This window comes from Saccopteryx leptura, chromosome 6 (assembly GCF_036850995.1).
Source record: "Saccopteryx leptura isolate mSacLep1 chromosome 6, mSacLep1_pri_phased_curated, whole genome shotgun sequence".
In the NCBI taxonomy this organism is placed as follows: Eukaryota; Metazoa; Chordata; class Mammalia; order Chiroptera; family Emballonuridae; genus Saccopteryx; species Saccopteryx leptura.
The window spans coordinates 32,480,119-32,550,880 of NC_089508.1; the positions used below are offsets into that span (position 1 = coordinate 32,480,119).

At 50.0% G+C, this 70,762-nt stretch overlaps 2 protein-coding genes across 2 annotated transcripts; one reads left to right on the forward strand and one right to left on the reverse strand.

Moving 5' to 3' along the window:
- The first annotated feature begins 23,699 nt into the window (after window positions 1–23,699).
- Window positions 23,700–29,135, forward strand: ZFP36L1 (ZFP36 ring finger protein like 1). The gene is made up of 2 exons (XM_066344581.1): window positions 23,700–23,907; window positions 26,353–29,135. The coding sequence occupies exons 1-2, from the start codon at window positions 23,851–23,853 to the stop codon at window positions 27,310–27,312; spliced, it is 1,017 nt and encodes a 338-aa protein (XP_066200678.1). The 5' UTR covers window positions 23,700–23,850; the 3' UTR covers window positions 27,313–29,135.
- Window positions 29,136–41,604: 12,469 nt separating this feature from the next.
- LOC136377030 (uncharacterized) lies at window positions 41,605–42,625 on the reverse strand. Its single transcript, XM_066343611.1, has 2 exons — window positions 42,611–42,625; window positions 41,605–42,264 (listed from the first exon to the last, which is right to left on the reverse strand). The coding sequence occupies exons 1-2, from the start codon at window positions 42,623–42,625 to the stop codon at window positions 41,605–41,607; spliced, it is 675 nt and encodes a 224-aa protein (XP_066199708.1).
- Between the last annotated feature and the right edge of the window lie 28,137 nt (window positions 42,626–70,762).

The window sequence follows — 70,762 nt, forward strand, 5'->3', positions numbered from 1 at the left end:
TAACAGTGGGTACCACAGGATGCCTGGCATAGAGTGGGTGCTGAATACACCCCTGTCCACTGACACGTCCATCTGCTGGATGGGCCTGGCAGATCTGCCCTGGGGAGCAGACTGAGGTCAGTGCACATGACCTGGCCTGCCCACCAGGTTGGTTCAGGGTGGAGGCACCTCCCAACCCCATGACCCAGCTGAGAGGGAGGGTTTGAACCCTGAGAACCCCGGCTTCTGGCTGGCTGGGAGCTGGGATTGCCCCTCAGGCCGCCGCCTCTTCAGCCATGATGGCCTTGCCTGGGGCAGAGTGACGGAGGCCACCTTGCTCACACTGTGAGTCTGTGCTGAGAAGTCTGGGCCTCAAGTGGAGGAACGAGCATCCACCTGCAGGGGCAGCGCCGGGCGAGCCATCTGGAGAGCAGGGTCATGCGGCCACGTTTCAAGAGTGAACTCAGGCTCCAATCAAACCCCTCTGCTCTGCCTTGGACTGGCTGGCTGTGACCTTTGTGTGTTGCTTATTTGCTGAGTGTTTCCTCATCTGAAAAATGGAGGTGCTTACATACAATAGAACATTATTCAGCCATAACAAGAAATATTACAGTGAAGACCACTGCCAGGCAATGTGTGAAGGACCTCCTAGTTCTTGTACTTACCGTCTGTCTTCCCACAGAATGCAAAAGAGGAAATATTTGACTGTTTTGTAATAGTATTCCCAGCACCCAGTGCCTGGCACACAGTAGGTGTTCAATAAATGTCTGTTGAATGAACAAACGCATGCGTCATCATTGCTTACCAAGTGGGTGCCCCGTCCTGCCCGTACTAAGCGCCATCATCTAATAGCTGTGAGCTCAGACCTATCATTATCCCCACTTTGCAGATACGGAAGCTGAGGCTCTGGCACACGGATGACCACTCCGGAGCTGGGATCTTGGCCTGGCAGCCCAGCATCAGGGCCCACACTCTGACCCGCCCCAACCGAGGCTGTGTCCTGGCCTGGGAGCTTCTGGTCTGGAAGGCAGCCTGGGGCCTGGAACATTCTGCCCCCTCAGCCACCTGACTCCTCCCACTCCCAGGACCTGGGCAGCCCCACCCCCACCACCCTGTAGCCTTTTTCTCAGGCTCACAGCCACCGGCCTGGCTCCCTTCCCTGAGAACCTCTGTCATAAAGAAGGCGAGGCCCTGATCTGGCCTGTGTTTCCACCCCCAGGCCCTCCTCACCCAAAGGAACCTTGGTTATAAATATGGGGGTCACGCCTTGCATCTGTATTAAGCAGCTTTCATCTGGGGAGCTCCTGGCTGCGAGGAGGCTAATTAGCTACTCTCTGGGAAGAGTGAGTAAGAACTGAGGTCCCAGCCAGGACACTGGCTGACCAAACTAAGGGCTGGCCCTCCTGGGACGAGGTGAGGAAGCCATCGCCTTGGGCCACCTACCCCTCCCCAGTCCTCTTTGCTGAAGGACCTCTTCACGAGAGACCCTTCATTCGGGTTACTAATGAAAGCCATCGTTTGTGCAATGCCTTGCTAAGCTCCTTCTGTCTACTGAATGTACCTACGTGTGCAAACAACGTGGGGGCTGGGCTGCTGTGAAACGGTATCAACCACGGTCCCCATTATGGAGCCGTCCTCGTCGCCGGCGTGGGACCAGCACGGCCTCTTGCAACTGATGAGAAGCCCTTAGCTCAGTGTCTGACAAGGAATAAGTACTTGATAAGTGGTAGCTATTATTATTAATTTCCAGAACAACCCTCTAAGGGCGGTACTATGTTATCTCCTTTTCTCAGATGAGGAAGTTGAAGCTCAGAGAGGTTAAGCCACTTGCTGGGGATCACACAGGGAGTCAGGAGCAGAACCAGTGGTTTGACTCTAACGCTGCACCTAATTTTTCAGGTGCTTTTCCCTCCATCCCATGACCTGAAAAGGCTATTAACCCCAGGGACTTACTCTGCATAGTGGTAGGGTCACCAGGCAGGGCGCGTTCTTCTCATCCATCTCTCCAACAGTGCGCTGGTTGGCTAGGCATAGACCGACAAATCTTGGGGAATCATCTAATACAATGCATTCCCACCCACCCTGCCACCCCCATTTTTTCAGATGAGAAGACTGGGGAAGGAGGTGACTTGTGCTAGATGACAGGCCCAGTGGGAGGATGCCTCCTCATCAAACACAAGGACTGAAGGATCGGTGGAGAGCAGCAAGTGCTCCCCACCTACCCCCCTCAGGCTGGCATAGTTATTAAGTAACAGGCATCCTCACAGAATAGTCTGCCACATTTTCCAAAATCTTGCCAAGCGCCACTTCACTTAAAGGACCTACATTAGTACCTGTTTTGCTAACTGAAAGAAATTCGAAGAGGATTTTCGTTTTTAAGAAAGCTGAAAACTAAACGTAGCATTTAGCCTGTTCTGCAGCCAGCATTAGAGGCAATGCACACCCTGAACAGCGCCAGTGGCGCCACCAAGCTCCTGCCCTGGGAACTACACTTAGCATCAAGTCACCATAGCTTTTACCTGTGAGCATCGGTGCTTTACCTTGATTTTGTGCATCCCTGCTTTACTATATGTTAGCGATTTTAGGTTTTAGGTCTTATATAGTAAGATTTGATAAGTTTTGGGATCTGGGAACACTCAACATTTTTTCCATATAAATTGATGGTAATTGTTTTGCTTTACACCATTTTGGCTTGTGAAAAGTTTCACGGGAATGTTCTACTTTAGAATAATGGGGGGGGGGGGGGGGAGGCTGCACCTGGCGTTCACCTGCCAGCCTGGTCCACTCCTAAAGGGCTGCCATAGGCGCTCTGGGTGGCGCAGACAGCAGGCTGGGCACAGAGACTGGGGGCGGGGAGGGTACGCTCCACCTACCTGCCCGGCAAGGTCCTTGGAGCAGCAGAGTACAGGACAGGCCTCACCCTCTGTGGCCTGTCACACAGGAGGCACTTAGAAACGGTCACTAGAGAAATGGCTATATCCCGGCCTCGCAGTAAGGAGATGAAATGTTGAATGAGTGGATGGGTAGATGATACACCACGTCTTCTCCTCATGGCTTAGCAAACCTGAACCCATCCAACGTGACTCTCCGTCAGGCCTTGGGGAAGGGGCTAACCACACCAGGTTCAGGCAGCGAGAAGTTCATGAGCCACAGGCCGAGGCTCCGGAGGTGGGACACTGCTCGTGGGCCCTGAAGGAGGCGGCTAAGGGCTCAGGACCCGAGGCCCTGGCCAGGTCGCTCAGCTGGTCAGTGTTATCCAGATACGCCAAGGCTACGGGTTTGACCCCAGGTCAGTGCACATGCAAGAACCAACCAATGTATGCATAAGTAAGTGGGATAACAAACTGATGTCTCTCTCAAATCAATCAGTAAATTTAAAAGATTAAAAAAGAAAAAGAGCTTCCATTTAGCTTCTCTGCTCCTCTGAATGCTGTTCCCCTTGAAGAGGCTGGTCTCCGGGTAGCGGACACTTAGTCCTAGGTGCTCTGACCTTCTGATCCCCTGCACTCCCCCCTTTTCAAATGGAATCTTTTTTAAAAAGTATTTTATTTCTTGATTTTATGGGGGGGGGGGAAGAGGAAGAGAGAGAGAGAGAAACAGAAACATCAAGCTGTTCCTGTGTGCCCTGACCGGTGATTGAACTGGCAACCTCTGTGCTTCAGGGCGATGCTCTAACCAACCGAGCTGCCCAGCCAGGGCTGGACACATAAACAGAACGGTGTATTTGTTTATGAGATTCTTTGTTTAAACAAGTCTGTCTCCTCTGTTAGCCTAAGCCCCAACTTAGTGGGGTAGGAACTTGGTCACGGGCACTTCCTGTCCTTCATGCCCACAGAGCGCATTCTGTGACCCACTGAGTGAATGCCAGAAGCCCAGGGAAGGACGAGAGGACTAAGCCAGTGGTTCTGCACACGTGATCTCAGGACCACTGGACCAGCAGCAACAGCAGAACTGCCACCACCACCTGGGAACTTATCAGAGAGGTAAACTCTGACTTTGGGTGCCGGACCCAGCACCCTGGGTTTGAACCAACTCCCCAGGGGATTCAGGCATGTGCTAAAGTTTGAGAATGACTGGAGGAAGCAAATCCTCTGCCATTCTGCCAATGTCTGCTGTGGTGACGAGCTGCCTATGAGAGGAGCTGGGGACGGGCACAGCCACATCTTCAAAGGTGGCAAAGGGCTGTCCATGTAGCCGCTGACTTAACATGTGGCCCACGAGTGCTATTTGGTGGGTTGGCCACTGGAGGGCAGTGCGACCACGTCCATGGAGCCCCCCGCAAGGGCTTCAAGCAGGAACAGCATTCATGGCTTGACTGGGAAGACCAGCTCCGGGGATCTCAGCCAAGAACCAAGGAACAGAAAGGGAGGTGGTCCCAGGTAGCAGCCTCGGCCCTGGCCCACCAGCCTCAGATGTCCTTAGAAGCCAGAGGGGCTGTGCTGGTGCATACCTTGGCCCCTGAGCCTGGGCTGGGGCTGGAGTTTGGCCAGCCTTAGGCCTGGAAGGTTCCGAGGCTTAGGGCTCCGGGGGGCATCCAGGGGAGGAGATACCAGCAGGCAGCCTGGGGCAAAGTTCCAGAGAGGGCAGCAGGACCTTGACTGCCTCCCTGGAGGCAAAGGGCAGCCTCCCTCGTGACCCCCTCCAAAGTGCAAAACAAGTCAGCCATCTTGCAGCTTAACCCTCTCCTCACCGGCCAAAGGCAGACTTAGGGTTTGGAGGCTAAAACGCCATGGGAAGGAGGACTTTTTAACACCTTCAAGAAAACCCTGGACCACGGCAACTTCCTCGTGGTGTTTGGAAATCACATGCCATTAGCTATTAGGAGCCGGAGCTTTTATAAGTGAATTGGATTTGTCAGTCCCCTTTGTTTTTATTGCCCCATATTCAATGATCATAAAGCCAGAGGCAGTAAAATCGCTTCTACCGCTCCTGCTGGTCATCAGGTGTTTGTTGGGCGGCTGAGTGTCAGGCCAGTGGCGCCCTTATCCAAGTGTAGTATCTTGTTGCTCACAGCATAAAGTGCAACTCCACACAGGCCATGCCTCTCGCCAAGCCAAGGGTCAGGGACTGGCAGCCTGGCACGGAATCTAACTGGTTGATTCCATATTCGGCCCCTCCTACCACGAGGACTTTAAATTCCACTCTGAATGCTATTTGAGGAGCTGCAGGCCTCACAGGCCACATCATCCTGTTGTCATCAATCTGACCTGGTTCACAGGTTGATAATTTCTCTCTCTCTCTCATTTGGGTACTTTTCAGTTTCTGGAATATTCTTGTTTCTTAATATTGTCAGTCCTTTAAGGTCCAGTGTAGATATCAGCCCCTCCAGAAAGCCTTCCTCAGTTCCCCTTTCTGTTTACAGCAGAACCCGTCTCCTCCTCCGTCCGCCTTGAGAACCACCAGCCTCCGCGGCAGGACTCGCCCCTCTCCCTTGCTGCACTGCGGGCACCGGGAGGGCAGGGACCCTGTGACAGTGGTCTTCGTGTTCCCATGGCGCCTCACACGTGTGGATCATTGAGGAAAAAGGTTGTTGCTAGAGAATCGTGAAATGATTGAATGGGTTTTGGTGTTGGAAACAAAAGTTCCCAAATGTTTTGAACATTGGGCAAAGGAACATGTAATGGTGTTTTCTTAAGGCCTGTTGTGGAATCCTTTGTGTTTAATTGTTTATCTTTAGTGTAAATTGTCAGGGCTCCATAGGAACAAAAACCATGGGTCCCAGCTTGACCAAGAGGAGTAACTGCTGAGTCCTGTGTGGGTTACTTCCCCTCTGTAGCCTTGAGCTGGAGCTTGTGACATGGGATGGCAGTCAGGCCGCAGGACCCAGCCAAGGAAGGTCTACGCTGGGCCCGAGGTCATGATCTTAGCCTGAGATCTTGGGAGGAGGCAGAAAAGCAAGTGCCTGAGAGCCTTGGAGAAGGCTGGAGCTAAAGGAAGAATCCTTCTCCTTTTAGAAGAAGCCAGAAGTGCCCCACGGAGGACTCCAGGAAACCCCTTTCATGCCTCAGCCACAGATGATTTGCTGAATGCTCATTAAGGGGAAAACAAAGAGGTGGTTTTGTTTATTTATTTAAGAGGAAAAATAAATGAGCTGTGACAAAACAATTTGAAACCAGGTCCCTCTGAGACCTGGGCTTTCACTTCCTTGATGGGAAGTAAAACAGAGAATCGAATCCCCCTCCAAATAAAAGTGAAGTTAATAATCAGACAGCTCGAGCCCTGGCCACATCCTGTGTCAGCTCCCTCCCTCCCTTGGCTCACTGTTTATAGCAGCAGAGACCTCCTCCAGAGCCCAGAGTGAGCTTAACTCTTTCCTCCCCATCTCAGCCAAGCCCAACCCTGCCGAGGCCTGCAGGCTCCTCACATCCCCAAGTGGGGGCCTGGCCTCTGCGAGGCCCGCTCTCCCCTGGCCTGGCCGGCTCTCCCCTGGCCTGGCCGGCTCTCCCCTGGCCTGGCCCGCTCTCCCCTGGCCTGGCCGGCTCTCCCCTGGCCTGGCCGGCTCTCCCCTGGCCTGGCCGGCTCTCCCCTGGCCTGGCCTGCTCGTGAGGGCCTGTCCCGCCCAGGGCAGCCAGCCTGCCTTTCAGCCTCTCACCCATGAGATGTGTTTCCTAAACCCAGCTTAGATTGGAGTGCTGCTTCTGCTTGTCCTGCACAGAACCCGAAGCGGCACAGAGGGCCGCAGCCCTCTCGGTCTCCCTCAGTACCCTCCAAGGAGAACACTGTGTGAGCCCATGCCTGCTCCAGACTCAGGGCCTCTGCTCCGTGCAGCCTCCAGAGCCTGCTGGTTTACAGGAGCTGCTTCATTTTGATGGAAAGCAGCACAAATTTGGGGGCTTTTGGTCTTTGTTGAGAGCAGGATTCTATGCATGTCTCTGAACTACTCTCTATGACAACTTTACACCTCCTTTAGTGCAGTTCCTTCTCCCAGGACCTGTGGGGCCATTAGCAGCACATCCCCGGCCGAGCTGAGGAGGAAGCTTTGCTAATATTTATTGAGGGCTTTCAACCTGTCAGCCACTGTCGTCAGCAACAGCTCTGCTTCCACTGTCCTCCTGATTATACAGAGGAGGAAACTGAGGCACAGGGAACAGTACCTTGCCTACTGTTACAGGGCTGGCAAACAGCAGAGCTAAGATTTGAACCCAGGCATTGTGGCTCCAAAGGCTATATGCCCCTTGCCCCTGCACTCAAGGGCTCACAACAGAGACTGCTCTCTTCTCTGGAGCCAGGGGTTTGGGGAGTTTAGAATAATGCCATGAATGCATTTCGAAGACCCCAAGGCTCAAGGACCTTCTGAGAACACTGGGACCTGGTTGCTCCTCTCTCCCTTCTGTTTCTTCCTAGGGAAGAAGGCACAGAGAGTGTGCAGGGGTTTGGAGGGCAGTGGAGTCAAGGAGAGGCCGGCATGCAGCAGGCTGGGATGCGATAGCCCCCCCCCCCCCCGTTTGGCAGGAGGCTGTAGAACAAGAGCCCAAAGACTTGGGGTGGCAGCTCTCAGCAACTGCACTACCTTCTGCTTATGTCCCCTCTTCCGGCCCCTTCTTCATAGCCTGTGGATTTCTTACCTGATGTCACAAACACCCTGTTCTGGCTGAAACTGTCCCACAGGAAGCCACTAACCAGTTACCTGGAAACAAGTGGCAGTGACTTAGGAACTAGCTTGGGATACCTGCCTGTCCTGGGATCCCTCCCTCTGCATGCCATGGCTTCTTAGATTTGTTCTTGAAAAGGTGTCTGTGGCCAGGTCACCTTGCCAAGCCATTTAGCAGGTCCCTGTGACTGGGGAGGGTGTGTTGTGCTGCCCCCTGCTGTCTGGAAGCCTTCATGACCGCTTGCCCAAGGCTCAGCTGTGAAGGGTGCTCCTGAGCACAGGGCCTACTGGTGGTCTGTGCAGCCCGAACCCCTCACTCCACCTTTGGAAATGAGTTGATCTGCTGAAGTTTTGTTTTCTCGAAATGCATTTCACCATTCAATGCCATGGCCCAGAGTAAGCAGTGTTCTATTTCTCCTTTTCCAAGTCAGTCTTCAAGCACAGAGAAAGCAGTGGGGACTTCATCCCAAGGGGCCTGTTCTTCAGAGCAGGGGTGGCTCCTCTGGGGAGGGAGGAAGACAGCAGTGACTTCTCTGTGACACCTGAAGGGGCTGACATCCAGTAAGACATCTGGATCAAAGAGATCTCCAAGTACGCTTGTGTTGACTTTTGTTTAATTTAGGTGTTTAAGCGGAGCATCCACAATTTCGACAGAGTGTCCAAGATGGGTGGCTCTGCTGTGGTCCTCAGAGGCTAAAGGCCAACATTTGCCAAGACCCCTCCAATCAGATCCACTGGGTGTCAGTGCTAACCAGCACTGGGGCACTTTACGCATGTTTACTTACTGTTATCCTAGGAAATGGGGTCCTGGGGGTTAACTCCCACCTTCCAGCTGAGGAAAGTGAACTTAGAAAAGCTGAGTAGCTTGCCCATTCTGTGAGGGAGAAGAAAAACAGTTCATCATGGTTTAAAATATATTGAAACCAATTTAAAAATCACTTCCATGGAGTTTAAAAGCAGTGCCCAGTGGACACCAGGCCCTGAGTGTTTGTTCCCAGCCTGAGACCCTGAGGGGCAGGGAACCACTCTTGGTCCTTAGCATGTGTGGGGAAGGGAGTTCGAGGTACCCCCTGACCCTGGGGTGGTCTTCCTGCCTGCTCTGCAGCCCTGACTGGCTCCTGGAAGACCTTCCCAAACTACCTCCTCTCTTGTCCAAGGGCACATGTCCTCAGGAAGTGTTACAGGAACCAGTAAGACAAGAGTCCCTGAGTTAAAATTTTCAGCTCTTACGACTTTAAAATACTTTGATAAGGAAAATTCCAAATACACATAGAAAGCGGCAGAGTTGTGTGAGAAAGCTCCATCTACCCATCGCCAACATCACCAAACCCTAGCCACACGTGCCCATTTTTTATCACCATCTGCCTCCTTACCTCCCATACAATTTTGAAGTAAATACTTCCTATTAGATCATATCATTATCAGCATTTCAGTGTGTATCTCTTAAAAAACACTCATAAACAGTCCTTATTGCATCTAAAATTTAATAATGCCCCCTAAAGATCTACCATGATTCAGTTGTTCATATTTTAAAAATTCTTTCCCTTTCTACTCAAGGATAAAAAGCCCAGCCCTGAAATAATAATTTCTCAGCATTTGGTCATGTCCTTACAATCCAGCTCCTAGAAGGGCAGAGTTCTGAATTTGGGCAGAAACGCCCGGTTATTAAGTCTCCGAGGCCAGTAAGCACTTCGCCAGCTCACTCCGTTACTGCTCTCCGCTTGCTCGGTCCGAGCCTGCGCGCTGTGGGTGCTGGGTCAGCGCGCGCCGTTTCACGGCAGGATGAACACATGCAAGGGTGGGGCCGCAGCCTGTTGAGCTAATGCGGGAGGACTGCAGGGCAGCCCCCTGCGTCCTCCCACCCACACGGACGGCCCGGCTGTGAGTGGCTGTCCTTGGCTTTCTGCGCAGCACTCCACCCGCCAGCTGCCTGGGCCTCCTCAGGGACCCTCTTCTCGCTCCCGCGCAGGATACTTGACTGTGTTCCAGTGACTCCGTGGAACCCCACTTTGTGGGGCTTCCAACCTTCTTGGACTTGCCAGTTCGCTGTTTAACACACAGCAACAGTTGACTAGGGGTGCTTCTAGGGAGGGGGTGCTCACACCTGCTAAATGCTTTGCTCATCTGCCCTTCCAGCAGCCCCAGGAGACGGGTACTACTGTCACTGCCATTTCACAGTGGAGACTTAGGGAGGGCAGGTAAGTCCCTCGCTCACCTAGGCGGTGGCCATGCCAGGGTTTGAATGTGGTCAGCCAGAACACTGGGTGCTCTCCACCGCAACATATTGGTTCCCAAATGTTGAGACTTGCTTAGCAAACTGCTAGGCAACTTGGCCGAGGACCAGACACTTTCCATTTTGAGGACAAACCTCGACAAGTTGGGATCTGCAGTAACCATGCACTTTTCCCTGCAATGTTCACATCTTCAGAGCAGATATAGTGTGACTTATTATTATACACACCCTTATTAGGAGATTAGCTCAGTTGAATGGAATAAATTTTAGGTCATTCAGCCTCTAATTTCCTGGTTTATCTTTTTTTCATGGTTAAATAATAGTTTGAGTCATAGATTACATGCCTGAGACAGGTTTACAGGTTAGGAGGGATGGGAAGAAACTGGGTTGAGTATCCAAGGCTACAACCTAGACATTATCCTGTCCCTTCTCTGTATTTTGTCACATCAATTTTTGATAGAAGAAAAAAAATGTGACTTACAGAATGTACAGAACCAGGGTCAAGTACTTAAGAATTCTTAGAGGGAGAAAGGCTGGCACGGGCACCATTTTCTCTGTCCCAGTCGATCAGAGTTCAGCCTGAGTGGCTTCCCTTGGCTGAACTCTGAAGAAGCAGTTTCAGGCACTGCGGCGAGGCTCAGGTCTCTGGCCATTAGGAGCCCACCTCGCCCACACTGCGGACACCCTGAACACGCCAAAGCTGGCCGATCAACCAAACTCACTTGCATTTTAACTGCCTTTGCTTCTCGATTTTGCCTTGGTTTGCTTCAGCTTTGTCCCAACTCCTGCTGCCCTGGAGAAATAAAAGAGTGGGCAGAGGTAGATAGAGGTGGGTTTGATTAAGTAAGGGGAATGGAAAAGCCCAAGCAAACACAGAGGAGAGAGGCACTGGCTAACTCACAGAGGAAAGAAGCAACGTTAGGCTGCAAGGGGCTGGAAGGAAACTGAACGGAACCAGCATCTAAGTGCTCATGGAGTTTACAGACACAAAATGAACTTCAAGTAGCTGTTTGCCAATCACAGCCTTGGGAAAATTGTATCTATTCTTTAGATCTTCTTGGCAATGCCTGGAAATCAACTTAAATCATCTAAGTTGTTTCCAAAAGTGGCACTTGCTGGGACCTCTGGCTTTGCACAGAGTTTGGTATGCCAATCTTCCATGACTCCTTGCTGTTCCAGGATGGTGTATCCGTGGGTTGGCTTAGCCCTGGGTCCACAGAGGGTGGCTGGATAAGCCAAGCCCCTCCCTGGAAGACGCAGAGCTGGTGAAACAGCTACATCCCACCTAATGCTTCTCCTGCCACAGGCCTCCTCCTGCTCAGGCTCTGCAGCGAGCCCTCTCGAGGGCACCCGGATGGAAGCCACCAGACTGGGGTGGACTGATACGGTTTTTGGCCGTGTCCCAGGAAGATCAACCCTCACTCTGCAAAATACCAAACGCTGGAATCAGTTGGGAGAATTGTAGGAAAAACAAGGGCTAATGGAGAGCTTGCATTTCTAGGACGGTCCTTGCTCAGTGGTCAGACGAGTCTGGAATCCACAAAAAGCAGGAAGACTCGGAACACTAATAAATGTGGTTGGTAGAGGGTCAAAGCAGTTGTTTTAAATTCATTGCTGCCTCTTTATCTCTTGGGTTTTTCTTTTTTCTGGTGTTGTTTGCTTTTACATTCTTCTCTCTTTGCATAAAGAATATTTATAACTGCCCCCTTTTCTTTTTCATTCTCAATTCCCCTCCTCACTCTCCTTTCTTAGCATAAATTTTCTTTTCTTTTGGCCCTTCTGGTTTTACATCTGGATTCGCGGATGGTTTATTTTGTCTGTTTCCTGAATTTCCCTCCTCTCCTATTTCTTACACACACACCCCCAGCCCCTTTTCTTCAGCCTCAATTCTTTCCCCTAAAGATTTCCTTGGGCCACACAGGCTTTTATTCTTGTTCATCTGTTTAAGCAGTGCTGGCAAGAAGCAGGCCACAGCCGGCAGGCAGCGCCATGGTGGCAGAAGAGGACCTGGGTATCTGAAGAGTCTCCCCCGGCCCTGGTGTCCTTGGAAGAGGAGCTTCTTTCTGGAGACCGCTCCCCCCCCCCCCAGGGCTGACATCATCTGCCAGGCCTGGGCTGAGGGCTGGGGCAGATGGCGTTTCCTCCACGATGTGTGGGCCTGGGCCCCGTTGCTCAGGGAGGCCACAGACCCTGCCCTTCTCTGGGTATACAGGTGGGGGATTCACTAGGTTCCACCCAGAAAGGCTGGGCTCCAGGGAGGTGTACCCCCTGGGCATGCATCACTTTTAAAGCTCTGTGCTTAGGGAAGGATGACTTGATACATGGGCTCTGCCTCTTGGGAAAGTCTGGGTTATCTTTCTGATCCTTCATCTCTGGCTGAGGTAGGCCTGGGCATCTGGAGCTGTCTACTAAGGAGACAAAGGCAGTTTTCCAGCCTGTCCTTCTTCTTGATGCCCCACCACCACTGGCCAGTGTGTGTTTTCAGGATACAGGGAGAATGGGAGAAGCTGATAATTGTGAAGTATCTTAAAGGCTCCTGGCCACTGGGAAGCAACACAAACCCCACCTGCGGGAGGTCCTGCGGGTCAGCCCTGGTACTGATAGAAGCAGGTGGCACTTCTCGATGGGCGTGGTGGCAGAGAAATCCTAGAAGTTGCAGCCGCACACCTCCTTGTCTGGAGTGGCGGGGAGGGGGGTAAGGAGTGTCCCAGCCCTGCTCCCCAGCTGTCTGAGGCAAATCGACTGAAGTCCATCTGGCTGTCGCCCCAAGTCCAGGCTTGCTTCCCACCCTGGGGTGTCAATGCATTGGGCGCTGGCTGAGTCTTCAGCAAGCCCGGTGGGGAGGGTGATGAGTCATTGCTCTGCCCAGGGCTCTCCTGGACATGGGTCACATCCTGGGGGAGAGGGGCCCAAGAGCACCAGGTGGATGTCCATCGGGCTATTCTCTTCCTAGGCTGTGATGACAGCGGCTACATGCTTCTCTGGAAGTGCCACTCAGGGCCCCTCACCTTCTCCACACCTTCTCTTTGGCCATTTCTCATCGCCACTTTCATCAATGCACAATGTTCTCTGCCACTTTAGAAAAGTACTATTGATTATATAGACGCTTGAGAGACATCTTTGCTCATAAAATATATTTTATATTCTGCTTATAATATTATATATTTTTATCTAAGCCTTCAACCCTGGAGTCCAACTCTTGGATGCCAGTATTCTTTAAGACCCTGAAATCGTAAGGTCCAGGAGCCATCTGGTTTATCTCTGGTTCAAGGACCACCCTAGACAGAAAGACCAGTTAGGGGATTGGCGATACATTTTTCTCTAAGTTCTTCCCTCTGCTCTGCCAGGAGGGTTGCGGGTAAGGACCTGGCATCTCTGAGGGAGGAATGCAGGTGGAGTGGGATCCCAGACACCTCTTGCCCTTCCCACCCGAGGCCAGAGCACGGGCTCCTTCAACCTGCGGTCTCGGTGCCGCCGTGTTCCTGCGACCTCCCACTGCCTGCCTTCTTCCCACGCACCACGTTGTATAAATATTTACACCCCCGGGCTGGCAGGAATCTTTCTCCAGCTGCTTCCCTGGTCCCTGGGAGAGCCTGTTCTCTCACCGAACAGCTGCAGCAGATCTAGTTGCCTTTGGTCAGACAAGGGCAGGCCCTGGTTTGGGGGCCTGCGTCCCCCCCTGGGGTGGAGGGTGCAGTTGGCAGGAGAAACTCAGATCTAAAGGAGTCACAAGGCTGTGGCAAAGATCCATCCTCTCTCCTCCACCGGCTGCCTTGTGGCGACCCTCCAAGAACTGTCTGATCCCCTCTCTGGCTGGGGAAGTGGGTCCTGCTTCTCTAGGGAGCAGTTCCCCAGGGTGGAGTCTGCTCCCGTCCGGGCTGGAGGATCATTCCAATGCAAATTGGCTGGTACTTGGACAAAACTGGAAGCTAATTTGCTTGTGAGCACTTTACAGTTTATAAGTATGTGCTATACCCTTGATTATGCTGGGGCAGTTTGGAGCAAGACCCCCCTTGGAGTCTTCACCTTGGGCCTCTCCCCAGCTCCTGCCCTCCCATGAGTCCCTGTGCCGAGGACCAGTGGGGGGTGGGAAGTTGGGGAGTGGAGAGGGCCGATGCTCCTGTCTGTCTTGGTGACCCAAGAGTTTGCCGAGGAACCAAACCAACACTTGTTAGGGTCCCATGGGCTGGGCACTGTGTGAGGTACTTCCCCATAGTCTCATGTCATGATTCGAACCTTAAGCCCAGCTGATTTGAGCTTCCTTGAATGGCTTCTCTTCCTGCCCTCACACAGGGGCCACAGAACTGCACACTTCCAGACACAAGGCCGTGAATTTCTTTGGTCCTTTCAGGTCCGGGAGACGCCGCCTAGTGCCAGCCAGTGACACTGACCTCACCCACCTGCTGCCACGCCCCTCCTGCGCCCGAGTTTCCCATCTAGAGGAGCTAATTAACCTGTGCTCCACAAAGCATTCCAAATTCAGCACTGGAACAGATTTTTATTACTATTTTTTTTTTTTTTTACTTATTGATTTTAGAGACAGAGGAGAAAAATGGGGGGAGGAGTGAGAAGTGTCAACTCATAGTTGTTTCATTTTAGTTGTTCATTGTGCCTTGACACAGCAAGCCCAGGGTTTCAAACAAGAACAGGTTTTTAAAAATCAACATGGCGGTTTCATTTAGCTTCTTTTTCTACAGATGAGGCAGAGGTGGGTGTGACAGGAGAGACAGTTCAGGTATCAGAAATTGAGACGGTGTGGTCAGTGCTTTAGGGAGGCCGAGGAAGAGGCACACAGGGATAAAAAGGCCTGGGTCTCATCTCCAACAACCCCCAAATTCAAGCAGTGGAGCTGCTGGGGGTGGACCTGTGGGTCTGGGGAGGGGGTTCTGGTGGGGGCGGGGGACAAAGGTTCCAGTCTCCCTGTACCCACACTTGTGCCAGAAAGAAAAAGGATTCAACTTCCATTTCAGTTTCTCTCTCTGCTCATGCTCAGACCCCATCTGGGAACGGGAGACAGCCTGGTGTCAGAGGTGAGGGGCCGAGACTGCAGAGGACGCCCCGCCTGGTGCTTGGCACTCAGGGGACGAAGCGCCCTCGGGAGGTGAGGCAGGCGAGGAGGGGCTGGCTGTGCCTCTGGGAGAATGTGCAGGGAGAAAGGTGGGAAACCGCAGCGTGAGCCATGCAGCTGTGAGATATTCCTGTTGCCGCCTCCCCACCCCCAAAAGGTAAAACAAAACCCAAATAAAAGCCTGACCTGGCAGATATTAATACCCCAGAGCCAGGACTGGTGTGCAAGCAGCCGCCCCCTTCTTCCCCCTTCTGTTTCTATAAGTGGCTGAAATAAATTTAGCGAAACAACCCCACCCGTCTGAGGGCCTAAGATTTCAGAGCAGTGGGCCTCTTTACCCTGAAAGCCCGTTTTTCCGAGCTGAGAGCTTTTTGTTTAAATTCCCTTTGGGAATGAAATGCTCTCAATCTAAAATAATTATTTTACTGCAGTCATCTATTTATCATAGATAAATGCTTTGACACAGTAGGGCTTGCTAACAAGCTGATCTACAGGTGCTCAACAGTTTAAAATTGTCAACTCCACAGAGCCAACGCCTAGTTGATTCTGCTGGTGTATTTATTGTGAGGTTATTTTTCGTGATATCTGTGCATGTTCAGCTAAGTCTCTCTGTTTTGTGTCACACAGAATTGTGGTTATGGCAAAGTTACTTAAGTAGAGAATTATCACTTATTGAGGGTCTACTGTGTGCTAGGCACCGGGCCAGTCACTGGGGATGAATTGAGAGTAGAGATAGCCCGCTCTTATAGCACATACATCCTGGTAGAAAGGGAGATGTCAAAATGTGAAGTGATGCCTGACCAGGCGGTGGCGCAGTGGATAGAGAGTCGGACTGGGATGCGGAGGACCCAGCATCGACACCCCAAGGTCGCCAGCTTGAGTGCGGGCTCATCTGGTTTGAGCAAAGCTCACCAGCTTGGACCCAAGGTCGCTGGCTCGAGCAAGGGGTTACTCGGTCTGCTGAAGGCCCACGGTCAAGGCACATATGAGAAAGCAATCAATGAACAACTAAGGTGTCGCAACGAAAAACTAATGATTGATGCTTCTCATCTCTCTCCGTTCCTGTCTGTCTGTCCCTATCTATCCCTCTCTCTGACTCTCTCTCTGTCTCTAAAAAAAAGAAAAGTGAAGTGATTATAAAAAACCCGGCAACTAACATCATACTTAACAGTGAAAGACTGAAAGCTTTCTTCTAAGACTGCAGTCAAGGTGTTCGCTTTCACCATGTCCGTACAACATCATGTTGGAAGTCCTGAACAGAGCAATAAGGCAAGAAAAAGAAATCTAATGCATAATATTGAAAGAAAGAAATTATACTACTCCTATTTGCAGAGAATATGATTGTTTATGTTAAAAGACAAAGCAAACATGTAAAAACAAAACTCAAGGAATCTATGGCTAAAGTGACTTTGTAAGATTATAGGAAGCAATGGCAATACACAAAAATCAACTGTATTCTATAAACTATTAATGAGAAAATGGGAACTGAAATTAAAAAAAAATTACAATACTGTAGTTACCCCCAAAAGAGAAATATTAGGTACAAATCTAACAAAACATATATAGTATCTGCATGCTAAAAGCTATGTATATATATAAAACATTGACTGAATAAAAAAACCTAAATAAATAAACTTACTATTTTCATGGGTTAGAAGATTCAACATTGTAATGATATAATTTCTTCCTGAATTGATTTATAGATTTAATGCAGTTCCAATAAAAATCCCAGTATGATTTCTTTTGTAGCTATAGACAAATTGGTTCTGAAATTCATATGGAAAGGCAATGGAACTGGAATAGCTAAGACAATTTTGAAAATTAAGAATAAACCTGGAGAAATTATACCACTGATTTTAAGACTTCAATAAAGCCACAGTAATCAAGACATTGTGGTATTGGCAGAGGAATGGACACACAGATCAGTAGAATAGAATAAAGAGTCTCATACCAATATGGCCAACTGGATTTTGGATAGGTGGCAAAAGCAATGTATAAGTACCGCGCGCTAACCGATTGCGCCACTGGAGCTCCGGCAAAAGCAATGTAAAAATGATAGTCGTTTCAATAAACAGTACTGGGATTGGACATCCACAGGCAAAAGAAATGAACCTCAACCCAAATCTTACATTTTACATAAAAACTAATTTCAAATGAATCATAGATGTATCAAATATAAACTATGAAACTTTTAGAGAAGAGAAAATCTTAATGACCGAGGGTTAGGCAGAGTCCTTAGCTGTGACACCAAAAGCGTGATGCAGAAAAGACAAAACTGATCAATTAGATTTCATCAAAATTAAAAACTTCTTCTCTGTGAATATACTTTATTGAGAGAATGAAAAATAAGTTATAAACTGGAGAAAATATCTGCAAACTACATTTTGACAAAGCAACTGTAACCAGAATACCTAAAGAACTATTAAAACACAACAGTAAGAAAACAACCAATCAATTAAAAAACGGGCAAAAGACTTGAACAGGAATTTCAGTAGGGGACATATGAGAGTATGAAAAGATTTTCACCATCATTACCCATTAGAAAAATGCAAATTAAACCCACAAGATACCACTACACACCTAGAGAATGACTAAAATAAAAAATACTATACAGCGAGTGCTCAACTTACAACCACGATTGGTTCTGACAGACCAGTCGTAACACGATTTGGTCATAAGTTGAGTAGGTTATATGTACAGTATTGTGAGATGATGTTATAAAAATCTTAAGTCATGTTTTATCATAATTTTCTTTCATTATTGTTATATATCATAATTTTCTTTGTTCATCTTATGCCATTTGTATCATCTCTACACCATTTTGTTTATTTTTATATTCATCAGGTTTAAGTAAAACCCTGCATTACCAGTACAACTGGTTTAATATTTGCAAAGACAATTTCCTCTTGGTAGACATCTTGGGAGGGGTTTGATGAAAAATATCCAAGACACAAAACACAAATTGACTTTGGGGTAACAGTTGAAATGGTGCACGCAGAGATGGTAGTGCTGCCGGACGCTGGTCCGCACTGCCGTATGCCCAACTGGGCAACGCTTGCGCTGCCAGACGTGGAACAGTCGTGGCTAGCGATTGTGGTCGTAAAGTTGAGTGGTCGTAAGTTGCATAGGTCGTAAGTCGATCGACATTTGTAATAAGTGCAAGTAAGGATGTGGAGCAATTGGAAACTCAGATATCACTGTTGGAGATGTAAAATGGTATCTCCACTCTCGAATATGATTTGGCAGTTTTCTATAAATTTCAAAACATACTCTCATGATAAGACCCAGCAATCCCACTCCTAAATTTGTTTTTGTGACAGAGACAGAGAGGGACAGACAGGCAGGAAGGGAGAGAGATGAGAGATCTCTTTCCTTGTTGCAGCACCTTAGTTATTCATTGATTGCTTTCTCATACATGCCTTGACAGGAACGGGGGTGGTGGTTACAGCAGAGCGAGTGACCCCTTGCTCAAGCCAGCGACCTTGGGCTCAAGCGGGTGACCCTGGGCTTCAAGCCAGTGACCTTTTGGCTCAAGCCAGTGACCCCACACTCAAGGCGGTGAGCCCACACTCAAGCTGGCGACCTTGGGGTTTCGAACCTGGGTCCTCTGTGCCCCAGTCCGATGCTCTATCAACTGTGCTACCATCTGGTCAGGTCCCACTCCTAAGTTGAACCTAGAGAAATAAGAATTTATGTTCCCACAAAAAATCTGTACACAAATGTTTATAGCAACTCTACTTACAATGGCCCCAAATTGGAATAATCCAATGTCCTCCAAAAGGTGAATGGATAAAAAACTAGTGATATACACATACAGTGACATATTACTTTAATCAAAAGGAATGAGCTATTAACACGTGCAACAATATGGATAAATCTGAAAAGCATTATGCTGTGTGAAATCATACAGACTGTATGACTCCATTTATATGGCATTCTGAAAAATACAAAATTATAGCATAGTGGCTGACAGAGTAAGGGATGGGGAGGATGTGACTACAAAGGGGTGATGAAACTGTTCTGTTTCCTGATGATGGTGGTAGTTACATGAATTCATTCACATGTGAAAAGTCACAGAACTATATACCAAATAAGGGTCAATTTCACTGTATGTTAAATTAAAAATTAAAAATGTTTGTGAATTAATGTATATTCACAAACTAAAATAACTACTTTGAAGGAAATAAATAGTCCATGACGACATAAGAGAGAAAGCATATACCTTTCCTTGATGGGGGATGGGGGTACCAAAAATGGTTGAGGAAGTTTTGTTGAAGCTGGGTTCTACACAATGATTTAGAATTTGGGCCAAAGGAAGCTCAATTCTGATAAAAATAGCATGTGTCAAGGCCCTGGGGCAAGAGGAAGGATTGTTCATTTTCATCTGAAACTGACTAGAGCACACAGCAGTGCCCTGAGGGCTGGGAGAGGTAGTGGTGGGGAAGAGGAGGAGGCTGGAGTAATAAAATCAGATTTTTCTAGGCTAAGAGTTTGGTTTTTATTCTAAGAAGAATGGGTACCAAGGGTTTTAGGCAATTTTAACACAAGATCAGATCTAGATTTTGAAGATCATTTGGACTGCCATATGTAGAAAGGCCTGAGGGGGGGGTGGGGATGGAGCTTAACTAAGTATGTAGGAAGCTTGGAATTAGAAAGAACCCCTATAGTTTCTCAATCTTGGTATTACTCACGTATTAGACCAGGAAAATCTTTTTGTTGGAGGGGGGCTATCCTGTGTATTGCTGGGTGTTCAGCAGCATCCCCAGCCTCTATCTCTAGGAGTGGTTTTTCCTACAGTTGTGACAACCAAAAACATCTCTAGACATTGCCAAATACTCACTGGAAGGCAAAATCACGCCTGGTTGAGAATCACCACTCTAAAATAACTGAATCTAGTGTTCCTGGCTTCATATTAGAATCATCTGGGGAGCTTGAAAAATACAAATGCTGGGCCTCACCCCCAGACCAACTGAAGCAGAATCATTCCAAGCCACATATATATTCTTAAAGGCTCTCCAGGTGCTTCTGCTCAAAGTGATGTCTGAACATCACCTCTCCGCAGATCAGAACACTGAAGTGCAGAGTATGGAAAGATTCAGGCGACCAGAGGTGGAGTAGGTCTAGAATCCAAGATTCCTGACTCCTAGGCCAGAATTTTTGTGGTGTAATGAGGCCCCAAGAATGGTTTAGTGTACATACAGTGGCTATGCATATTAAAGATGTCAGTTAGGCATGAAACTAGGCACTTTACTGGCCAATGTCAGGCCTATTATTATCCCTATTTTAGAGATAAGGAAACTGAGGCTTTGGTCAGTGTCTTGAAGAATCCCAAAGCCAAGATTTGGATCCAGAGCAGCCCAGCTTCAATATGCTGGACCACAGATTTCTCAAAGTTTAGAGTTTCAGTCACTGGCAGGAAATTTACTAAAATGCAGATTCCTGGCCCCACCCCAAAGCGTCTGATTCACTGGGCCTGGGTCCAAGCTGAGGAATCTGCACTCCACAAGCACTAGCTCAATCTAAACCAGGCACCTCTCTGGCAGCACTTGGCCCTCTCTCCTTCTATCTAATCCAGGGATTTTTGCCGCTGTCCCAGGGTTTCCAGTAGCAGAGGTTGGGGGGAAGGGCGGGGCTCAAGCCAAAGAATTTGGAGGAGTTTGCAAAAGACCTGAAGCCAGGGAGTAACTGTAACTGCCGTGGGGGCTCTTGGGGAAAAGGCTTTGCGGTCCAGAGGTCGGCATCCCAGCACCCCAACACTCTCACCTGCCTCGAGGTGCGCCCAGGGTCCAGATTGGTCAATGAATATATCCACCGCGTTTCCCTAAATCCGAGGACTTTCACTTTCCTCCTTTGATAAAACCTAATACGTACCCCCAAGCCAAAAATACCTGGTGAGGCCCTGCCCGCGGGGAGACCGGAAGTCGGGCCGGGCCGCAGGACCTGGCCCAGCGCCTCCCAGTCGGAAGCGGCCGCGCAGGTGAAGGGGCGGCCTCTGCGCGCGGCGCGGTGAGGGGCCGAGGGCGGCCCGCAGAGCGGGAGGCGGGGAGGGCCGCGCACGCCGCCCGCCCGTTGCGCTTCCGGCCCGGGAGTGGCTCTCTGCCGTTCCCACCACCCAGCGGGCACCTGCCGAGCACGTCTCAGTGGGGTCTGGCCGGCTCTGGCCCTCGGATCCCCACGTCCTCCGCCCTTCTTGACGCTGCTCCCGGCCCGCCGCGGCGTGGACGCTGGGTCAACGAAGGGTTAAGGAGGCTCGCTCCCTCCCCTCGGCTCCCTCACCCTTGGAAAGTCCCCGAAATGACGTTTCAACCCGACAATTAAAAAAAGGGTTTAATTATAGAGGAAGGCTCTGGGAGCTGGAACAAACCCGGTCGGTCGGCGGGGCGGTAAACAACTCCGGGGCGAGCGGACCAGGCTAGCCGCCGCCCCGCGGAGCCCGCGCCCCCGGGGGAGGGGGAGGGGAGCGTCCTCCGTGAGTCGGAAAAGCGGAGGAAATTCGAGGAATCGCGTTCTCTTGGGGGGGGGGGGCTTTTTAACTAGCCCGGGGCGCCGAGGCCGCGTGCTGGTCCTCTGGCCGGTCCCGCAGCTGCGGGGAAAGCGGCACTCCCCGGAGAGGGGGAGAGGGGGAGCGGCGGTGCGGGCTGCCCAGGTCCCCTTATCCGTCGCTTCTCCACCTCTCCTCGCCCCTCAGCACAGCTTCGCGACCCTCCAGAGTTAGACCAATGGGCTCCTTTTTCTTTTTTGGGGGGAGGGGAGGTGGGAGGAATAAAAACCGAAATAGCTTCACATCAGGCCGCGACTAACCTTGTGGTTTTAACGCGCACCCTACTCTGTTCTGAAATCTGGAACTCATTACCTCATCACCAAGAAACTGCGCGAAACTGCCCCCCCCCCTTCTTGGAGCTGGGGAGAGGAGTGAGCAAACATCCCTTTAAGAAAGAACCTTACGTTTGATTGATTTAAATTAAGGTGGATGGAAGTTATTTCCCTTTCTGGTGCTTGCCAGATTTCAAGAAAAGCAGCAAAATGGGAGCAAAGGGAGGGAAGCAACAGGCGGTAAGGGGCAGCAGCCAGGTTGAAAATGGGGCCCATCAATATAAGTCAAAGACAAATAAAAGCAGACCGGGTTGGGGATCACGTAGATCTGTGATTGCAGCAAAAGTTGTGTTTCGCAAAGATGAAAATCAACCGGTTCATAAAACAGTTGTGATTGGAAGATTTCCCTACGTTTACCCGGAGGTTGATGAATAAATAAGTGCAGTAAAATGTGTGTGTTTGTAGTGGTGGTGAGAGTGCGTCTCCAGCGCTCTGCTCGGCCCGCCCTGTCCTTTCCTAAGAAACGTGCTCATAATGGGGTGACCTAATTACATCGCAATGGAACCCGCTCTTAGCCACTCAGCGCACGGAGTTTCATAACAGACCCGGCGGCCTCGAGTGCTGGGAAGAAACGTGCGAGAGCTGAGGAGGCGGCCGGGCACGCGGGGAAATAGGAAAAGAAACGCAGCCCTGCGGTTTCCGCCTGGGTCCTCACTTCAGCACACCCGCGAAGGCGCAGGGAGGGGAGGGTGGGGGATACGTTAACAACTTTTTATTTGGGTGAGTGGAGGGGCATCCCAACCTAACAAGTAAATAAATAGTTTTACAGTTTTTAAAGAAGTAACAATCTATCGGGGACCTTTCGGTTTCGAGGATCCCATGCCCCCCTCCCCCCTCCCGCCCAACAGCGCAGCGTGACAAGCCATATGTTCCGTTCCCGAGGGGGCGGGGGAGGAAAAACAATAAGTTAAGTGTCGCCTCCCCCATCTCTTTACCTTCATTCTAGCCGAAGTAACTTTTTTTCATTGTTCAAGTGTCTAGTGTGTGCGTGCGTATGTTTCGGGGCGGCCCACAGTTAAATGTGCGTTAAAAATTATGTGTTGGTGGGTGGGTTTGGGTGGGGGAAGAAGGGGCGTTCATGAGGATTCAGGCTTTCTTTACAAAAAAAATATAAAAATTGGATGCGCGAAACAAACTCCTAGTCCTGCTAAAATAAACAATCAGCCTGGGCGGTGGTCTTTTTCACGACCCCCCCCCCCAGCGTCGGACGGTGCTGGCTGCAATGGGAGCGCGAGTGTAGACGGGTGCAGCGCGCTAAATCGTGCTGCGCTCACCCCCCCGCCACACTGGGTCCTCCCGGGGCGGCGGCGGGGGGGGGGATCTCGCACCCCAAGCCCGCTGAAAAAAACACTAAAGTTGAAGACTTTGTGCGTCCCAAATTTCCAATCCCCTTGCCCTGCCTGGTTTGCGGAGGGGATCCGAGTGCGGAAGACATCTCGGGAAAAGAGTAAGTTGTGCAGGGCACTCGGAAAAGTTTCAAGAAAGATCTGCTCAAGATGGAAACCGCAGCGGGGCTCACGACGGGCTTCTGCTCCCGCTTGCAAAAAGAGAAAGTCGAGCCCGCCTTCCTGCCCGACAAAAAACAACAACACAACAACAAGAATACCGAAGAGAGTGGAATGAGTGATGTCACAGAACCCAGCTCAGGGGCTGACAAAGGAGGGGCGCGCGGCCGGAGAGAAGGGCGCCGGGTAGCGTAGGGAGCGGACTCGAAACTTTTCCTCTTTAAGAAAAAAAAGTGCGCGGCTCGGAGTGGGGTTTTTTTTTCCCTCGCCTTCTTTCCTCGTCTCCCCTCCCCCTTCTTCCTTTTGAAAGTTTTTTTTTTTTTTTTCCCCCGAGTTTGACCGCATGGCTGATTCAACTTCAGTGTCTGTCAATCAACTTTTTTTCCTCCTCTTCCTCATTTAAATAAGTTTAAACTCCTCCTCTCCTAATTCACTATAAATTGGGCTTCGCGCGCCGCTGCCGGAGAGAGTCAGAAAGGCGAGGGGCCCCGGGAGCAGGCGAGTGGGACTCCTGACCCGAGAGCCGGAGGCTGCGCCTTCCCCGCACCGGGACTTTTCGCGACACACCAGATCTCGTCCCTGCCCCGTGTGAGCACCCACAATGACCACCACCCTCGTGTCTGCCACCATCTTCGACTTGAGCGAAGTTTTATGCAAGGTAAAGTGGGGCAGAGCGTTTGTTTTTCAAAATTTTTCAGGTTTTCCCTTTTCTCTTTTGCCTTAGAAAAAGAACCCCCAAAAGTTTGTGCCTGGAAAAGAAGGGGGAGAAAGGATGAAGTCAAGATAGTGCTTTTCTTCCCGCCCCATTCACCGCTTCCTCCCCAGTTTGAAGGAATTTGGCCCTCTACTCCGCACCCTTTGAGTTTCAATAGTTCCTGGCGGGGACTGCATGGGAATGTAACCCAGACACTAGAGTATTTGGGGAGCGAAATTTGCGTGGCGTGATTCCCCGAGGGACGCGGGGCATTAGCTTGGACTTGGGGCAATTTTTCGTTGATCACGTGCTGCCTGAGCCCCAGTTTTCGCTAGTCTGCTCGGTTTCCCGGTGTGTGCGCTCTGGGTATCACCGCCACCACAGGGGTTCGAGTCTCCTTAGCTACATGCCAGCCTGTGGGGTTGGGAAAGGAACTCCCTTGGGGAAGTGAGTCTCAGAGGACGTTTTGCTGGGGGATTTTCTTCTCTGTTTTGAAGGGACTGGGAATCTGCAAGAAAAAGGCCAAGAGTTGTCATTCAAAAGGATCTTGCAAAATTGCAGTAGGGCTTCAGTTGGCCCCAGCTTGGCCAGGCTTCCTCTTGGGATAGACGACCGTGCTGTAAACTTTGGGGTGAAAGTGGGACTTGGGTAGACCCGCTTGTTTTCTGGGGGGATTGCGGCTCGTAGACATGGAGGCTGGGGGAGGACTTGAAAAGGCCGGTCTGAATTCAAGGGTATTCACGGGGAAGGATTTAATGGGGGCATCCTTAAGCCGTGTAGTTTGCCAGTCAGTGTGAGAAAAAGCAAATTTTAAACCCGGAATGTTCCAGGAGGGCGGTTTTAAGTGCACACAGCAAAAAAAGAAAGACTACGGATGTTAATTTTTTTTCTCTCTCTCCCCAGTTTTCTCCCTAAAGAAATAGGGAAGCTGCTAGGCTAACTTTTAATTGCTAAAGTGTTTTTGCCTTCCTTTAAACACGTCGGGTCATGTTGCTCTCTTTTCCCATCTTGCTTCGCCAGTCCGCGCAGCTGCCAGGGCCCCAGGGCTGCAGGGTTGGGGCGCAGGGACGCCGAGGAGCTGAAGAGAAACATCAGAAAGTTGGAATCTCAGCTTACTTCCCTCCCTGCGCTTTCCCAAACTCCAGTTGCCCTGGCTGCTGCCGGAGTTCTCTGCACTCTTCCTTCTCTTCCCAGCTCTCCAGCTCTTTGATCTGTTTCTCTTTCTCTGGCCCCCTCCCCCCGCAGGACTTTTTAAATGAACCTCATTGTTGGGAACCCGCTCTCAACTTGGTTCCTGTAATCCGCTCTCTGTGGGGTGGTTGCTGTTACAGATTCCCCGATCCCCCGCAGCTGATCCTAAGGGACCAACTTTAGAATTTGCAAAATGACACCTACATGCCAGCCAGCTCCCAAGCCATCCCGCCCCCCAGCCCCCTTTCCAAATCTTGGGTGTACTTTGGACAGGTGACCAGGGTCCCATTGGAATAGAAACCTTCCCGTGGTGGCTGGCTCTGCCCCCGCCCCCCAAATCCATTATTGACTGGCAAGCAGGCTGGTGGGGGGATTTTGTGCTTTCCTTTTCCTTCCCACCTGCAGCTTTGCGTTAAAGATTAAACACTGGCGCTCTTATTCCAGCCTGCTCTCAGAGCCAGAAGACTAATTGCAAAGGCATCTTCCCAGTGGAGGGGGGTGGGGTGGCCAGGGAATGTTGGGGAGAGCATTGTGGAAGGCAGTTCTTTCTGGAGCATGGGGCATGAGTTTTATTTTCAGGAATCAATCCCTCCCCACTCCCCAACCCTGGACAAGGGGACAGGGGATTTCTCCTCTCACCCTTCCCTAGCAAGATAAAAGCAAAGGCAGTCTTGAAACCTGTTGCCAAAGGAAGGGAACACTTTTGAAGGAGGAAGTTAAGAGTTTTAGGCCAATTTGGGGGTGGGGGTGGTCAACTAAGCAGGGACTGATTAAAAGGGGATTTTAATCTTAAAGTTTACCTGTGTTTGCTACGGGGAAGAGAAATCTACAGAGGTCTTAGTGATAGGAGGTATTTTGAGCTGAGGAATCTATTTGGGAAGTCAAGAGGTTGCAATTTCATGGATACAAGAGGTAGCTTTGGGGACAGGCCATGGGGGTCCATTTCAGGGGTCTGCCTGGGATGGGGTGCATGCATAAAGCAATTTCTCAAATACACAGGCCAGGATTTTTATTGTTATTTTTAATGCATGGGGCCAAAGTAAACCCAGGTGGCTGGTCTATGAGGGGGAAGGGGGTCTTGCCGGGCAGGGGTGGGAATGGTTCTTGGGAGGTGGGTATTTCTAATTGTGCAGGGGACTGCCATTAGTGGGAACCTTCCTTGGGCCTGGTGGATGGCCTTTGTCACTAACCATTCTCGCTCTCCTCTCTTCCCTCCAGGGTAACAAGATGCTCAACTACAGTACTCCCAGTGCAGGGGGCTGCTTGCTGGACAGGAAGGCAGTGGGCACCCCTACTGGTGGGGGCTTTCCCAGGAGGCACTCAGTCACCCTGCCCAGCGCCAAGTTCCACCAGAACCAGCTCCTCAGCAGCCTCAAGGGTGAGCCAGCCCCAGCTCTGAGCTCTCGGGATAGCCGCTTCCGAGACCGCTCTTTCTCAGAAGGGGGCGAGCGGCTGCTGCCCACTCAGAAGCAGCCAGGGAGTGGCCAGGTCAACTCTAGCCGCTACAAGACGGAGCTGTGCCGCCCCTTTGAGGAGAATGGCGCCTGTAAGTACGGCGACAAGTGCCAGTTCGCGCATGGCATCCATGAGCTCCGAAGCCTGACCCGCCACCCCAAGTACAAGACGGAGCTGTGCCGCACCTTCCACACCATCGGCTTTTGCCCATATGGGCCTCGATGCCACTTCATCCACAATGCCGAGGAGCGCCGCGCCCTGGCGGGGGCCCGGGACCTCTCCGCTGACCGTCCCCGCCTCCAGCATAGCTTTAGCTTTGCTGGGTTTCCCAGTGCCGCTGCCACCGCTGCTGCCACGGGGCTGCTGGACAGCCCCACATCCATCACCCCACCCCCCATCTTGAGCGCCGATGACCTCCTGGCCTCACCCACCCTGCCTGATGGCACCAATAACCCCTTTGCCTTCTCCAGCCAGGAGCTGGCAAGCCTCTTTGCCCCTAGCATGGGGCTGCCTGGGGGTGGCTCCCCAACCACCTTTCTTTTCCGGCCCATGTCAGAGTCCCCTCACATGTTTGACTCTCCCCCCAGCCCTCAGGATTCTCTCTCGGACCAGGAGGGCTACCTGAGCAGCTCCAGCAGCAGCCACAGTGGCTCAGACTCCCCCACCTTGGACAACTCAAGACGCCTGCCCATTTTCAGCAGACTTTCCATCTCAGATGACTAAGCCAGGGTAGGGAGGGACCCCCTACCCATTCTACCACCCCGCCCCATACCCACATCCCCTACCCTACCTTCCTATCCTACCCTATAAGACCCCTACATTAACAAGGTTAAGCTCAACCTCTTTCCCTTAGAACCTTGGAATGTTCCTCTCCCCCCTTTTAATCCCCCTAACATAAGGGCAAGTCAATTTGTCAGTAGCTTCCTCTGGCTTGAAACCCCCTCCCCTTGATTTTATAGCCCACTTACCATGCATAACAGACAAGTCCCATATTTGTCAGTAGATGCCTTTTTTTCCGGCTTAAGCCTTAAGTGCCAAATCACAAAAGAAAAAGCAGTAACAGTTTACAGAAGCAACTTAGTGCCTTGTAATCTAACTTTGTCACTGTGACTACATTACCTCTTCAGCGCCAGAGGGCACCCGTGGGCCTCCCAGAGCCTCTGCCCATGGGGAGGGGGGAGGGGGAGGGTACCCAGACCAGCAGCTCCCTCCACTGGCGATACAACTGCACCTTCCCTTATTTCAGTCTCCCACACACTTCCTTCTCCCCTCTCCCCAGTAACCCCCTCATACCCCCTTGGGAGAGTTGTTGCCAGACTTGGGTTTTTGGGGAAACCTATCTTGACATTCAAAACCTTTTTCTTCCCGACCTGAACCTCTGTTGACTTAATCTTGCCTGGGTTCGTGAAGGTCTACAGGAAGGAAGACTGAAAAAGTGGATGAAGATTGTGACATAAGTGGGACTTTGTGATTTAATTTTTTCTTTTTCTTTTTTTAAGTGGGGAGGAAGGGGAAGCTAGATGGACTATGAGAGACTTGATTTTGGTGCTAAAGTTCCCCAATTCATATGTGACATCTTTAAAAAAAAATGAGAGAAAAGCTAAAAAAAAAAATACATGTAAGGGGTGAGAGTTAATGGTATTCATTCCACATACAATATCTGTGTAAAACGATTTCCTGTAGAAGTAGCTTTAATGGTTTTTGCTCTAGAATACCGTAGGTCTATCCTTAGAGCACTCACGCCATGCTTTTTTCCCTGGGTTTTAAACTTCATATAACTTTCAGAAATTGGAGAGCAAAATTTTTGCTTGTCACTGCACATCAATATAAAAAAGCTTATTTAACTTATCAAAAAACGTATTTATTGCCAAACTATGCTTTTTTTGTTAATTTTGTTCATATTTATCGGGATGACAAATCCATAGAATATATTCTTTTATGTTAAATTATGATCTTCATATTAATCTTAAAATTTTGTGACGTGTCTTTTTTCCCTTTTTTCCACAGTTTTAATATATTATTCTTCAACGACATTTTTTTGTAACTTTACACTTTTTTTTTTTTTTTGGTTATTTTATTTTAAAAAAATGAAAAATTAATTTAAAAAAATGCAAAAAACTGTTGGATTATTTATTTTAGAAATTTCCCCCCTTTGTGTTGGACTGCAAATTGAGTTTCTTTCTCTTTAGGCCTTTCACAGCTAGGATTGAGAATGTATGTAGAAGTTCTGTGACAGTGCAGAAGGAAAACAACTTTATGTATAGCTTCTAAAAGGGAAAAAAAAAAAAGAAACCCTTTGACTTCCACGTGCCCATCTCAAGACATTCCGATCGCAGATTTGAGGTTCTGGATTCCAGGTTTAGTTTTCCGATGTTAATGCATACAGAACTGGCACACACATTAAGATGAATGTAATTATTCTTCTTGCTGGTCACTACCGTCGCTTTCTATTTCTTTCTTTGTGTGAATTTATTTAAAAGAAAACTTTTTGTAACGACTATTTGCAGTTTAAAAATCAATAAAACCCCATTTTTTTTTTTCAAAAAATACTGATGGTGTGAAGCGGTTTTACTTGGTTTGTGGTTTCAGTTTGGAGGATTGTCTGCTGTGTTGCGAGCTCCCTTGGTTGGGTTGATCCTGGGGTGGGAGAAGGGATGGGGTGGAGGTTTACTGCACAGATGCCTGTACTTCGGTGTTACCTGCCCAGGGTGTTGGCTGTCAGAGGGGCCACCTTGCCCACCTCTGGACTCGGGTTCTTCAGGGTTGCTGAGGCAGAAGAGTTTCCAGACTTTTTGCCCAGCCTATGTGTGATGTTTGGGGTGCCAACATGGCGAAGGGGGGGGACATAGCACATGGCACATCAGTGAGCCTGGACTGGAGTGAGCAATTAGGATACTTCCAGGCTCATTTTTCCCACAGGAAATGAACACAAAGCCCTGCTTTCTAACTACCTGGAGTCTGATGGACCATTGCAGGCTTGGAGGGGAGCATCAGGGTGGTGGGCCCAATCACAGGGCATTGGGGACAGGGGTGGGCCCACCTGGATCTGACATGTGCTTCTGTACTGGGAGGGGTGTTTAGGGGAAGTGGGTATTAAAAGGGCCAGCATAACAGGAAGTCGTCCTTCGGTTCCACTACCTTAGACACTGATGCCATGGAGAGTTAGGTAGACTGCCATCTTGGGAAGGGTGAGGTCTCCTTGGCTAGAAGCAACCCAGCCAAGGCCAGATGCCCACCAAGTGGGGATGTTTTGTTTGCCAGAAAGGTTGGATCCTAAAAACCCCAGATCTGGTTCTTGGGAGGATATCTTTTTGGAGAGGCAGAGATGGATATTGCTATTTGAGGCTCAGCTAGCTGCCCTTGATTCCCTGTATTCAGTAAGCTTGCAGGGAGTATGTGGGATTTCCACCTTGCCTCGACCTGGCCAAAGGCACATAGGCCTGCAGAAGGCATTGGCTAAGTCAGGCTGTCTTTGAGGCTGTGGAAGACCCTTAATGCACCCTGTTAACATCTCCTTCCAAGACAGCAAGTGCCTGCTGGGGGGCAGGGGTATGAGGTAGAAAAAAGGGACGGTCACCTCTTAGGACAAAGCTTGGTGGTGGAGGGAAGGGGAAGAGCCGGCCTTCTGGGACTGGAGTGACCCTAGGCTTCTGTCCCTTAAGGAGGGACTGACTGTGTCTGTATGTGTTGGGGGTTGGTGATGGTGGCAGTGGCTCGTGAACTTCCTCTGACTAAAAGCAAACTAGGCATTTTACTTCATCACTCACCTAGAGCTCATCCCCTGCTGGCACAGCTGGGCATATGGCAGACATCTAACTTCCTGGCTCCTGGCTGGGTTCAGAGGGGACTAAGCATACCCACTGCCTGCCCAGAATTTCCTCCATTGAGTCAGTCCTTGGGTGACAACGAAGGAAGCCCTGGAGGTGGGGGGCGGTGGGAGTGGGGGTGGGGGTCTACAAAGCCAAGGGCAGGCTCCCTCTGGCCTGGGGAAGCTCTGTGCTCCAAGTGAGCTTGGGTTACCTAAGAGCCTGATTTTTCTACCATCTAGATCTTAAATGTAGAGGAGATACCGGTAGGTCCAAAGCTACTTGGGAAAGGAAATGGCAGAATTTTCTCAGGTCTATTCTTTTTCCAGGATATTAGAAAAGGGTCTCAGCAGCAGTGCATGCTCTGGGCTTGTAGGGAGTCCAGGGAGGTGTAAGCCCAGTTGGCAGGGAACTATGTCCTTGAGCTCATCTACAGATGGGGGTGGGGTGGGGTGGGGTGGGGTGGGGGCGGGGGAGCAGATAGGAGCTTTCAGAGAGCTGGAGGTAAGGTCTACACAAAAGGAAGTGGAGCAGGAAAGGCCAGGCCAGACTTTGTCAGTCAACTTCCTGGGGCATGAGGCCTACTTCCCTACCTCCTGCCACAGACTTTGGGGCGTCTTTGGTTTGGGGGCCTGTAAAAGGTCTGCCCCGTGGGCAGGGCTTTCATGGCCATTGGCCCTGCAACCCATGGTCCAGCTCTTGGCTAAAGGTCTTTTGGAGAAGCTCAAAGAAATGAGCTAATTTGGCCACTGAGCAATGGTTTACCTTTTTAGGTCTGGAAGGCTCATTGTAAAGAGGAAGGCTGGGGACCTGCTGTTCTTCGGTGGTACTCTGGTGAAAAGCATAGGTGCAGAGAGGAGGTAGGGGAGGACAAGAGCTGAGCTTGCCTCCACTTGGTGCCTGAAGCACTGGTTACTGAATGGGCAGACAGGGTCATGACGGGAGCAAGTTTCCATGGCACGGAGGAAGAAGGGATGTTGAAGTCCTTCAACCTGGGTTCAAATCCCAGCTGCCTTTATACCAGTCTGTGCCTTGAGCAAATGACTCAACCTTGAATTTTCCATCTGTATCTCAAGGGGTGACTGTGAGGATCAAGTGGACCATTAGCATGACAGCTCTTCATAAGTGCCAGAGAATTTCATGTGTGGTGATTTGTAAAGTGCTCACAGTGACCTCAACAAAGGAAGTTCTGTGCTGACCCCATTTTATACATGGAGAAATTGGGGTACGGTTTTCACTAATCTGTCACACAGCTAGTAGTGTCAAAATGTGAACCCAAGCAGGCTAGCTCTGTCGTTGCATCTGAGCACCATGTCACAGGCTGGCACTCTGAACACATCTGGCACGGGCCCTAGCACATAGTAACTGCAAATCGACCCGGGTTAGTTCCCGTCTCCCTTGGCCTTTTGTGGAGATTTTTGCAGGGACACAAGAGGCAACCAGTTGGATTAGATGACTCTGCACACACCCCCTCCACCGAGTGTCATGATCTCATGTCCCACGAGGCCCTGGATTGGCGCGTTTGGAGGACGGGGCCTGGGAGGAGGGGGCAGGCCACCTCCTTGGACTTTCCCCTTCTCTGCCTGCAGCAGGGTGGCTTCTGTTAATGATCGACAGAAGAGGGTGCCCTGGGTGCCTTGGGAGTTGGCCCTGTGCCCTTCTTCCCTCGGGGTCTCCCGCCCTGCACGTAGCCAACCATTTAATCACGTCTGGCTGGACCGACTGGAACTCTACCCGAGTTCAGAGGGTGCGGGGAGACGGCCAGACTCCTCAGCACCCCCTCGCTGCCTCCCAGACCACCCTTCACAGGCTGGCCTCTGGTCTGCTGGGCAGCAAGTTGGAATTCAGAGAGTTGGGAGGGAGGGTGAAACCTCAGCCATTTCTTGAGGTCAAGTCAGCCCTGGGGGGTCCCTGTCATGACCACCTCTGGGTGGATAAAGCTTGGGTTACAGGGAACTTTTTTAGCCTTAGGGCCTATGGTGCTTGAAGGAGTCCTAAAGGGTTACCACTGAGTCATCATTGTGGGAAATTAATCTCTGAGTAGTGCGGGCAGGGGTTGCTCACGTGCGGGGCTGGGTTCCCTCCTGCCCACGAGAGTCAATTGCTTGTCGGGGGGCCAGGATGCCTCCACTGCGTTTAGGCTGTCTGCAATTGCGTTCACGTGTCAGCAAAGGCCAGGTCTCAAGGTACAGGGCTGAGTGACAACCTTACCTGCGCTGTCAGCTTGGGGTACAGTGAAAATAAGTACCGGCAATGGCCAAACCAGAGGTAATTAGGTAGTGCTCCCTGACTTCCAATTGTATTTATTTCTTTATTTGAGAGAGAGAGAAACATTAATTTGTTGTTCCACCCATTTATGCATTCATTGCTTGATTCTTGTATGGGCCCTGATTGGGGATCAAACCCACAGACTTGGTGTATCCAGATGATGCTCTCACCATCTGAACTACCCAGCCAGGCCCTGACTCCCAACAGTGTATGTAACAGGGGGAAGAAATTCATGACCACATGTGACAGAGTTCATTTCTGCCCACCCCACGACCCCAGGGGGATGGAAGACTCTGCTGCCCAGGTTAATAAGCAGATTTTGGAGTCAGAGACCTGGGTTCAAGTCCCTGCTTAGAGTCAACTTCACTCTGTGGTCTCAGCTAAAAATTTAGTAAGCAGCTCAGAGCCCCAGTTTCCTCATCTGCAAAATGGGATGATGATGATACCTATTGCAATAGATAAACAAATTGGCACAGTTACACAATGGAATACCATAAAGCTGTATAAAAGAATAAATGCCACCTGATCAGGCAGTGGCACAGTGGATAAAGTGTCAGACTGGGACATGGAGGACCCAGGTTCAAAACCCCGAGGTCACTGCTTGAGCGCGGGCTCATCCGGCTTGAGCACAGGGTCGCTGGCTTGAGCGTGGGATCATAGACATGATCCCATGGTCGCTGCCTTGAGCCCAAAGGTCTCTGGCTTGAGCAAGAGGTCACTCAGTCTGCTGTAGCCCCCGGGTCAAGGCACAAATGAGAAAGCAATCATTGAACTAAGGTGCCACAACAAAGAATTGATGCTTCTCATCTCTCTCCCTTCCTGTCTGTCTGTCCCTCTCTAACTCTCTCTGTCAAAAAAAATAATAATAATAATAAATGTCACAAACACAACAACAACACGAATGGATTGCAAGAACATAAAGTTGAGTGAAAGAAGCCTGCCACAAAAGAGCACATATTCTGAGTCCATTTATATGAAGTTCATAGGTAGCAAAACGGCCCTGGCCGGGTAGTTCAGTTGGAGCATCGTCCTGGTATGTCAGAACTGTGGGTTCAATCCCCAGCCAGGGCTCATACTGGAGTCAACCAGTGAATGCATGAATAAGTGGAACAACAAATCAATGTTTTTTTTTCCTCTCTCTCTCTCTAAAATCAATCAATAAATTAACATCTTTTAAAAAGACTAATCTACATTGATGGAGATTTGATAGAGGAGATAGAGAAGGTAGAGTGTATGCACGTAAAGTAATTTGAGTTGCCTGCTGAAGATTTATGCACTTTACTGTGTATGTTACACTGCAAAAATAAAAACTTAATTGTGGTGAGTGTTAAATATTATGGCTGGTTTTTGTGATAGCAACAACCTGAGGGTGATGAGACTGTTCCCATCCCATTTTTATAGATGGAGGGAATGACCTCAGGGCAGGTTATGAATCCTAGCAGATTGGCTCTCAAGCCCCCATACTGCCCACTACCCTAGAGTTCCCCTTGGTGCACAGGTGTTATTTCTTTAGCGAAACTAAGTAAATAGTAATCCAGACTCCAGCAAGCTGGCTAATTAGTAAATGTAATCATCTGCGGTAGAAAAGAGTTTTTTTTCTCTTTGCAGATTCAAAATAAATCTCTGTAGCTAGCTGGTGCCTCTCACAATCTGTGTAAGGCAGGGAGCTGCTGAGTGGGGCCTCGCTGGGCTCTGAGGGGCTGGAGAGAGGAGAGCTTGGCTGGCTGGGTGGGTCAGCATGAAGGAGCCACCATCCTGGGAGTCGCCCGTGCGACCTGCCTGTCCTGGCCCATCTCTCCCTCAGGCGATGGAAGGTAGCCCACCTATCTTTCTTGGCTCTGGCTCAAGGGTGCATGGCAACCCCACGTGGCTGTGATGACACCACTCTTTTGGGAAATGCTTCCGGCGGCAGGGCTCTAGGGAAATGTTCTTGGATCCTGACAGAGGGAGATGCCCAGCGCAGCCAGTAGACCTGGCAGCCCAAGGCTTTGGGGCAGGTTCTTGCAGGGCTGACCTGCAGGTGCAGTGTGTGGAGGCAGCAGCCTCTGCTCTGGGAAGGGCCCGTGGCTTGGGGGCAGGCAGCAGGGCAGAACTTAAGGAGGGGCTCATTCTCAGGGTCCTGTGAGTGAGTGACTTCTTAAATTCTGCACCCTGGCACCTCACTTGCCTCCTTCTCATTCCAGCTCTATCAGGCAGGCCTGAATTTGTGACTTTGCTGTGTGACTCTAGGCAAATCACAACCTCTCGGAGACTTGTTTTTCTCCTCTAAGCATGGGCCCAGAAAGCATATTCACCCTGCCCACCTTACAGGGCTGTGGTGAGGATCAGATGAGATGCAGAGGAAGGGGCGTGGGAATGAACAGACTGTGGATCAAGATGGTATTGAAAATGTGGGAGCAGCTTGCAGTCCTCAGTGAGGGACCTTCTCCCAGGGGTGTTTTAATGTTGCAACCTGGCACACTAGATTATGGATGCCAGGCTCTGGGCTCGGCCCTCCATCGCATGGTCTCCTCTGATAGTCTCTATGAGAAAGTGCTATCATTAGACCCATTTTACAGGAGGGAAAAGTCAGGCTCAGGGAGAAGTCACTATACCCAATCACATAGTCATACATAAACAAGCCAGGAACCTGGCCTGATTCCAACACCCAAGCTCTCAGCCCCTACACTCGACTTGGGAGGCAGATGTCAGATGGCACTGGGGACAATTAGCAGGTCTGGGTTCTAGTATTCACTCTTTCCTGGGGACCCACAGTTATGGAAGAGAACGTGTCTCCTCCCAGCCCATGCCTCCCTGGGGTGACTCCATCCCACCTGGTCACCCTCTCTATAGTCCAGGGGGTTGGGGTGGTAATCAGAGGATGGCTTACTTTATGCCTCTTTTACAATGGGGAAACCGAGGCATAGTACGGCAATGGCAATTGTAGTGGGCTCACCCTCAGGTGGGGCAGCCACATTGAAAACCAAGCTGCAGGCTCAGCTGTGCTGCTGCATGGCCGGTGGTGGAGGGTGTGATAGTTATCACTCTGATAGCTGTCCTCTCGCCTGATGAGCGCTGGAGAAACCGGGTGTGCGGGGGATCACTCTAACCAGCTACTGGCCTTTTCTGCCTGAAACTTGGGGCCTGCTCTGGAAGGCACAGGTTGGTGGTTGGGGTTGGTATTCCTACTTTTGGTGCTTTCTTTTCTGAGAGCTGCTTCCCAGAATTACTGAATTGCTCCCAGCATTTTCCTTCCACCTAAGGAAGTCGTTTATTCCTGTTAATGCAGGGGTCAGAGGAAGAAAAATGGCCCCTTCTCTGAGCTCCAGCTGCAGCAGAAGCCAGCGAGGGCAGAGGGGGAGGCGCTCCGATTGAGCTACAGCCTCTGCTCAGGCCTCCCCCAGCTGCTGCAAACCCGAGAAAGGAGGAGGGCTGGGGCTCTGCATTCACTGGCTCAAGATGGCCTGGGTCTTCAGACATCTTTCTTCTGGTGTTACCAACCATTTTACAGCCCAGCCTACAGCGCCCCGAGGCATTACAGGCGGACTTCTAGACTCAGGTAAAAGCTGATATTTTTGTTTTTTAATTTTTTTATTTATTCATTTTAGAGAAGAGAGAGAGAGAGAGAGAAGGGGGGGAGGAGCAGGAAGCATCAACTCCCATATATGCCTTGACTAGGCAGGCCCAGGGTTTTGAACCGGCAACCTCAGCATTCCAGGTCGACGCTGTATCCACTGCGCCACCACAGGTCAGGCGTAAAAAGCTGATATTTTTGGCTTCTTTGTTGTCCCTGACTTCCACTTCTCTTGCCTCACCCCATAGCTTTTGGCTCAGTTTGGAACAGGACCTGCATCTTTGTGCACAGGGAAGGGCTCTCGCAAAACCAAACAATACATGTCACTCGGTCCCTTCAGTGCACTGTCAGATGTCTGGAAAATTTCTGGACTGCAGGGCCTTATGAAAAGGGAGTTAGGGAGCTGGGCTTTGTCTTCTTAAACATGCATTAAAAATCACGGGAGGATTGGAAGTCCATGCCAACACGCAAGGAAACCTGGGAGTTATACATCAGTGCAACTGCCCAACCCTGCACAGCCAGAGGGGACATAATGTGCTGACAGGCCGGGTGGTCACTTCTTCCCAGGCTTCCATTTCCGTGCCTATGAAATAAGGAGGTGAGGTCTATGGCTATACCACCCTGAACACACCCAGTCTCGTCTGAAATAAGTGGGTTGAACCAGATGAGCTCCAGTTCTGTGATTCCATGTGTTCTTAGAAAGCACAGGGCAACTTCCCTTTGCCATGCTGAACGATGGGGTGAGGGGCCAGCAGTGTCGGCGCTGTAAAGCCGACACCGGAATTTTAGATAGAAGAGAGTTGGTGTGTCCTGTTAATGATGTCAAGTGACTCACAGGGATGGGTCTGGGACACGAGAGGTTGGCTGTCTGAACCTTTTTTTTTTTTTAAAGATTTTATTTATTCATTTTAGGGAGGAGAGAGAGAGAGAAGAGGAGCAGGAAGCATCAACTCCCATATGTGCCTTGACCAGGCAAGCCCAGGGTTTTGAACCGGCGACCTCAGCATTCCAGGTCGACGCTTTATCCACTGTGCCACCACAGGTCAGGCTGAACCTCTTTTTTAAAAAAATTTTATTTATTCATTTTTAGAGAGGAGAGAGAGAGGGAGAGAGAGAAACAGAGAGAGAGAGAAGGGGGGAGGAGCTGGAAGCATCAACTCCCATATGTGCCTTGACCAGGCAAGCCCAGGGTTTCGAACCGGCGACCTCAGCATTTCCAGGTCGACGCTTTATCCACTGCGCCACCACAGGTCAGGCTCTGAACCTCTTTTGAGGTGGTCTGAAGTACTGTTATGAACTGGGGGTTGATTGAGAACATGTAAAACACACCCCCTTGGTATGTTGTACTTTCCCCAAAATATTATTTTAAATTAAGACCCTGAAACAAGTGTCTTATTTTAGGACTGTGCTTTGCATTTGACATGTTCCTTAACATGTCATGTTCATTAATTTTTTTTTTTTTTAATGCCCAAACTCGAAGGCAAATCTGGAAAAGCAGGGGCTCACGGTTCGATCTCCTGTGTTCTGTCTCCTGGCACTTGGCAGGCACTCAGCAAATATTAGATGGGTAAAACTTTGCTATCAGTATAGCTTTATAGCTTTTCATTCTACTGGCCCATCATCCTGTGGGATTAGGCCGTCAAGGGCCTCACTGCAGGTGTTTGAAGAAGCCTTGATGTTTCAAGGTTAATGAGAGTGGAGTGAGCTGGGAATCAGTTGTGTACAGTCTCTCCCACTGGCTGTGTGTCCTTGGGTGAGTCACCCAGCCTTTTTGGGTCTTGGTTGCTTCATCCGCAAAGGGATGTTACATTATCTCCAAGGCTCTTCCCAGCTGCGCTGCCTTGTGATTCAAGCACTGTGTTTGCACTCACTCCTCTGTACTCAAACTGTTTGCTCAACTCTCTTTTATTAGGGGTTCTAGGCCTAATAAAACAGGAAAAAAAATTAGGTAGCCTTGGGAAGTGAAGAGTAAATACGACTGCAAGTGAATTATTTTATTCTGCATACTAAATTACAGGGACTCCAGCCAGACCTAAAGGAAATGGTCTATTTAAACAATCAGTAGGTTAAATATAGGTAGTTCAACCGAGGTGTACAGTAATAATGAAGGATTTTTTTTTCCTGATATACTTTTGTCACCTAACAGTGCACTCAGTCTCAAGGTACCCGATATTGTCTGATGTGAACTATACTTTATAAACGGAGAAGGTATACACCACCTTTCTTCTCTCCGGCCCCTCTAGGAGATGGCTAGTAAGCCTACATGATTCTGTTTGGTGAGAAAATGAACAAGTGACTGAGAATGGCAACATTAAAACAGCCCCTGTTACAGGCTGCACTCTGGCTGGCAGGTGTTATTGTGGAAGGCATAGAGATGGCTAACTTTTTTGTTAGATATGTTTAGGACTGGCTGCTTTCTTCGTGTTCCTGTTAGAGATTTCTTCTGGATCATGATGTGTTACCCAAATGCCACCCATAATAGCAACGAATTCAGAATTGCCTCTCTGAGGAATCTGTCAACATGTACTTTGGTCGCATGGCATGCCTCTATCATAAAAGACTAGCTGGAGATGGAGGACAGAGGATAGTAGTTTGTAATACTCTACTAGTTGAGTGGTACATTTAGTACCAACAAGTCGGGGGAGCGAGAGATTGGCGAGGGCCAGCATCTATATGGAAAAATGCTTGCTTGTAGCTCCCCCGGCCTGGCTCGGGGGGTATAGGAGGGACCCTGCCACTGAGGGCAGTGAATGGCACCCACTGGAGCTGTAGTGTGGTGGCCCTGCATCATGAACGCTGAGACCGCAGAGGCCTCGAGATGAGCAAAGGTCAGAGGTGTCAAGGTCACTGCCCACGGACTCATTAAAATGCACTGTGCTCTACTCGATATTTTTAAATATTTTGAGCCAACATTTAAAAATCAAGAGACTTATAATAATCATTTTTCTAGCATCTCTTGAAACATTGTGATATCTGACCACAAGACTCATACTTCCCTTATCAACTGGAACATCGGTTGTGTCGATCTGAGTTGTGACAGTGTCTTTTAAGACATGGTTTGTGCCTGCGCCAGTCCCTGTCACTCCCTATAAGTTACCAGAACTGCCTGCATTTTTTTCTCTTAATGGTAGAGAAATATTTCTCTGTATTCATATCTCTATCATGAATAAGAAAACTAAAAGGCCAAGAGAGCTGTGTATTTTTAAATTTTGGCTGATTTATTTATTTTAATCGAATTTTATTGGGGCGACACTGGTTAACATAATTATACAAGTTTCAGGTGCCCAATTCTACAACACATCTCTGAACACCATATTGTGTGTTCACCCTCTGTGGGTGTATTCTTTTTTTAAAGCAATGATGAAAAGCGTATTTCTTCATAGATGTGAAGGACATGCAGACAAAGGGTGGCTATGTGGAGGAGTTCAGCCCACCAGCCTCACGCATGTACATTCCTGTGGGGCCCTGTGCCAGGGAAGTTTGTGGGAAACACGGCAGGTCACCTAACAGAAAGGCACTGTCTTCAGAGCCTACCAGCTGAGGTTTAAGGGCTTATATGTGTCAGGTATGACCTCACTTAACCTTCCCAACAACTCAGTAAGGTAGGTACTGTTATTGTTTCTACCTTACAGAGGAGGAAACCAATATGCCAAAGGTCACACAGCTACTTAAGGGTGGAGACAGGATTTGAACACAGGTCTGCCTGACCCCAGAACCCATTCCCATTTCTATGTGCTGTGAGGTTCCAAGACAGATATCCCTGGGTTTGGGGTGAAAGATATATGTAGAGTGTGTGTGTGTGTGTGTGTGTGTGTGCGCGCGCGCGCATGCACGCGCCTGCATGTGTGCAAGCATGCACTATATCCCAACATCCAGAGCAGTGCTTGGCACCTAACAGGCACTCAATAATTATCTTTGAATGTATGTGCTGGGCAGACATTCTCTGATCCTTGTGGCCTAAGGCTGTGTTTGCTGAACCTGTTCCTCTGAATGCCACCTCCTGCTGGGGGCTCAGGTTGGGCCTTTGGCCAGGTCTAAGAAGGTAAGAGAAACAGGTGGGGACAGGCCAGCCTGCTCCACACCTTCCTCTTCCAAGGCTGGCTCTTCCTCTTCTCTAAGCCTTTCCTCCTCCACCCACCTTCACCCTCCAGACCATGAGATGGGGCGGTTGTGCACTGGAGAGTGAAGGCAAGAGCAACAAGAACTGACAAAGTCAAATGACAGAGAAATAGTTTTTCAAGCTACTGAAGCCCGTTTAGAGGCTGTCCTCGGGTGTTAGTCCTTGGGGACAGTGGGGTGGGGTAGTGGGCAGTGTTCACGCAGCTGGCTCCCGATGGGAGAGGGGGATGGAACATGGAGGTGTGAGGCTGATGGTACCTCTGGTTCTGCGTGGAAGCCCATCTCTGTGCCCGCCAGTCTTAGTGGCTCAGAAGCAAACCTGGAGGTGAGGATTTGAGAACAAGTAGTTTATTTGAGTGGTGACCCCAGGAAATACCAATAGGAGAGTGTGGGGAGGGGAAGTGGGTGAGAGAAGGAGAGGCAGCCAATAAAGGCTATGTTACAAAGTTAGTTATCCCTGGGGGTAGCTGGACCTTGATCCTGCTGGGACGATCTGGAGCCAGGAAAGGACACATGCCTCAGATAGCACACCCAAGGGGCAAGCGAAGCGAGGGTGTTCACACACTAACCCCGCAGTCATGGGTGGAAGGCCACACGGCACTTCTGGCCTGCCTGCTGTGAGGGTGGGCAAGGGGGCCCTGGTGGCCAGAGAGAGCCCCAGGCAGAGATACAGGTGCTGGCAGCTGGACAGGCGTACAATGGAATGGTGAGGGTGAAGGGAAGCGGGCAGGGTACCAACTGCATCTGCAGCCCTGCCTCTGTCCATATAGGTCAAGAACCATGCCTGCAGCCCAGGGTGCTTTGCAGGGGTGCCACACCTGTCCCATATCAGTGAGTTTTTGCTACAATACAGACCTCCCCAAAACGAAGTGGCTTCAAACAAGCAGCCATTTAGCTCCCAATTCAGTGGGTGGGCAGTTTGGGCTAAGCTTAATTGGGTTGTTCTAGTCTCAGCTGGGCTCACTTGTGTACCTGTGGCCAGCTGGCAGGTGGGCTGGGGGCTGGGTGGGCTGGGGGCTGGTGAATGGGCCAGGGACGGGTGGGCCAGGGGCTGGCGGGTGGGCTGGGGGCTAGTGAGTGGGCCAGGGACGGGTGGGCTGGGTGCTAGTGAGTGGGCCAGGGACGGGTGGGCCAGGGGCTGGTGGGTGGGCTAGGGGCTGGTGAGTGGGCCGGGGCCGGGTGGGCCGGGGCCGGGTGGGCCGGGGCCGGGTGGGCTGGGGCCGGGTGGGCTGGGGCCGGGTGGGCCAGGGGCTGGTGAGTGGGCCGGGGTCAGGTGGGCTGGGGCCGGGTGGGCCAGGGGCTGGTGAGTGGGCCGGGGCCGGGTGGGCTGGGGCCGGGTGGGCCAGGGGCTGGTGAGTGGGCCGGGGCCGGGTGGGCTGGGGCCGGGTGGGCCAGGGACTGGCGGGTGGGCCGGGCCGCGTGGGCCAGGGACTGGCGGGTGGGCCGGGCCGCGTGGGCCAGGGGCTGGTGGGTGGGCCGGGCCGCGTGGGCCAGGGGCTGGCGAGTGGGCTGGGGCCGGGTGGGCCGGGGACTGGCGGGTGGGCCAGGGGCTGGTGAGTGGGCCGGGGCCGCGTGGGCCAGGGACTGGCGGGTGGGCCGGGCCGCGTGGGCCAGGGGCTGGTGAGTGGGCCGGAGCCGGGTGAGCTGGGGCTGGGTGGGCCAGGGGCTGGTGGGTGGGCCGGGGCCGGGTGAGCCGGGGGGCTGGCGAGTGGGCCGGGGGCTGGCGGGTGGGCCGGGGGCTGGCGGGTGGGCCGGGGGCTGGCGGGTGGGCCGGGCCGCATGGGCCAGGGGCTGGTGAGTGGGCCGGGGGCTGGTGAGCTGGGGCTGGGTGGGCCAGGGGCTGGTGGGTGGGCCGGGGCCGGGTGAGCCGGGGGGCTGGCGAGTGGGCCGGGGCCGGGTGAGCCGGGGGGCTGGCGAGTGGGCCGTGGGCTGGCGGATGGGCCGGGGGCGGGTGGGCCACGGGCTGGCAGGTCTAAGAAGGCTGAGGCTCAGACAGTATAGTCTCTCATTTTCCAGCAGGCTAGCTGAAGCTTGTTCTCATGGCATAGCTGCACTTGAAGAGAAGGAATGTAGGCAGGCAAGGGCTGGGGAGGGCTAGTCTTGGACGTGGTACAACATGACTCCCACTGTGTTCCGTTGGCCAGAGCAAGTTACCTGGTCAAATTCAAGGAGCGGGGAAATAGACTGACTCGTTATGGGGGGAGCTGCACAGTGATACTTAGGAGGGTATGTCCAGAAAGAGGAATGTTTGTAGCCATTTTTACAAATAATCTACCATGTCTGTAGACATCTTGTGATCTGGGAGACAATAAAATCCAGTGTTTGTTCTACTCTCTCTTTTTTTAAAATGTATTGATTTTTTTTAAAGATTATTATTTTTTTAAATTTTATTCATTTTAGAGAGGAGAGAGAAAGGGAGAGACAGAGACAGAGAGGGAGAGAGAGAGGAGAGACAGAGAGAAAAGGTGGGGAGGAGATGGAAGCATCAACTCCCATATGTGCCTTGACCAGGCAAGCCCAGGGTTTCGAACCGGTGACCTCAGCATTTCCAGGTCGCCGCTTTATCCACTGCGCCACCACAGGTCAGGCTAAAATGTATTGATTTATGAGAGAGAAGAGAGAGAGAGAGAATGAGAGAGAGAGTGATGTTTCTGCCAGTTTGTGTTTTGAGACAATGCTCCAACCAAGCTAGTGGCCAGGGCCACTCTTTTAGATATTGTAGGAGTCAGCAGCCATCTGGGTCAAGCATGGGAACATCTCTGCCATACACTGTGTCCTTCAATGACACTTTCTGTTAAGCATTGTCCTTTTTTCTTTCTTTTCTTTTTAGATTTTTTAAATTCATTTTTAGAGACAGAGGTGGGAGAGAGAAAGAGAGAGAGAGAAAGGGGGGGGAGGAGAGAGAAGCAGAAAGCATCAGCTCTCATATGTGCCTTGACCAGGCAAGCCCAGGGTTTTGAACCAGTGACCTCAGCGTTCTAGGTCAATGCTTTATCCACTGCGCCACCACAGGTCAGGCCAGCATCGTCCTTTCTTTAGGCATCTTCAAGAAAGCAATTATTTCTGAGAGATAGCACATTAAATCTCTGCTGGCCAAGGCAGTGTTTCTGTGTGGGTGGGGGGACAGACGAGAGCTGAGCGGCTTTGGAGAATGTAAGTTTGCTTTCTCTTTTGGCTGGTGTCTGAACCTTTCTCCAGGTTTAGGGAATTCCTACCTTCCTAGTCCTGAAGGGTGGCAGCAGAGTCTGCCACTTTAGCAGATAAAAGTGTGATGTATTCTCTTTCCCAGCCTCCCTTTACAGCCAGGAAATGGGCATAGGGCTGGGCTTTTGCCCAGTGGATACATCTGTCCTGGCTCAGAATAGGAGCTAGTGATGCAAAGAAGTGGAAATCCATAAATGCTGTCTGGAGGAGGTCTGAGTTCTTGGGACAGTGGTGGCTGAGGGGCTAGAGGCTGAGTCCAGTGTCCCAAAATATTGTGCTGGTAGCAAATTTTAGGGGAATTTCTTCTGGCTGCAGAGTCCCCAACTTCATTTTCTAGACCTCCCAGAGATTCTATGAAGTATAAAGTATTCTTTTTTTTCTTTTCTCTCTCTCCCTCCCTTTTTTTAAAAAAATTATTCATTTTAGAGAAGAGAGAGAGAGAGAGAGAGAGAGAGAAGGGGGGAGGAGCAGGAAGCATCAATTGTCATGTGCCTTGACCAGGCAAGCCTAGGGTTTTGAACCGGCGACCTTAGCATTCCAGGTCAACGCTTAATCCACTGTGCCACCACAGGTCAGGCTCTCTCTCTGAGAGAGAGAGAGAGAGAGAGAGAGAGAGAGAGAGAGGAAGGGAGGTAGAGAGACAGAGAAGTAACAACTCGTTGCTTCCCTTACTTGTGCATTAATTGCTTCTCATAAATGCCTTGACCAGAGATTGAACTGGTGATCTCAGTCGCAAGCTGAGCCAGCAAGCCCCTTCCTCAAGCAGGTCACCTCAGCGTTCTGAGTCAACACTTTATCCACTGAGCCACCACTAGTTAGTCAGAAATATTCTTTTAAGTGAATTTCTATTTTACTTCGATCAGACAGACTGTCAATTGAAACCGAGAACCCTAACTTGATGGTGGGAATGGAGGGGGAACCATACAGAAAGAAAGGGGGAGGTGGACAGAGAGCAGAAACTGAGCCTCTTTCCGTATTTGGCCTGATGCTGGTTTCACTGAGAATTATAAAGAAAACCAGGTGACTGTTTATTCTTCTTCTTTTTGGGTAACTGTTTTTGAAAGCATGTGATAGTTTATTCATTTTTTAAAATAGAATTTCAGAAGATAACAGGTTTGCCCCTTTAAGAAGCTGGTTGGAAAACCAAAGGGTAACTGAGGGAGAGGGGCTGACATGGAAACACAGGGATATCAGTGCTTCCGGTTTGGAGCCAGCCCCTGAGCACACAGAAGGATCTGGGACACCTCGGGAGAGGTCGCTGTGGGGGAGACTTGAGGCACAGTTACTAATACCAGAGTAAAAGGATCGTTTATGTAACTCATTATTTTTCTCTGAAGAGCATATAGGATTAGCTGGCCCAGGCGAACAGGGCAACAGATTTAGAAGGGCGTGACATGTTGGTGGAAAAGGCGGATGGGAGCCGGTTCATCGACTTGTTAAAGAAGATGCTGAACCTGACCCGTGGTGGCACAGAAAATAGAGTGTAGACCTGGGATGAGGAGGACCCAGGTTTGAAACCCCAAGGTCACTGACTTGAGCGTAGACTCACTGCCTTGAGCATGATCCCGTGGTCACTGGCTTGAGCCCAAAGGTTGCTGGCTTGACGCTCAAGGTCGCTGGCTTGAAGCCCAAGGTTGCTAGCTTGAGCAAGGGGTCACTGGCTCGGCTTGAGCTGCCCTCCCCTCCCCCATAAGGCACAAATGAGAACTAAAGTGATGCAAATATGAGGTGTTGCTTCTCATCTTTCTCCTTTCCTGTCTCTCTACGTGCTCTGGCACAAAAAAAAAAAAAAAAAAAATGCTGCTGACCATAGATGCCGATAAGAGAATCATTCCGATCGAAACCTTAAACAACAACCCTTTTGTCACCATGACACACTTACTCGACTTTCCCAATAGCGCGCACGTCAAATCACATTTCCAGAACATGGAGATTCGCAATCATCGGGTGAATATGTACGACACTGTACTCGACTTTCCCAATAGCGCGCACGTCAAATCACATTTCCAGAACAGGGATTTGCAATCATCGGGTGAATATGTACGACACTGGACTCGACTTTCCCAATAGCGCGCACGTCAAATCACATTTCCAGAACATGGATTTGCAATCATCGGGTGAATATGTACGACACTGTGAACCAGAGCAAAACCCATATGCACATGCCCCCCCCCCGCAAGTCCACTAACCTGATCATGACCTTCAAGAATCAGCTGAACGTTGTCCACAAGCAGCCCTCCACGGCATTTATGCCGCCATGACCCAGCAGAGCACGCCCGGCAGATGGGAACACCCAGATCTGTGCCGGGCGGGACCCCTTCCAGCACGCTCTCGCCATGGGTTGCAGGCCTCTCCCTCTACGCACACTGGCTATTCCGTGCAGATGGAAAAGGCTGGTCCTGTCGTCACTCAGGCCCCCCCGCATGTCCACTAACCTGATCATGACCTTCAAGAATCAGCTGAACGTTGTCCACAAGCAGCCCTCCGCGGCATTTATGCCGCCATGACCCAGCAGAGCACGCCCGGCAGATGGGAACACCCAGATCTGTGCTGGGCGGGACCCCCTTCCAGCACGCTCTCACCATGGGTTGCAGGCCTCTCCCTCTATGCACACTGGCTATTCCGTGCAGATGGAAAAGGCTGGTCCTGTCGTCACTCAAGACGCAGGAGGCCAGCCTCTGTAGATCCAACCAGGTGTGCTTGCGAAGCAGGCCTGCTTCCCCCAGTGTGGCAGCCGCTGCCTGGAGTGGCCACCTATACATCGGTGAAGCATGCGACCGTGATCGCAGAGGCCATGGAGGCCATTGCGGACCCCCGCAGTTGGCCTACTTGGAGGAACACGCACGCTCACGGGAGTGATTCCAATCCTACCAGGTAGCACCCTGCGATCTCGACTGGTCCTGTGACCCTGCCCTAGCCCTTAAATATGAGCACGGCACGTGATGGGCAGCAGCCAACCAGCACCATCTCCACCTCCGCCTCTACGTGTGCGCGGTCCTCTCACGCCACCAGCTGCCCTGCGGCAGAGCGAGTCTAGAACATGCCGCCCGGCGGCGCCCTTGTGCGGGCAGCCTGGCCTGCCCCGCCGCTCCTCTGCCATGTGTGGCTGGAGCGACACAGTCTCCAGCACCACCAGAGGCAGTTGCGGACCACTGTCATTACTGATACCGCAGCCCCGCGGCCAGCGTCATCGCCAAAAGCGGCAATGAAGAAGAGGAACGGAAGCACGCTCCCACCAGCCGACTTGAGCCGAGTGTGATTTGCGCTTGGGCTACCTGATGAGCCCCAGGAACTTGCCCCTCCAGAACAGTTGGTCCCCTGGCCCTCTGCACCCCCTTTGGTCTTAGGACCTTGTAGATCCAAAGCCATATGACCCCAACCTGCTGGCTCACATTAGGACTGAGGGTCAGAGAAGAGAGACCTGCTACCCAGCCCAGCACTGCCAACCAGCAGGCACCCTACCATTGCATGTAAAGCTTAGCATTTGCAGTTAGGCCTGAATTATTAATTTCTGATTGGATACAATGCCAATAATTAGTCATCACAAGTCCTTTTGATTAGATAATAAATTCCCACACTTGAAATCATTATGAAATGCACAGTGATTAAAACATTCTCACTGGCCCTGGCCGGTTGACTCAGCGGTAGAGCGTCGGCCTAGCGTGCGGAGGACCCGGGTTCGATTCCCGGCCAGGGCACACAGGAGAAGCGCCCATTTGCTTCTCCACCCCTCCGCCGTGCTTTCCTCTCTGTCTCTCTCTTCCCCTCCCGCAGCCAAGACTCCATTGGAGCAAAGATGGCCCGGGCGCTGGGGATGGCTCTGTGGCCTCTGCCTCAGGCGCTAGAGTGGCTCTGGTCGCAACATGGCGACACCCAGGATGGGCAGAGCATCGCCCCCTGGTGGGCGTGCCGGGTGGATCCCGGTCGGGCGCATGCGGGAGTCTGTCTGACTGTCTCTCCCCGTTTCCAGCTTCAGAAAAATACAAAAAAAAAAATACAAAAAAACCCCAAAAACATTCTCACTATAAAAAATGACCACGTTAAGTCAAGAACACATAATTTGTATTTAGTGGTTTACTTTTTTAAAGCCCTGTACTGGCTTAGCTATAAGCATTTTTTTTCTTAACAGAGGTATCTTTCTACAAAAATAGGTGAGTGGATCACATAGGATGTTATTACTTCCCTTGGTTTATCAACCCTTCAAGAAAATTTACTTTTGAGCTTAAAGAAATTTGGCAGCTACTTCAAATCTAGGTGGCATCACCAAGAGGTATTAATTCACCCTACATAAAACACAGAAGAGATATACTTATAAAAAGCCAATTTAGCTGGACCAGGCGGTGGCTCAGTGGATAGAGCGTTGGACTGGGATGTGGAAGACCCAGGTTCGAGACCCCGAGGTTGCCAGCTTGAGCATAGGCTCATCTGGTTTGAGCAAAGCTCACCAGCTTGGACCCAAGGTCGATGGCTCCAGCAAGGTGTCACTCAGTCTGTTGTAGCCCCACGGTCAAGGCACATATGTGAAAGCAATCGATGAACAACTAAGGTGTCACAACAAAAAACTAATGATTGATGCTTCTCATGTCTCTCTGTTCTTGTCTGTCTGTCTCTATCTATCCCTCACTCTGACTCTGTCTCTGTTAAAAAAAAAAAGTTCTAAAAAAAAAAAGCCAATTCAAAGTGCTACAACATGACCCTGCTGTTGGCATAGTGATAGTTCTTGTCAGACATGGGGTAGGGGTCAGAGGGGACAGGTACCCAGCCATAGTCTATTTCTTGGGCTACCTGGGGTCACACCTCCACCTTTGGGTAACCCACCTCTCCGCATTGCACAGCTCATGAACAGCCTACTGCAGGTCCTTGGCCTTTTTGCCTTCACTGCATTGTTCTTCCTGAGTTACCTGCACTGCCATGTAGAACTCCATTGTGTTCCTTCAGCACCGCCAAGTTTAGAAAAGAGCAAAATTCAGGTGTTCTCCCAAAGTCTGGGTCTAGAGCCTGACTGGTCAGGGACAAGAGAGAGACAACAGGTCAGCCTGCCTTCAGAAGAAGGAAACCTTCCCAGACTCAGGAGCTAGACTTCTGCCTGAAGAAAAGCTGCAAGTCTCTGGCCCATCCTTGTTCCCTGGAGGTGTGGGATTGTTGAAAGGTGCACAACCCCTTCCATATTCAGACACCAAGTATGTAGCAATTGCAGTGGAAATTTCTCGTTCCAACCCTGACAGCAGAAACATTCTTATAGTATCTCTATATGGAACCAGCTGGGTATGAACTAAGCATGCAGATTTCAAATGTTCATGGGTCAGGACTGATCTGTGTGAGTGAGTGGCCCTCACATGCAGTGCTCACAGTGCATCTTAGAAGCCAAAGGGACCTTCTTCCTGGTGCTTGGTGTCATTGACTGGGGATCTTCAAATGGTCAACCAACCCATCGCCATTATGAACATTTACATAGAGCTCTTCACCTTGAAGGGCTTTCATTTCATTTGCCCCCCACCACAGTGCCCGTTTTATAGATGGAGAAACTGAGGCTCCTAGATGTCAAATGATTTGCCCAAGATTACTGAGGTAGTAAGGGGTAGAACCAAGTCTTTTAATCCTAAATCCAATTCTCTTATCAGAAGAATACCTCACTATTAATCTTGAATTTGCTCAAACATTCCATTGAAATAATTTAGAGATCTGAGAGTTGTCTTCCTACAAAAGGTTACACACTTTAGAAAATTTCCCAGCCCCCCTTTTTAAGGCATGAGCCCTGTGATGGTTAATTTTCTCTGTCAATTTGACTGGGCTAAAGGATGCCCAGATAGTAAAACACTTATAGAAACAGTTATTACTGGGTGTGTCTGTGAGGGTGATTCTAGAAGAGATTAGCATTTGAATCAGCAGACTAAGAAGATTACCCTCCCCAAGGCAGGTGAGCACCTTCCAAATTCTTTGAGGGCCTGAATAGAACAAAGAGGTTCATGAAGGGCGTGTTTGCTCTTTGAGCTGAAATATTCATCTTCCCCAGCCCTCAGGACCTTGGTGATCCTGGTTCTCAGGTCTTTAGCCTCAGGGTGGAATTTACCATTTGTGTCTCTCTCCCTGCCCCCACCCCCCATTCTTGGGCCTACCTTGATTGGGACTGGGACCAGGATTTACACCATTGGTTTCTCTTCTTCTCAGGACTGAACTACACCACTGGCTTTCTTGGACCTCATGTTTGTAATGACAGATTGTGGGACTTCTCAGCCTCCATAATCGTGTGAGCCAATCTGTCATGATAAATCTTTCTACATCTTTCTATATCCTATTGGCTCTGTTTCTCTGTTAGTCGGAATTCTAATACAAACCCCAATTCCCCTTTCCCTACGCTCTTCAATAAATGAAAACTTCTCACTGCCTCCAGTCCACATAGCACTTGTGTTCTCCCAACAGGATATGGCCAATGACTCAGCAGCCTCTCCCCCACACCCACCATCTTTGGGTGACTGGTGCACAGTCAGTTGTGAGGGAACTTGGGAAGTGCAGGTCAATAGGCCGATCTCCCCCTAGCATCCACTTTATTGGAAAAGTTTTTAAATTTTTTTTTTAAAGATTTTATTTATTCATGATAGAGAGGGGAGAGAAAGAGAGAAGGGGGAGGAGCAAGAAGCATCAACTCCCATATGTGCTTTGACCAGGCAAGTCCAGGGTTTTGAACTGGCAACCTCAGCATTTCCAGGTTGATGCTTTATCCACTGCGCCACGACAGGTCAGGCTGTAAAAGTTTTTTGTGGGAGATAATACTATATAGAAAAAAGTATACTTTGAAGACTGGCGTTTCTTTTTTTTTTTTTTTAAAGTATTTTATATATATTTTTTTTAACAATTTTTATTTATTTATTCATTTTAGAGAGGAGAGAGAGAGAGAGAGAAAGGAGAGAGAGACAGGGGGAGGAGCTGGAAGCATCAACTTCCATATGTGCCTTGAGCAGGCAAGCCTAGGGTTTCGAACCGGCGACCTCAGCATTTCCGGGTCGATGCTTTATCCACTGCGCCACCACAGGTCAGGCAAGACTGGCGTTTTTTTTTGTTTGTTTGTTTGTTTTTTTGAGATTTTTTTTATTTTATTTTATTTATTTTTTACAGAGACAGAGAGTGAGTCAGAGAGAGGGATAGACAGGGACAGACAGACAGGAACGGAGAGAGATGAGAAGCATCAATCATTAGTTTTTCATTGTGCATTGCAATACCTTAGTTGTTCATTGATTGCTTTCTCACATGTGCCTTGACCGCGGGCCTTCAGCAGACCGAGCAACCCCTTGCTGGAGCCAGCGACCTTGGGTCCAAACTGGTGAGCCTCGCTCAAACCAGATGAGCCCGCACTCAAGCTGGCGACCTCGGGGTCTCGAACCTGGGTCCTTCTGCATCCCAGTCCGACACTCTATCCACTGCGCCACCACCAGGTCAGGCTAGACTGGCGTTTCTTAATCTTTCAATTTAATACAAAGAAATTCTTGCTTGCAACTGTTTCTAGACAGCCCTGGATCTTCTAGAGATGGCTCAGTGTCCTGGGCAGGCTGTGAGGGGTTTTGCTGAAATACAACCCTAATTATCTGAAAGGCTCACAGGGTATATCTACCATCTGCCCCAGGACAATGTACCAAATCATTGTGTTTCTTGTGTATTGTTAGATAACTTTTCTTGTCTATACTCTGTTAGGTTATACCCTCCTTGAAGCTCTTGTGGTAATAACAGCAATTGCCTACTTTGTGCCAGGAGTAGGACTGAAACTAGGGAGAAGCATGTAACATATAGAATTTAAGGAGGCTTCCCGGTGCTAACCTTGCAGGGCATGACCCTCAGAGAGAGAACCTGGGTGGGATTTTTGTACCGTAGGTCCCCAACTTGCCTGACTGGGCTAGATTCTTAAAATAACATGTTCTCATGAAATCCTCACAGCAGCCTCGTTTTATTTACGTTGGGAATATCTGAAGTGCATAGCAGGTAAGAAAGTCGCCCAAGGTCCCAAAGCTAGTTTCAGCGTATTGATGGTCGAAAAGCTGACGTTATCTCCTTTAGTTTTACACCAAACATGAGAACTGGCCAGGCATGTTATTGATTCATGAGAGCTGATTGCTAAATTTCCAGGAATTTTGTGAGTCAAGTTGTTATACACGGTCATTATTAAACAGTAAATTATACAAACTCATAATTAATTAAATAAATTATATTCAAAGCAAGTATAATAACTACCTCCAACTCATCACTTCCTAATTCCGACTCTTCGGGACCAGGACGAAATCCTGGCTTTGCCACTTGCCGGCCATGTGACTACGCTGTGAAGTCAACAGAGGAGTAGGAAGCCTCGTGAAGACAAGCGGATTTAACCAGGCTCTCCAGACTCAAGCCCTGGCTTCACTGCTACTGTCCGTTTCCGTTTTCTCCTCTGAAAATTAGGAGCCATTTACAGATAAGAAAACTGACCCTGATGGTAGAGCCAGTTGTAGCTCTCACATGCTTTTGAACACATACAGAGCTTTTGAACATTTGCCGAACACTCGTTATGTGCCAAACATTGTTCTAAGCCACTTGCTTATATTTTTTTATTAAAATGTTCCAGCAACCCAATGAGATAAGTATTGCTTTTTCTCTCATTTTCAGATGGAGAAATAGCCTCAGCACGATTAAGTACTTTGCCTAAGGTCACACAGCGGATAGGTGGCAAAGCCGGATCCACCTCAGGCAGTCCCTGTACCTTTGGAGATGCTCAATAACTGTTCATTGATTCATTTCCACAGCCCCCATCCAGAAAATATCTTGGGCTCAGTTTGTTTTCCTGGGAGCTCCCAGATCAAGTGTCAGAAAGCGTGAAGCCACTTAAACTTTTCAGTTGGTGGGTTCCAAAGCTGGCTAGGTGCTGAATAGGCAGGGGCAGAATCCAGACCCTGCCCCCAAGCCCTCCCGCGTCCCCCAAGGCAGAGGCAGCTGCTGCTTTGCCCTTCTCTGTAGGGCGGGAAGAAGCCGGCTCCTCCCAGCGCCAGCCGGAAGCCACTTCTTCCGGTCATTCTCCAGGGCGGATACACTGTAGAATCAGCCACAGAGGCTGCAAGGAAGAAAAACACCCGCTTCCCATGCTCCCAACTCGGATGGTGGAAAGCTCCAGGCTTGATCTTCCTGAGACCTCTTTCCGGGTCCCAGAAGAAACAGCCTCTCCGTTGGGGAGCTGAGCTTCTGTAGCCTGCCGGTCCTGAAGGGTTTGATGAGAATGGCTGTTATTTACAGGCTAGGAGGCAGTGAGCCTGTAAGAGGGAGCTTGGTTTCAGACACCACATGAGCCTGGGTTTGAATCATGCCTTTGCCTCTTATAAGCAGTATGTCCTCAGTTAACTTCCCTGTGCCTCAGTTTTTCCATCTGTAAAACGGGAGAATATCCATTTGATGGACTCTTACAGAGTAATGGTTTAAAAATCAAAGAAATGTGTATAAAGGATATGAGACACAAATGGTGGGAGAAATGGAACAACACGTGTTCAGTGAATGAATGCTCATAGCAGTTGTATGCCAGGCACTGTGCTAGGCAGGCAGAGAAGATCCGAACAGAGGTGGACTGGAGTCCAGGACTGTCTCTCTTGTGCAGAGGCAGAAGGACAAACCAAAAGAGAAGGTGATGTGGACACGGTGTGTGGAAAGAGCAGGGAGCAGGCCAGAGCTCCTAACTTTCCTGGGCCTGGCACCTCTGAACAAGTAATTGCTGAGACCCACTGTGGGTGTTATGGGGGCTGTAGCTATGGATACAATTCGCCCTTTTCTCTCAGATAACACTAGAGGCGTGACAAGTTAAATGACAATACAAGCAATAAAAGCTTTAGAGGCCAAAGTACAAGAAATCATAGAGTGAAGAATGTGACATTTGATGGAGCAACAGGGAGGACACTGTTCAGACTTGCAGGAGAGACCTGCATTTAGGGGACTTCAAGAAAGGCCCCAGCTGGAGGACAGAAGAGGGGCCTGGCCCCAGTTTGCCTCTGCTGCCCAAGCTGGTCTTCCTCCAGCCCCTGCAGCCAGACTACATCTGCCACCAGACCTGTCTCTCTAGGACCCCAAAGCCAAGCTGGAGCCCCGGCTTGCTGGAGAGTTCCCGTTCATGCCCACCGGGCATGCTGAGGACGTGCAGGGAAAAGGAGTGGAGCCGTTCAGTAAACAAAGCAAGCACTTAAGTTTCTTGCAAGGTGGAGGGATAAGAACAGAACCTTTGTCATGGATCTATCCCATCTTGCCCCAGGCTTCTCTCTTATAAGACTCCATCTCAGTTGAGTCAGGTTGACCTTTCTGGCTTTAGGATAGACAGATTCAGGAAGAGTTTGGAGGTCGTAGAGGCTGGCAGGTCAGAAAATGGAACCCTTCCCCAACTCTCCAGGGCCAGGTCCCCTGGAAGCAGGTGGGGGGCCATCTTCCTTTCTCAGGGGTGTGAGGTGTGTCCCTGTGGCTTCCCTGCCTTTGCTTGTGTGAAGTGAGTTATTCTTTTTTTTTTTTTTTTTTAATTTTATTTATTGATTTTTCGAGAGAGAGGAATGAGAGAGAAAGAGAGAGAGAGAGAAGGGGGAGGAGCAGGAAGCATCAACTCCCATATGTGCCTTGACCAGGCAAGCCCAAGGTTTTGAACCTGCAACCTCAGCATTCCAGGTCGACGCTTTATCCCACTGCGCTACCACAGGTCAGGCAAAGTGAGTTATTCTTTTTTTTATTTCTTTTTTTTATTCATTTTTAGAGAGGAAAGGGAGAGACAGAGAGAGAGAGAAGGGGGGGAGGAGCTGGAAGCATCAACTCCCATATGTACCTTGACCAGGCAAGCCCAGGGTTTCGAACTGGCGACCTCAGCATTCCCAGGTCGACGCTTTATCCACCGCACCACCACGGGTCAGGCCAAAGTGAGTTATTCTTACAGCACCTTGTCTTCTGTGGCTTTTGGCTTTACCAAGAATCCCCTTTTCTCCCTTCCAAGCAAGACTAAACTCATAAACAATGTTGGGCAGATAAAATATGTATTATGCTCACTTTGTTAAAGTGGCGCTGCCCACGTGGAGGCCGTTGCCCAGGTGATATTAATGTGTGTCTCTGGGCAGGCAGAATCCTTGTAGCCTGGGGCTTGGTTTTGGGATTAAGCCTTTCCCACCCTTTTTTGATGTGGGGTGGTACAATCCAATCATGCCTCAGAGAAGTGACTTTGTATTAGAGACTTCCCTATTTTGTATATTGGATTAAGAGTTTGGATTTCTACACTATAAAATAGGGGCAGAACAGGAGCTTGGGCTCTCTTGGTTCCTGGGATGATTAGCATGAGAGAGCAGAGGGAGCAGAGCAGAGAGCAGAAAGAGGCCATGTGGCCAGGAGAAGCAGCCAAGATGGCGGAGTGCTGAGTGAGATGCCAGTTTGTGTAGAGTTTGTATCTGGGATAAGGAAGGAGATGAGGAACTGAGGAGAATAAGGCTGGTGAGCTAGAAACCTTTGATTCTAGGAAACTCGGATAAGTCAGTAGCTTTGTGAGCACTGAATGTGAGTGGGTTTTGGAGCCCACTGTGTATTTTTACTTGCCCGCCGGGTGCAAGCTAGAATTAAAGACTATCAGTTTTTGGCTCCGCTGTTTCTTTACCGACTGTCCGAATCCAATGCGAACCTGCATGAGCAGGGCTGCTGTGATACTGGCCCTACCTACTGGCTTTACAAACAATGAAAAGGGACAGCGTGATGTTATCACAACTGACAATGTTCCATGCCCACATGACATGAAAAAAGAGAACTGTGTTTTAAAATCAAGGGTGTAGAAGAGCAGACGGAATGCCAAGCTCATACAGCAGTGCTGGAAGCTGTTCCCCAGCACGGCCCCGTCTCTGTGCCCGCTGTGCTCACACCTGTGCCCACAGGACCGTCGTCTCATGGCCCTGAGGAGCCTCTCCTCACCTGGGAATGTTTCCCCCATGTGTGTTTTCAGGTTACAGATCACTTGACTCTGAGAAGGTGAGTCTTTTTGGAAGACACAGGCTGACTCACCTCTCTGCTTCTTACGGGGGTGATGGGGAGGGAAACAGTAGGGACTAGTTTGGGCTTGGAAGTTGAAAAGCCTGGGGTTCAATCCTGCCTTTGCTCCCTGGCTTCTTGAATAACTTTGAGGAAGGCCTTGGACCTCTGTGATCCTTAAAATTCTCATAATAAAAGTGAATGGTCTCAGGGAAGGTTCCAGGGATTAAGTGAGGTCACCTGGTAGTCAAGGGACCCACGTGAGCGCTCTGGGACACGTCTTGCGGTGTGACTCTGGCAGAATCAGCCGAGCTCCTGAGGTTTGCTCATGTCTGCGGTGGGGGTTACACGTCTGACCCATTTTACAGCATTGCTGTGTTTTGGGGGAGGGTCAGATGAGATCCCTGCATGATGAGGAGTGGTAACTGCTCAATAAATGGTGGTGGTCGTGGTGGCTGTGGCAGGCTGGAGTGAGGGGCTGGGCAAAGGACAGGAAGGGGACATTCTTTTCTACCTGGCTCTTTCTGTTTCTCTCAGGAAGCTGGGGTTGGGGCAAAAAGCAGCCGCCAGGGCCAGGCAGGCGCTGCTCCATCCTGATGGCGCCCGCCTGCTCCTTTGCCTACATCAGCAGAGCCATCAGTCACACTGAGTGGGTCCATGCCCACCAGTCATGGCTGAGCCATATTCATTTCACAGCCTCTTCAGTTTGAAAGCTTCAACTCCCTGCCTCTAGGACCGCAGGGCCACCTCCTCCCACAACCTGACCATATTTTTGTTCCTAACCCTGCTCACTAACCCAGAACGCTCAGGTTCTCCTGTCTCCACAGAACCCCAACACCTCCCAGCCCCTCGCTGGGATGGTGGTTCACTAGGTAAGTGTCTGTCACGCGTGCAACCCAGAGGCCGACATCAGATGATGACTGACCAGGGCTGTTGGCTCAGCCCTTTTCCGAAAGGCCCATCTGGGCTGGTTTTCTTAGTTCTCAGCAACATCAGTGCTCCTTGACTGCCTGTCTTCTCGGCCACTGAGGCTGGTGACTAGCTGTTCTTCACCTCCTGGGGACAAGCAGGGAACTTAGGCCACAGTGTCTAGCATGTCTAAGAGGGGCCAGAGGGAAACCAGCCGGTGGCTGTTGGGTTGCCTTGAAACCTCCGGCCCTGGGGGCCTTTCCCAAACAGGATAGAGTTTCATCTCTCTGGAATGTGTTAGGGCAGCAAGGCCTACCCTGTCCTCCCTGCTCAGATGAACTTCAGCCTCCACTTCCAAGCTCCATAGAACTCCACGCACACACAGAACATTGAGCACCACTCAAGTCCTTGTCATCCTCGAATAACTATCTTTCTCCACGTATGAGTTGCTTTAAGTCCCTTGAGGGCACGAGGACCATGTCCCATGGATAGCTGCACATCACTTACCGCAGTCCTGGATATTTGTTAAGCATTTCCTGAGGACTGGTCATAGTTAAGTGGCTACCACTAAGAACAGAGCAGAGAGGATAAGTCCCGGGACTGGTAGGTTTGGAAGAAGCTGTTAAAGGCCTGGAGTTTGGAATGCTCCTTAAGGAAGGTGGATCCATGACGGAGCAGGGCAGTGGGGCTCAGAGCCAGGGAACGCAGAGCCCTGGGGGAAAAGGGGTTGGGGTAGAAAGGAGAGGTGTTGGAACAAGGAAGAATCATCCCTGGAGTCTCCAACGTGGCCCCTCTCCTTGTGTCAGAGTGGGGACCAGACCAGGAGGCCTCTGCTGGCCTTCTGCTGGATGGGAGGGGTTCAGGGGAAGCTTGACTGAGATGTGGCTTTAGGAGAGATGGGGACTTGGATGGGTAAAACCGAAGGATGAACACCCTGGCCAGGAGGGACTTAAGGAGACAAGGCATTCAAAATGCCACAGACCATGAGGTTTCCTACAAGCTTGGGGAGATGGCCAGGCTGGGTCCTACAGGAGAAATTGAGTTCTGGGCTTGACAGAGAGTGAAAATAATCAACCAGGGCAATCCATAACATTTGTGTGGTGTTTCATAGTTTACAAAGGGCTTTCACATCTATTAGCTCATTAACTGGGTAAGGATTGAGGGATTTCAGTTGCCTCCACCCCATATACTCCCAGGAAGGCCTTAGCCATGACTCTCCCATCCCCTCCTCCCTGTTCTGGGACTGAGACCTTGTACCGGGCTGTGCTGTCATATGCAGATTTGTGCCAGAGTGACAGGAAGGAGTAGGTTCGGGAAGCCTGCTTCTCCCAGTAGCCTCTCTTACTGTCCCTTTATCTTTCCCTCTTCCCCTTCCCAGAGACATGTCCCCAACACCTGGCCCACCTGGGTTCCCAGGAAGGCAAAAAAGGTAGAACTCATCTGCCTGTGTCTCTCAGAGGAGAGAAGCTCCTGGGATAGGAGAGGCAACAGAACTCCTGGGACCCTGTTGAACTCCTGCTCCTTTCCTCACTCATCCTACTGACTAGATGCACTCATGACTTTCCTCTTGCTCTGTCAACAGCTCTGCAGTTCCGCCAGCCATGTGAGGCAAAGGTTAGTACCTGTCTCCCACACTGACGCAGGTCTCAGTCTCCTTCCTGCCAAATGGCAGCCTCCCTTCTGGTTGAATAAATACTCTAATATTTCCCCATAAGCACACTAATCTTTCCAACCTGAGGATTCTAGCTTTGGAAACTTCAGCCAATGCCTACAGCTTGCCCTGGAGCGACCGTGGCAATAACAAGAGTCAGAAGGTGTGCAGAAACCCAAAAGACAAATGTTTTTGACAAGAAAACTGGGGCATGTACTAAAGAACAAGAAGGCTGGCCACAGAGGGCAATGGCTTCTTGGGTAGAGATGGGATGAAGTGAGCCGATGTGAAACACTCTAGACTTAGAGTGTAAGATGAGGAAGAGAAAAGCCAACTGGGTACCGATGTTCAGGTGACATCTGGCTACATATAAGGCACAGATACGTTTGATATATATGACTTTGAACTGACAAGACAGACACATGGGGACATGGGTATATTTCATATAACCAGTGCACTCCCCTAGAATTTTTTGACTAGGATATATGAGTTAGATGTTTCACCTATGAAAAAATCTGATATGGCAACCCATATGTACCAGACATTGTCCTTTAAGAGTCACAAAATGGCCTGACCAGGCAGTGGCGCAGTGGATGGGGCGTCAGACTGGGATGCGGAGGACCCAGGTTCGAGACCCCGAGGTCGCCAGCTTGAGCGCGGGTTCATCTGGTTTGAGCAAGGCTCACCAGCTTGGACCCAAGGTCGCTGGCTCGAGCAAGGGATTACTTGGTCTGCTGTAACCCCACGGTCAAGGTACATATGAGAGAGCAATCAATGAACAACTAAGGTGTCGCAGCGAAAAATTAATGATTGATGCTTCTCATCTCTCTCCATTCCCTTCTGTCTGTCCCTAACTATCCCTCTCTCCAACTCTCTCTCTCTGTCTCTGTAAAAAAAAAAAAAAAAAGAGTCACAAAATGAAGGTATGGGGAACTATGAGTGTCACAATTAAGCAGAATGAAAAGTCTTCTGGGGACCTGGCCAGGTAGCTCAGCTGGTTGAAGCACTGTCCCAACTTGCCGAGTTTGCAAGTTCGATCCCTGGTTGGGGCATATGAAGAGATAACCAATGATGGCATGAATAAGTGGAACAACAAGTCCAACAAGCCAATGTTTCTCTCTGTTTGTCTGTCTCTCCCTAAAAATCAATAAAAAAAAGTCGTCTGGGATAGCCTGTGTTGTACAGGAAGTGTGATGAAGGGTCCATGCAGCGTATGGACAATTTCATGTCATCTACTGGAATGAGTTGGTCATTTTCCCAAAGAAAGTCAGTGGAGAAATAAAGAAACGAAATAAAACATATAGTCACCTCTACTGGGATACATGTAGTGCACAAACAAGTCAACACGTGTGTGGTTATGCTGTGGTAGCTACCACAAAATCTTGGTGGCTCATGATAACAAGTTGTCATTTGTACCATGTCTGTTGTGTGTTGGCGGTAGGTCTATTCAGTGGTTTTCTTTCCTGGGCTGATGGACATTAGGACTTTTGATCTGGGACACCGATGGTTTTGTAGCTGAAGGAAAAGAGACTAACATGATGAATCACTCACAGATCCTTAAAACTCTGTCTGGAAGGGACACCTGTCACTTCTGTTCATTGGCCGAAGCAAGTCATATGACCAAGCCTAATCTCCCCTGGGAAAGGGAAGTAAAATCCTCTTCAAATGAATAATAATAAAGTCTACCACCCTAAAGTCAGTTCTGCTTTAGGCCATACTGGGGTCCAGCCTCACTCAGTCTGTGAGACAGAGAGACCTCAGAGTCCAGCTGAGGACAACTGTCTTTTTCTTTTTCTTTCTTTCTTTTTTTAGTGAGAGAGAGACAGACAGACAGACAGACAGACAGATGGGAAGGAAGAGAGATGAGAATCATCAACTCATAGTTGAGTCACCTTAGTTGTTCATTGATTGCTTCTCATATGTGCCTTGACCAGGGGGCTCCAGTTGAGCTACTGACTTCTTGCTCAAGCCAGCAACCTTGTACTTAAGCAAGTGACCATGGGGTCATGTCTATGATCCCATGCTCAAGCTGGCAACCCCTCTCTCAAGCTGGTGAACCCTCGCTCAAGCCAGTGACCTCAGGGTTTCAAACCTAGGTCCTCAGCATTCCAGGCCAGTGCTCTATCCACTGCACCACCGCCTGGTCAGGTGAGGACAACTGTCTCAGGATGGAGTTATAAACCAGTCACTACAGTATAATAAGTTCTACGAGGGACAATTCTTGGTCTATTTGTTTGCTGGTGTATTCTAAGGGCCAGGAACAGGCCCTTCAACACATATTGGTTGCTGAATGAATTATAAATGGGTTTAAGATGCAGTTTGATCCTTCCTGCCTCAGCCAAGGAGTGTCTGTGTCCCACACTCTGATATCTTTGGATGTGGAGACAGTCACACTCACAGAACCTATAGCTCTCTGATGGAACCAGAAGAGCTGAGACTTCACCTTTTGCTTTGGGATGTTGTGTTTTTAGCCTGTTTTGGTCTTCCTCAGGAGTCAGGAAATTCTTTTGGTAAAGGGCAAATATTAAATATTTTAGGCTTCGTAGGCCATATTATATAATATTTGTTGCAACCATTCAAGTTGGTTGTAATGTGAAAGCCGCCATAGACAATGTGTAAATGTTCCGTGTGTGGCTATATTCCAATAAAGCTTTATTTGCAAAAACAGGCAGTGGGCCAGAATTGGCTGGTGGATTGGAGTTCGCCTATCCATAGTCTAGCCACAAGGCTGGCTTCTCAAGCTCTTGCTTTCTCCAGTCTCCCTTTCAGGACCATTGTAGGGTCATATATTTATCACTGTCATTTCTATAAAGTGAAGTGCCACAGTATTGTAGTTTCGAGACCTCCTGTCATATGCTTTGAGTATTTAAGGCTTTGGTTTATTTTTGTCCCGGGAGCATGTTTATCCCCAAACATCCCGCCCTGGCCAGGTTTGAGGTCTCACAGCACTATTGTAAATCCGAGGTGCTTCCTTCTGCAGGCATCTCATCTGTCTTGCTGTTGGGCCATACGTTCAGTCACTGTGGGTCTCTGAGACTACTGTGGGGGAAGACGAGGCTGTGGCTGAGTGAAGGGGGAGGATCTCCCCTCTCCCCTCACAGTTCAGTTGTTCTGAGAAGTACAGAATCTATTTTCTTAGGGATGCGGCTCAGATATTTTCATTTCATGGAACTTGATGCCTCAGACTCACAGATTTTTTTTTTCAGGCTGGAATGCCTCTGGTGTAATATGACAGTCTGGAGAGAATTAGCCAGCCACCCCCTCTCTTTGGGTCAGTACCAGGCTTATGTAATTAGGAGTCCAAAGAGGAGACAGGCAGACAGGCAGACTCACCCCTGCCAACAGCCTTCCCACGCAGCCTTCTAGCTGTTGTACAGAATTTCAGAGCAGGAAGAGACCTTGCACCTAATGAACTCTTGTCCATCTGATTCCAACTGGATATCTGAACATCGTGAGGCCCCAAATGTATCCCTCTTGTCCCAGGGTCAAAATCAGAGCTTAGAACCCTATGGGCACTCCACACCCTTCAACTAACTTCCAGCCTGCTGCCCACCACCCCTCCCCATCTCCTCCAACAAGATAAACACATCTCCGACCCCATCCTGAGGGAACTGGGAGGGAAGGAAAGAGGGAGGAGGGAGCCTCCCCACAGCTGACGATCAGAGGCTCGGCCTTGACTTGGGCTGTGAAGATAGGACCACCTCCCTTCTCCAGCTGCTGGGAGCAGGGAACCCAGGGAGCTTTGGGGGAGGAGAAACTTGCCAGGGAGAAAAGATAAAGGAGAGAAGAGGAGGAGTCTGGCCAACTCCCACCTCCTGGCTGAGGGTCCAGCCAAGTGGCTGAGCTGGAGAAAGAGGACCGATAACAGATAAGGGCATTGCTTCCCTGTGGCCTTGTTTACACAAACTTGGGTTCTTGCTGCTGGTCCCTGCGGGTGGTGAGGGAGGAGCTATGTGGGTGTAGGACAGTGTGGGGTTCTGGACTTGAGGCTTGCTTTCAGCTGGCCAAGGCCTGGGCGGCTTACATATATCTCTCCCTTCCCTCTCCTCCCTGCAACACCCCCTTCCAGACTTCCAGAAAGAATCCAGCCTAGGCAATGGCTTGAGCTGAAATACAAGGCTTTCCACACTTAGAGTGAGGCCTTTCACCAACAAAAGCAGTGAACGGGGCACCTCTGCCTCTCGCCTGGCCACAGCAGAGCCCTGGGGTAACAACGTGCCCAGTTAAGCTAATTCTGCACTGCTTTTGCTGCACTGCACTCCTCTGCCTCCCTGAAGAAACTGAGTCTGCACTGGACTGTATCTGTGCAGCTGAAAACGATTGAAGAGCCCCCGCCATGTGCCAGGTGCTGTGCTAGGGAACACGGATAGAGTAATGAACAAAACAGACAGTCCACGTCCTCTTGGAGATTAAAAGCAATTAAGTGATTATATGAATCATAGGCCAAGGCAGGCTAGGCTATAGAAGCATATGGCAGGGGCCTAACCTTCTTGATGGTTGGGGAAGACTTTCCGAAAGGGTGAGCAGGGCTGTCTAAACAGTCGAGAGGGGGATGAAGGAGGAGCTTCTCAGGCCAGGAACCGGGGCAGATGAAAGCACTGAAGAGGCAAAAGGGAGTGGGTATTTAAGGTGGAAAGAAAACAGTGGTGTTTCATGAGGCCCAGAGGGGGAAGGGAGTGGGAGCAGCAGTGAGAGATGGGGCTGCAGAGGCAGGCCAGGGCCGGATCGTGGGGGCAGAGAGAAGGAAGAGGGAGGACCTGAAGGGAGGAAAGAATGGGAGTGTTGGTGGACTGGTTGGGATGGGAGGTGGGAGGACTCCAGGAGACTGTCCTCTACAGGGAAATGGGAGGCACAGTCATCTCTGAGTTGGCCTTAGACGGTAACTCCTGGAGCAGAAGCCTTGTCAGCCGTACCTGGTTGCCTTCCAGTGTCAGTGTTCAGCAAATGCTTGTGGGTTTGGGGCTCCCTCTTGGCCTTGTGGGTGTTCCTCTGGGCCTCAAGCCTAATCTGTGACAGGCATCTGTCTGGTCTTTCAGCCCAGCCTTGGATGGTTTGCGATGACACCAGACTGGTGATGTCCTGGGTGGTCAGCAGCTCCGAAACAGGATGGGGGGCCTTCAGAGAACTGAGCCGCCGCTCATCCAGGGCCTGAGTTCTCTGAAGCTGTCTGCATCCGCCCACCATTCCCATCTCGCCCTCATAGGGCAGCTGTTAGAGGGATCCAGAACACCTTGAGGATGGCTAATTCAAGACTTCCATGTGTGTAGTTACCCCCAGGGTCCCCTCAGTGTGTCACCCATTTGCCACCTACTCATCCCTTTCTTTCTTCCATTCCAGCTAATGGTTGTTGAGTGCTTTTGACTCTCTGGCACTTACGCATAGTAGGTACCTTCATTGGCTCACACTCTATCCTTGGTCGAGGAAGTCCTAGAGCTGGTAATATAATTTTTTTTTTAAATTTTTAAATTTACTTTAGAGAGAAACACACACACACCAGAAATATCAATTTGTTGTTCCACTTATTTATGCATTCATTGGTTGATTCCTTTTTTTTTTTTCCACATAAACAGAGTCAGAGAAAGGGATAGATAGGGACAGACAGGAACAGAGAGAGTTGAGAAGCATCAATCAGTTTTTCGTTGCAACACCTTAGTTGCTCATTGATTGATCTCTCATATGTGCCTTGACCGTGGGCCTTCAGCAGACCGAGTAACCTCTTGCTAGTGCAAGCGATCTTGGGTCCAAGCTGGTAAGCTTTTTTTTTTTTTCTCTAACCAGATGAGCTTGCGCTCAAGCTGGTGACCTTGGGGTCTCGAACCTGGGTCTTCTGCATTCCAGTCCTACCTACGCTTTATCCACTGTGCCACCGCCTGGTCAGGCTCATTGGTTGATTCTTGTATGTGCCCTGACTAGGGATCAAACCCACAACCTTGGCATATGGGGAAAATGCTCTAACCAACTAAGCTAACTGACCAGGGCCCAGAGCTGGTAATATTAGATTTAATGGTTCAGGGTATAGGCTCCAATATCAGACTATTTGGATTCAAATTTTCTAACTATCTCAGTGGCCTGGGGAAAGTCACTTTTGCACCTCAGTTTCCTCATCTGTAAAACAGGGAACATACCAAAAAAAACCAACCAGGGAACATACTGCCTGACCAGGCGGTGGCACAGCAGATAGAGCGTCGGAATGGGATGCAGAAGGACCCAGGTTCGAGACCCTGAGGTCGCCAGCTTGAGCACGGGTTCATTTGGTTTTAGCAAAAGCTCACCAGCTTGGACCCAAGTCTCTGGCTTGAGCAAGGGGTTATTTGGTCTGCTGTAGCCCCCAGTCAAGGTACATATGAGAAAGCAATCAATGAACAACTAAGGTGTCACAACGAAAAACTGATGATTGATGCTTCTCGTCTCTCTCCATTCCTGTCTGTCTATCCCTATCTATCCCTCTCTCTGACTCTCTCTCTGTCTCTGTAAAAACAACAACAACAACAACAAAACCCCAGGGAACATACCTATTGCATAGGCTGTTGGTGGATTAAATAAGAATATTCCTGCCCTGGCCGGTTGGCTCAGTGGTAGAGCATCGGCCTAGCGTGCGGAGGACCTGGGTTCGATTCCCGGCCAGGGCACACAGGAGAAGTGCCCATTTGCTTCTCCACCCCTCCGCTGGGCTTTCCTCTCTGTCTCTCTCTTCCCCTCCCGCGGCCAAGGCTCCATTGGAGCAAAGATGGCCTGGGCGCTGGGGATGGCTCTGTGGCCTCTGCCTCAGGCGCTAGAGTGGCTCTGGTCGCAACATGGCGACGCCCAGGATGGGCAGAGCATCGCCCCCTGGTGGGCAGAGCATCGCCCCTGGTGGGTGTGCCGGGTGGATCCCAGTCGGGCGCATGCGGGAGTCTGTCTGACTGTCTCTCCCTGTTTCCAGCTTCAGAAAAAAAAAGAAAAAAAAAAAAGAATATTCCTGTGTAAGGCTCTGTGCATAGTAAGTGGTCAATGAATATTAGTTGCTACTGTTATACACATCAGCTGCTCACTTTGCAAACAGAAAATTGTTAGGAAGGAGTCTTGGGGTTTTTTGTTTATTTTGTTTATTTTATTTTTTTTTACTGAGCAGGTAACACAACAATATTAAAGATATCTACCTAACAGCAACTATGTTTACATTTTACACTCACAGCATTTATCGTGAGATCACAATAAAAATCCAGAAGTCCATGGAGCTTTATGCTCGCTTTTTCTTCACGTGCTTCCGTAAACCTGCTCTATACAGACTCAGGAAATGGCCGTGCTGTATGTGATCCGCCCCACACCCCAGCCTTGAGGCAAGAACCCTGGATGTATATCCCTGTTCCAACCCTTCTGTCTTGTGTGATTATGGATAGGTTTCTTTGCATCTCAGAACCTGTTTCACCTCATCTGTTAAGTGGAGATTATAATACTCTCTGCGGGTTATGGGAAGTGGCGCGAACATGGGCAAAGTGCCTGGCACATAATAGAGGATTAGTACACGCTAGTTCCCTGCCCCTCCCCTTGATTTAGTGTGGTGTTCAGAAAATAGGAGGTGCCAAGGATCTGTTGCCACCAGGCTAGCCCAAACCCACCTCCAGCCTTCTCACAGAAAACGCTAACCTACAGACCGGGACTCTGCTCTGCCTTCCAGCCCAGGGGTCACCCAGACTCTCTGACACTTAGGGGAAAATCCAGTTGGAATCAGATGCCAGCTTCCCCAGGGCTGTCCGGTCAGCTGGCCCATCAGAGAAAGCTGGGTTTGGGAGAAGACAAGGGAAACTCTTTCTTGAGAGCACTGGGTGGGAGGTGGGGGGGCTACCTTGTCTGAACTGAGATGACAGAGCTCCGAAGGCTGTTGAGAGGAGCCAGGTACAATGAGGGAGGAGCTTCCATGACGAAGAGGGCTTTCATTAAGTCAGGCTGATGGGAGCAACCTGGCTGAGTGACCCAAATCCCCTTCCGGCACCCCACGCAGGGCCTTTCTCAAATGCCAGGAGGGTATTATGTTAATAAGGAAAAACTGCTTACATTTGTAGAACACTTTACAAAGCACGACATTCTTTTCCATCCATTTTCTAATCTTAATCTCACCAAGAGGCAGAACGGCAGGTAATATTCCCACTTGATAGATTAGAAAACTGAGGTTTAAAGGGGCTAAGAAACTTGAGCGGGGATGCCAAGCCAGGCTGTCTAGTGTCCAGGTACCCGCAACCGAAGGGTGAGGAGGAACTCTCCAGGCAACTGGTGATTTGACCTCTCCGATAATTTAGATCTTTCTTCATTAAAAATAAATAAATAAATAATAATAATTATTATAATCTGGCCCTATTCCTTTCTAGATTCTTCGTCTTTTCTGACTGGGAAACTGAACCCCCACGTGGAGCAGCTCTCCCGGGAACAGAGGCACACAGTCCCCCGTGGGCGGAGGGATTTATGGCAGCCTGCGGCAGGATTTTCAGAGCTGCTTGTTAATAGGTGACTAATTGAGCTTACAAAATCACCCCGTCTGGACATCAGCTGTCAGCAGTAGGATTAGGGGCCTCTGGTCCATGTAGTCTGTATCTAAGAGCTCACACCAACAAACTGTGTAAACTGGGGCCCTGGGCAGTCCCCCTTCACCTCCTCAGGCCTCAGTTTCCTCAACTGTCGATGGGTGAATTTTGTTCTCCACGTACTCCCACCCGCCATCCCAATTACTTTACCTTGACTTTCTGTGTGCAGGTTGGGGGGGCAAACATTTTTTGGATTCCTGGAAACCAGTCCAGCTCTGCTATTACCAAATGGTTGCTCTGGACCTGCCACTTAGCCCTTGTGGGTCATGGTTTCCTGGTGTGTAAAATGCGGTGGTGGTGGTGGTGGGGCTCTTGGGGGTTTCTCCAGCTCTAAGGTTCTCTGCAGAAGCTCACCAGGTGGGCCTGGAAGGCAGGGAGGAAAGTGAGGCCTAGGGGCCGGCCTGGGTGGTTCTGAGTGAGAGGACTAGGCAGATGCCAGCGAGGAGTGGGGGGTGGGGGGAGTCAGGGAAGAAGGTCTGGAAAGGCAGGGTTAAGAGGTGGGGGTGGTGAAGAGGGAATCAGGGCACTCTCTCAGGCCTGGCCCAGCCTAATGGACCACCTCAGAAGAGGTTCCAAGGTCCGGGTCCAGCCTTGGAGACCCTCTGAGGAAGCTGGAGTCAGCTAAGAGACCCTGCTCATTGAGATAGTTTTCTGTGCCTGGCCAGCTCTGCTGAGCAGATCTGTCTGAGGTGGGAGAGGACAAGAGAAATCCCCCATTTGGACCTGGCCATGGAGCACAGCCTGGCTAGCATGGGCTTAAAACTAAACTCTCTGGGCCCTGGCTGTGCTGCTCAGGGGATCAAGCGTTGTCCTGGCGCACAGAGGCCCACGGTTCGACCCTCAGTCAGGAGACTTACAAGAGGCAATCAATGAGTACACAACTAAGTGAAGCCATGAGTTGATGTCTCTCTCCCCCTTTTGTCCTTTCCTCTCTCACTCAAATCAATGGGGGGAAAAAAAACCAAACACAAAACTGTGTCTTTGCTATCAGGTTTGGATTCCACCACGGAGGAGAGGTGGAGTTCATGGGCAGTCAGTTGTGTCCAGAGCTGCTGCTGGTTATCTTGGGGCAGGGCAGTTAAAGGGGGGCAGGAGACAGGCAGGCCTGCAGATAATGGCCAGATGTGTTCGTTCTGGCTGCCTAGTCTTCTTCCATCAGGGCCACTGCCCTTCTGTAAGCACCTGCCTTGGAGCCACCTCCAGTCCAACTACTTTGAGAAACCTCGGTGGTTTATTCATTCTTTCTCGGACCGCAGTGAGGCCTGAAGGGGTCTTGTGGCTATGGCTTCCTAGAGGATAATGGGACCTGAATTTCAGTTCTTGCAACTCACTTCTGGCAAACACAATCACCTCCCCATGACTCAGTGTCTCCACCTTTAAAAGTAGTCTCCTTTGACCACCCCGCTCATTCAGGAGCATGAGGGTATCACGAGGCTACATGAGGTCATGTTTGTCACTGAGCCATGGGTCCGTAGGGAAGCCCTAGGAAAATACGGAGAGTTGAAGTCCCAGGACGAGCCCGATGGTGTTATTACTCAGTAGGTCCCGGCCACCATGCTGATCCCAAGTGGGACGTGGTTAGCCAGATCCAGACTGAGCAGGAAGCCAAAGGCATTTTCTTTTTTTCTTGTACAACCTCAGAAGCCTAGGTCTCTCAGCAATCAGAGTCAGCTGAAACCCCGTGCCCAGCGAGGGTGGAGGTGAGGGTATTGGTTTCTGCTATGGGGCCCCGAGCCTTCTTGGGAAATAATGCAAGGCTGTAATCAGCCCCACAGGCTATCACCAGGTGAAAACTGTGACCGGGAGCCGTTGGCCCTGAGAGTCGGGCACCCTCTGCTGTGTGAGGGTGAGGGGGTCAGAGACCGTGTCCTAAGCCTAGAGTCTACAGAAAGATCTGCGCTCTGCTGCAAGTAGCCACGTGACCTTGATCGTACACAGAAGCTCTCCAAGCCTCGGTTTTCACATCTATAAAACCAGCACCACAATAACAATATATGCCTTGTAGGGTTGTTGCAAGAACTAAACATGATCTAGAATGTTAATGGTCCCAGTGGAACACTTGGCACGTTGAAAATGCTCAATAAATGTTATAGAAGAGAGAGAAGATAGAGTGTGAGGTTAAGATAAGCAGACAGAGAGCACGCCCAGTGACCTTTCCCAGCCCTGGGATGCCACGGATGAAAATAGCTCGGGGTGGAAGTCCAGCATAGACCCAACAACATGGCTGAAGACAGAAATCCTGGGGTGTCTGACCTAGGCAACAGTATTCTTTAGAATAGATAAACTTATATGGATTAAGGGAACAGAGGTTACAGAGTAGGAGCAAGTTCTTCCTCCCACCAGAGCCCACAACAGTTCAGCTCTTGAATGCCCAGAGCCCCAGGGCCTTTGGAGTCAGGTGTGGGGAGAGAGGCCAGTTTCAATGGTCATGGCTCAAGGCTGGGCAGGAAGGCAGATTTCTATTCTCCTGGAAGTTGCCTATTATATCACTTGGAACAAATTTCTGAGCCAGTCATCCCTGGGCACAGGATGAGGCTGGAGACATTAGGTCTTGCTGCTTCTGAGCTGTGTGACCTTGAGCGTGTCAACTGACCTCTCAGAGCCACAGCTGCTCATCTATGATGGGATTGTTGTGAGGATGGAATGAGATCACCACGTGCATTGGCACTGCCAGGTGAATGGAAGGAGTGGTTGTGAGGATCAACCTACTCTCCTGTCAAGGGGCAGGGCTGGTCACCACCTGGAGCGAGCAGGAGGTGACTCTAGGACCTCCATCCCACACAAGGCTGAACAAGCAGGGAGGTTCTCAGGTAAACTCTCCAATAACCTTTTGGGGCCACCTTAAATGAAATTGTTTAGTAGTCTTAGTTCATCTGTAAATTGAGTAAATCCTACCAGCCTTCCTAACAGAAGGGACAAATGAGAATTAATTAGTGAACGTGGCTGTCAAACTGTGGCCGGTGTTATTATTAACTTAATGTGTTTGTTTAAAAGGGGAGGCAGCTTGCTCCAGTCTAGGCATGTGAGCTGCCGGCCAACCAGGTTTGATGGGAAAATCTGTCAATTGTTTCCACATGGGACTTTACAGCACAAGTAATTCGTTGCAGTGATGGAAGGCCCTGGAGGCAAGGGATGATGAATTCTGCAGTCCTTCATATAAAATGCAGAAGCAGTCCCTAAGGGGAGGAATTATTGTACTAGGAACACGGCAACCTAGGGGCTTAGGTGCCACATTCTGAAGCTAGCAGGCAGGGTGAACAAGGTGGAGGTGTGTGTGTGTGTGTGTGGTGGGGGGATATGTAGGAAAGACTAGTGCTGAAAGGTTGGTTTATAATGAACAACCTCATCTTTCCAAAATGTGCTGGGTGTGAGGGTCAGCAGATAGCATCTCTGCTCTGAATGTCATGTTAGTTGACTGTGGCTTCAGCTGCACTCACTGCTCTGTCTGTATACTGGGTTGTACGCTTCTTAGTCCTTTCTTCCAAAACAGAATAGCGTAGTGGCTAAAAGCCTGGACTTTGTAGCAAGACTGCTTGGATTAAATATTGGCTCCACCTATTAGCTCTGTGACTTTAGCTAACTTCCTTAGTATCTCTGTGTCTCAGTTTCCTCATCTGTAGACTGGGGGTGACGATGTGTTATAGGCTTGATTCTATGTGCACACTGTAAAGCTTTTAGGCCCGTGTGTAGCTTATGGTAAATATTCTGTAAAATCTAATTAAGCAAATGAATAAGTTCTCCTTGTTCTGATCAATGCTTGAGGCTGCCCATATCTCTGTATCATTTCCTCCCCCCTGAGCCATTTCAACACACATTCTAAAAACAATATGCTTGCTATGCATTTGACATTCCATCGTGGCTCTTTCTAACCCCCTTGGCAGCTCATAAGCTGCCCTGAGCTCACTGTGGCTCTGTGAACAAATTTTCCTCTCTGGAATCCCCAAATCCTGCCAGCTGTTATGTTTCTTATTCTTTGAAAAATGATTCCTACTCATCAGGGCGGGTGAGCCCAGTCTCTACCTACACTCATCTCGCTGTGCGTCTGCCTTCAGTATTGGTCATCGGTTTGAGTTGCAGAGAGTACTGTTCTTGTGGCATGTGGGATGGGTGTGTTGGGGTGCTG

Coding starts and splice junctions, on each gene's coding strand:
- ZFP36L1 (XM_066344581.1), top strand. CDS start 23,851: ATGACCACCACCCTCGTGTCTGCCACCATCTTCGACTTGAGCGAAGTT. Junction 23,908..26,352: donor TGAGCGAAGTTTTATGCAAG/GTAAAGTGGGGC, acceptor TCTTCCCTCCAG/GGTAACAAGATGCTCAACTA.